General features: G+C 45.5%; 1 long non-coding RNA gene across 4 annotated transcripts; it reads right to left on the bottom strand.

Annotated features, from left to right (window-relative positions):
• Nucleotides 1–4,512: 4,512 nt before the first annotated feature.
• On the bottom strand, nucleotides 4,513–23,587 carry LOC103877215. 4 transcript variants are annotated; one of them, XR_002516837.2, is made up of 5 exons: nucleotides 20,330–20,450; nucleotides 17,167–17,335; nucleotides 13,189–13,279; nucleotides 8,720–8,864; nucleotides 4,513–4,843 (listed from the first exon to the last, which is right to left on the bottom strand). It is a non-coding gene; the product is annotated as an uncharacterized LOC103877215 (long non-coding RNA). The 4 variants fall into 4 exon arrangements; XR_002516836.2 differs by lacking the exon at nucleotides 4,513–4,843 and adding an exon at nucleotides 6,638–6,856; XR_002516835.2 differs by lacking the exons at nucleotides 4,513–4,843; nucleotides 20,330–20,450 and adding an exon at nucleotides 22,112–23,587 and having other exon boundaries at nucleotides 8,070–8,864.
• Nucleotides 23,588–60,948: the final 37,361 nt, after the last annotated feature.

Raw genomic sequence — 60,948 nt, 5'->3', positions numbered from 1 at the left:
GTGATCTTATTTCTCTGTCTTACCTGATATGTCCTGCCAGGTGGCCATGAATTATGTGTCTCCATTCCCACTGCTTTCAACCACGGTTCTTTGGAACTGGGAGGATGTCAGAACACAGTTGACAGGTGACTGGCCTTGAAGGGCTGTGTCCCGATAGAAAACCTGGTCCAATCAAGTCTCTCACTCAAGAAATAAAATGGGCAAGGTCTGGAAGCTCCTTGGTTTTGGGAAAGTTTGGGGACCATGGATGAGCTGATGAAGAAACAGAGGTGACTCATGCACAGGAAGAGGATGGGAGGGGAGAAAACTTGGAAGGGCAGAAACTGGGGTGACTACAGAGACAATGAGACCTCCATCGAGGGTCAGCACCCACCCAGTGTGCATTCGGTTTTGCCCTGTTCCTTCACTTGGGTCCCTGAGAGTCCCCTGTATCTTTATTTTAAAGCAGAAACAGTAACAACAGAAAACCCTCCCTTCCACTTGAACTGTTTGTGTGGTCTCTCTTCCTTAAAGCCAAAAGATTCTGGCCTGGGAACAAAAAGATCATGTCTCCTACATCACTGTATTAAATAAGGACGCTTGTGGGAAAGCCCAAGTGTACTGAAACAAAATAAGCAACTCGTTTCCAGAGTTAGACAGGTTAGGGTTCAAATTTTTGGTCTACCACTTATTATCAACCTGGCCTTGGGCAGCTTCACCTCCCCTTGCCTCAGTTTCCTCAACTGTAAAATGAAAATAATTCGATTTGGAATGCCCTTCTAGACCTGTCAGCTTTGATTTGTAAACTGCTAACCATTCTTCTAAATCTAGTTCAAGTGACATCTCTACAAATCCTAAGTCCCTAAGGGGAGTCCCCTCTCTTCCCTGCCTCAGCAGGATGATCCTATTCTGCCCACAGAACACGAATTTACACATCTGCAGTATCTTTGCTACTGCACCATGACCCACAGCAGGGGCCATGCCAATCCCCCTTATCCCAATCAGGCACGGCAGAGAGCCTCTCAGAGATGAGGTGCTGGATAAACATTTCCTGAATGAGTAAAGTGTATACCATCCAATGGAACCACATTCTCTCTTTTTAATTTGCAACTCCTTTTCTTAAAATTCTGTGAGTTTTTTTTTGTTTGTTTTGTTTTGTTTTTTGAGCCAAGGTCTTGCTTTGTCACCCAGGCTGGAGTGAAGTGGCACTATCTTGGCTCACTGCAGCCTCCGCCTCCCAGGTTCAAGCAATTCTCCTGCTTCAGCCTCCAGAGTAGCTGGGATCACAGGCATGTGCCACCATGTCCAGCTAAGTTTTTAATTTTTTTTTTTTGTATTTTTAGTAGAGACGGTTTCACCACATTGGCCAGACTGGTCTTGAACTTCCGTCTTCAGGTGATCCACCCTCCACGGCCTCCCAGAGTGCTGGGATTATAGGCGTGATCCACCGCACCTGGCCTTTTTCTTAAAAATTCTAAAGGAAGCGCAGACTGATTTGCTCAGGTGCTTTATCATATATGATTATTTCTGAAATGTATCCCACATGATAGTTAGCAATTATAAAATTAATTTGCCCTTTGGCGTTAATGAATGTCATGTGAGTATTCTGAGTTCTCTTCAACTAAAACATCAGTGAGGCTCAAGCCTGTAATCCCAGCACTTTGGGAGGCCGAGACGGGCGGATCACGAGGTCAGGAGATCGAGACCATCCTGGCTAACCCGGTGAAACCCCGTCTCTACTAAAAAAACACAAAAAACTAGCCGGGAGAGGTGGCGGGCACCTGTAGTCCCAGCTGCTCGGGAGGCTGAGGCAGGAGAATGGCGGGAACCCGGGAGGCGGAGCTTGCAGTGAGCCGAGATCGCGCCACCGCACTCCAGCCTGGGCGACAGAGCAAGACTCCGCCTCAAAAAAAAAAAAAACAAAAAAAACAAAAACAAAAACAAAAAACATCAGTGAATGCAGAATAAGGCCTCGAGAATGGAAAGAGAGAAATGGAGAGTAGATGAAGCATGGTCTACTGTGATTCTGCTGAGATGATGAAAATAACTTAGAAAAAGTAGGGCTGCTCATAGAAGAAATCAACAGCCCCCAGCGGAGAAGGGAAAAATGCAGATGGTAAAAATTAACTATAGAATGGGGACAATATTCTGGCCCATTATTTCAACAATTGGGCCAAGAAAATCCATGATATGATTGGAAATATGAAGTCATTTCAGTCCATTAGAAACAATCTCTGGATTCCCTAATTTCACGAATGGCCCAGCCCTAGGTACCACCTGAGTGCCCAGCGGTTCGTGACTCTGCTCTGTGGGGGACAAGCCAACATCCTAGCATTTCAACATGCCAGACACACTTTGGGAGGCTAAGGCAGGCAGACTGCTTGAACTTAGGAGTTTGAGACCAGCCCAGACAACGTGGAGAAACCTGGTTTCTACAAAAAAAATGTAAAAAACTAGCCAGATGTTGTGGTGCGTACCTATAATCCCAGGTACCCAGGAGGCTGAGGTAGGAGGATCACCTGAGCCCAGGAGGTTGAGGCTGCAGTGAACCATGATTGTGCCACTAAACTCCAGCCTGGGCAATGGAGTGAGACCCTGTCTGAAAAAAACAAGCAAAAGCAAAAACATGGCAGATGGCTGTTTGTGAAGCAGAATTAGGATGCTCCCAACCATGTTTTCTATATTCTCATAGAGAGAAAATTATAAAAGTGTAATATTTATTTTAAGTTGGAGTGAAGTTTAAATTGGCTATAAATTCCTCAGTTGCATTTAACTAGGAATAAGATTGATATCTTTTAAGGGGGAGGAGGCAATACATTCCCAGAGGGAACTGAATTGATGGAAAGCTCCAAAGGCATGAATTAGCTGAGATTTTTTATTTTTTTTTTTAGACGAAGTCTCACTTTGTTGCCCAGGCTGGAGTGCGATGGCACAACCTCGGCTCACTGCAACCTCCTCCCGGGCTCAAGTGATTCTTGTGCCTCAGCATTCTCAGTCTGTTATTACAGGCACGCACCACCGCGCCTGGCTAACTTTTGTATTTTTAGTAGAGAAGGGGTTTAACGATATTGGCCAAGCTGGTGTTGAACTTCTGGCTTCAAGTGATCCGCCTGCCTCAGCATCCCAAAGTGCTGGTATTACAGGCATGAGCCACTGTGCCCAGCCTGAGTTTGTTATTATAATAGTTATTTGATGTGGAGGTCTCACCCCAAGTTCATAACTTTGAAATTAGCCTACATCAGAGTTCATGTAGAGAAACTGATTCTCACTTTTTTCCTCGATATAATGATTTCATTCTTAATAGGTATAAACCGGCCAGGCACGGTGGCTCACGCCTGTAATCCCAGCACTTTGGGAGGCCAAGGCAAGCAGATCACGAGATCAGGAGTTCGAGACCAGCCTGGCCAAGATAGTGAAACCCCGTCTCTACTAAAACTACAAAAAATTAGCCGGGCATGGTGGCAGGGGCATGGTGGCAGGTGCCTGTAATCCCAGCTACTTGAGAGGTTGAGGCAGAAAATTGCTTGAACTCGGGCGGCAGAGGTTGTAGTGAGCTGAGATCATACCACTGCACTCTAGCCTGGGCGACAGAGCAAGACTCCATCTCAAAAAAAAAAAAAAAAAAAAAAAAGATATAAATCAGAACCACAATATTCTCTTTTTATTTAAACAGATAAACAGACACCGCAATATCTAGCGATAAGATCCTTTCAGAATGAGGTTGACTCGTGGGAAAGGATCTTATTAAAACCATTCAGAGATTGGCAAATGACATTGGTGATATTCCAAGAAGGAAATTAGTTAAGAAAATCAAATAAACTCTGGCCAGGCACAGTAGCTCATGTCTGTAATCCCAGCATTTTGGGAGGCTGAGAGGGGCAGATCATGAGCCTCTGATTTGTCACCTCTTGCAACCAATCAGTTTCAGAACAGAACAGCCTGGCCAACATTGGGAAACCCCGTCTCTACTAAAGAAACAAAAAATTGGCCGGGTGTGGTGGCTCACACCTGTAATCCCAGAACTTTGGGAGACTGAGATGGGTGGATCACAAGGTCAGGAGTTAGAGACCAGCCTGGCCAACATGGTGAAACCCTGTCTCTGCTAAAAATACAAAAACTAGCTGGGCATGGTGGTGTGTACCTGTAAACCCAGCTGCTTGGGAGTCTGAGGCATGAGAATTGCTTGAACTTGGGAGGCAGAGATTGTAGTAAGCCAGGATTGAGCCATTGCACTCCAGCCTGGGTGACAGGGTGAGACTCCGTCCCCCCCCAAAAAAAATAAAAAAAAAAATCAAATAAACTCACAGCCAGGCGTGGTAGCTCACGCTTGTAATACCAGCACTTTGGGAGGCCAAGGTGGTTGAATTACATGAGGTCAGGAGTTCGAGACTGGCATGGCGAACATGGCGAAACCCCATCTCTACTAAAAGTACAAAAACTAGCTGGGCATGGTGGTGCGTGCCTGTAGTCCCAGTTACTCGGGAGGCTGAGGCAGGAGAATTGCTTGAACCTGGGAGGCAGAGGTTGCAGTGAGCCGAGATCATGCCATTGTACTCCAGCCTGGGCGACAGAGAGACTTCAACTCAAAAAAAAAAATTAACTCAAATAACAGCACCCCTGTGGTCCCAGGCTCCTTTCCATCTCAATTGGAGCCCTGTCTTCCTGGAGGTGGGTTGTACTGTGATTTATCCAGGGCTGCAGTGCAGGTGGTCAGCGGTTCGCAAGGACGGTGAGAGCAGCTGTGGGTGGGACAGATGGTGGGCTAGGCTGGGGGCTGGACAGCCCCTGCAGCAGCTGCTGAGCAGAAGGAAGGTTTTGTCTGGCAGACAAATCTGAAAGCCCAGGGCCAGAGCAAAAACAATTCCTACGTTAGAAAATAAAACAAATAAACATAAATCAGTAGGGGGCTCTGGATGAGGTATGGACTCTAACTGAGGGGGCCGTGGGGCCAGGAGCCCTGAATGAGTGTGCTGCCTCTAGGCCCCCAGTCTACAATTCCTAGAAGGGGAACAGCAGTAAAGCAAATCTCCAATCTGGGAGGGCTGATGGTCCAGGCAGCCAGGCCCCGGCCAGGTATGAGAGTTGGGCACCAACTATGGCTCAGTCTCAGGCACAAGCAGATGCCCAGATAGCATAGTTGGAGCACAAGATAGGGGCCCACACTGAGCAGCAGGTGCTAAGCTGTTGTCTCAGGCTGGGATTGGTCCTGGTGAGGCAGGAGAAGAGGGCCTGGAGGCGGAGAACTAAGGCCAATTTGTGCTGATTTCCTAGAACTGAATCAAAAGGAAAACCCCACTTCTCCACACCAAGTAAGGAAAGGATCAGAAGCTACTCCCTTTGTACTGTGTCACAGATGAAAAATGGAACGTACCTCTGATTGTTCCCTTCCTGCAACCAATCAGACTAGTTGGGCCAAGTCTTCATGTGTAACTTTGTAACTTCACTTCGGCCTCTGATTGGTCACCTCCTGCAACCAATCAGGCTGATTGCAAGCCAAGTCTTCATTTACATAGGATATAACCAAGTAACCAATGGGACACGTCTAGAGGGTGTTTAAACCCCAGAAAACTCTGCAACCAGCTCTCTTGAGCCACTTGCTGCATCCTGATCCCACTCTGTGGAGTGTACTTTCTTTTCAATAGTTCAATGAACTTTCCTTTCATTGCTTTGTGTGTTTTGTCCAATTTGCTGAAAACACCAAGAACCTGGATGACTCATGGTCAAGACCCTCTACCAGTAACACCAGAAAACCAAAGGGAGGAAAAGCTGAGCCTACAGGGAGGGGTCAAGTAGTCCCCATGCCCCAGGCAGATGGGGGACTGCTGGATGAGTAGTAAGTAGCCAGTTGGCCTGGTGTGGCCCAGGGAGGGCCTGACGGCTGCCAGGAGCCTGAGCCGCAGAGTGCTGGTTATGCCATCGCAAGACCTTAGCCAAATCTCCTGGAACCTCATTTTCCTTTTCTGAAAAACAGTGATAATAACTTCAACTCCTCCTAACAGTCTGGGTTAAGGTGTCGGTTTCCTTCCCCAGCTCCTGGTGATCCATCTGGCCCTTGGGTGTAGAGAAGGTGCTAGCTGAGTGTCTGTCTTAAGCACTCTTCTCTCATTTTGTGCTTTCTCCTGAATTATCTCTACTCCTATAGTTACATTACAGCTCTAGCCTTGGCCTCTGTTTCAGACCTCAATGTACTAATTAGGCATCCTTAGGTTAGTTAGGGTTGGCTGATCTGCTAAAACAGATAAATGATAAAATAGATATGGCCTGAACACAAAGGCAATGTATTTCCTGCTCAGTTGAAAAGCCCAAGGCTATAGGCAGAGGGACTCTCTTCCATGAAGTCACTCAGGGACCCAGGTTTATGGAAGCTCTGCCACCTTCAACATGAAGCTTCCTGTTTGCCCTGTCAATGCAGACTAATGGAAGGTGAAGGGGCATGAGGGAACATTAGTAGAAGGGCTTTTTTTTTTTCCTGAGACAGAGTTTCATCCTGTTGCCCAGGCTGGAGTGCAATGGCACGGTCTCGGCTCACTGCAACCTCTGCCTCCTGGGTTCAAGTGATTCTCCTGCCTCAGCCTCCCGAATAGCTGGGATTACAGGCACATGCCACCACGCCCGACTAATTTTTTGTATCTTTAGTAGAGGCAGGGCTTCACTATGTTGGCCAGGCTGGTCTCAAACTCCTGACCTCGTGGTCTGCTTGCCTTGGCCTCCCAAAGTGCTGGGATTACAGGCATGAGCCACTATGCCTGGCCAAGTAGAAGGTTTTATGGGCCGGAATGGGAGTGTCACACGCTTTTGCTTATATTCCACTGTGGAGATCTGTCATATGGCCACACCTACCTGCAAGGAATACTGGAAAAGGTAGACAGGGGTGAGCCTAGAAAGTGCAAGATATGGGACACAGTGAGTAGCTGGAAGTCTGCTGCATTTATCCTTGACTTTCAGCTATCTTCAGGATATATGCCTTGGATGCCCTACAGGTACCTCAAACTAAACCTGTTCAAAGTCTAACTCATTAATGTCCTCAGTAAAGCCTGCTCCTCCTACTCAATTTCTTCCTCTGGTAATAGTATTATCACCCACCCAGATGCCCAGCTACAAACCTTCGAGTAAGCTTGACTTCTCCCACTTCCCTAGATCCACCTTCCAGTAAGCTCTTGGTGGTGGCCATAAAGACTCACAGTTCATGTCTCCTGCTGCAGGGATCATAATTGGTTGAAGGCCCCAGCTACTGCCCTTCAGGGTCCGTCTCTGTATCTGCTTGCAGACCACCCTTTCCAGACCATGACTGAGCACAAACACCCATTTCTGCCACAGGCAGGACTCTTTCCGAGGGAGACTTTGGCTCAAGAACTCCCCATCGCCTGGCAGAACTTTCTTAGGTCTGTATTGAGTCTGAGCTTTTGCTTTGTCCTCCTTCCTTTTCTCTCCTTCACCAAGGTCAGACCTGCATTGCAGTCTGAAAGATCTTCCCACCTTCTCTGGTTCACCCTATATGTTTCTTTTTTTTTTTTTTTTTTTTTTTGAGACGGAGTCTCGCGCTGTGTCACCCAGGCTGGAGTGCAGTGGCGCGATCTCGGCTCACTGCAAGCTCCGCCTCCCAGGTTCAGGCCATTCTCCTGCCTCAGCCTCCGAGTAGCTGGGACTACAGGCGCCCGCCACCACGCCCGGCTAGTTTTTTGTATTTTTAGTAGAGACGGGGTTTCACCATGTTAGCCAGGATGGTCTCGATCTCCTGACCTCGTGATCCGCCCGCCTCGGCCTCCCAAAGTGCTGGGATTACAGGCTTGAGCCACCGCGCCCGGCCCACCCTATATGTTTCTTTCTTTCTTTCCTTCTTTCTTTCTTTTTTTTTTTAATGGAGTTTCATTCTTGTCACTGAGGCTGGAGTACAATGGGGTGATCTTGGCTCGCTGCAATCCCTGCCTCCCGGGTTCAAGGGATTCTCCTGCCTCAGCCTCCCAAGTAGCTGGGACTATAGGCACCTGTAAGCATGCCTGGCTAATTTTTGTATTTTTAGTAGAGACAGGGTTTCATCATGTTGACTATGCTGGTCTTGAACTCCCGACCTCAGGTGATCCGCCGACCTCAGGTGATCCGCCTACCTCAGCCGCCCAAAGTGCTGGGATTATAGGCGTGAGCCACCATGCCCGGCCTCACCCTCTGTATTTCGTAGGTGTTTCCCTCAATAAATCTCTTGCAAATAAACCTAACTCCTCATTGGTATCTGCTTCTCAGAGGATGTGAACTAAAGCAGTTTTCAAAGTTGTCCTCTTTTCTATTCCCACCGCCTTCTCCCTTGTGTGATTGCCATGGCTCCCTAATGATCCCCTGGCCTCCAATCTGGTTCTTCTCAAGCAGAGCATCTGTACTGCCACAGTGCTCCACTTCCAAAGTAGATATTAACACTCAGCTGATCAAAAGACTTCCATTGCTCCCACCTGCCATCTATGGACCCCACCTAAGTTGCTTGAAACATCATTCAATTTAACCTTCACAATCTCTCCTTGGCCTTGCCTCCACCCAGCATCCTTCCCTCTCCCACACTTGGACAACCAGCTTTTGCCTGAAGGTACTTTGGGCTACTCCCTCTACCTGAAATGCTCCCGATGATTTCTCATTCTATCAAAATCCTATTCATATTCATTCATTAGAGCTCAGCTCAAAACCCTCCTTAATCCTCAAAGACCTTTTCCCTCCCTCTTGTGGGCTCTTACAGCACTTTGCACATACTCTGTACCTTGTATATCTCTATTTAAGAGCATGTCTATCTCCTCCATTAGCTGGGGATATTTGAAGGCAAGGAAGGTGTTTCATTCATTTGTGCATTCATTTCAGCAATCCATTGTCGAGCACCTACTGTGCCCTGCTTCTTGTCCTGGGTGCTGGAAGTAGATCAATAAAACAGATAAACATTCCTACTCCTATTGGCGTCCTTCTAATGTATACCCAATGTTGAGTTGTGCTCTTGCATAGAGCAAGTGTCTCACAGTTTGCTAAATAACTGAAAAGGAGATCATCATTTTAAATGCCCCTATTGATCATATACAGAGTTCATGGCAATGCTGAAACTCACAACTATATTAGGAAGATAAAATGGAATTATAGCTGGAATGTTGGCAGAAGCTGCAGAAGAACCATATAAAGAGAAGTGAATTTAGCCTAAATTAAGGCCAGGAACACTTGAGGCAAAAGGTGGGAAGGTTGATAGAACAACCAAATTAAAGGGAACAGCCTCTGTGTTTGAAGCTAACAAGAATCCACACGTCAGCAAAGAGAACAGACGTGTCTAGGAATCATTGCCTGAAATAACCCCTCCTTCAGTTGGCTTTGAGTGAAAAGCTGTAATGAGACCAGTGCCTCCCAAATGTCGCTGGACAGTAGCCAACTGCAGCACAGTCATAGCTTCAGACGCATGAACTCAGGGCTGGAGGCACGGGGTGAAATCTTTGCAGACAGCCCTTCATCCTCTTCTGCCGGGGTACTTCCAAAGCTAGTGGATCACTCCTCTGTGAAGCAGGCTGCTCTGTTCTGTTGCTGGGCAGGCCCCAGTTACTTTTACTCCTCTTCTAATATCTCTAATGGTTTTCACCCATCCTTCCCATTGAAAAAGGTCTTTTTACTTTGCAGCAAAATTTCTACTGACTTCCGTAGAAAAGATGCATACATTATAGAAAATCAAACAACAATATGAATTTAAACTCACCTTAAATGTTACCATCCAGAAAGAACCTTTATGAATATTTAGCAAAGATTCTTATAAAAATCTCTTGGCCAGGAATGGTGACTCATACCTGTAAACCCAGCATTTTGGGAGGCTGAGGCAGGCGGATCATGAGGTCAGGAGTTCGAGACCAGCCTGACCAACATAGTGAAACCCCATCTCTACTAAAAATAAAAAAATTAGCCTGGCATGGTGGCGGGCGCCTGTAATCCCAGCTACTCAGGAGGCTGAGGTGGGAGAATCACTTGAACCAGGGAGGAGGAGTTTGCAGTCAACACAGACTGCACCATTGCACTCCACCCTGGGTGACAGAATTTTAATTATTATTAAAATAAATAAATAAATAAATAAATAAATAAATAAATAAATAAATCTCTCAATGTAGGCCGGGCGCAGTGGCTCACACCTTTAATTCCGGCACTTTGGAAGGCCAAGGCAGGCAGATCACCTTAGGTCAAGAGTTCAAGACCAACCTGGCTAACATGGCGAAACCCCACCTCTACTAAAAACACAAAAATTAGCTGGGTGTGGTAGCAGACACTTGTAACCTCAGCTACTTGGGAGGCTGAGGCAGGAGAACTGCTTGAACCTGGGAGGTAGAGGTTTCAGTGAGCCAAGATCACGCTATTCCACTCCAGACTGGGCAACAAGAGCAAAATTCCATCTTAAAAAAAAAAAAAAAAAACCAAAACCAAAACAACAACAACAAAAAAAACTCAATGCATACCTGCACATAGAAAAAAATAATTATACCAAAATGAGATATCACAATTCTACTTTTAAATTTTAATTTTAACCTTATCAAAAAACCTTTACGTAAGTACAGCATACATACATACTACCAGCTTGGGAACAAATTGAAATTGCAAATGCAATAATTATCAGAAAATGGCTTTCTCTGCTCGTGTGCGATGTGGTGGCAGCAGGTGTGGCTTTGAGATGCAGAATGACAGTGGTGAGTTCATGTGCCTGTATGTGCCATGGAAATGGTCCGATAGCAGCTGCATCATTGATGCCAAGGACCACAAATCCATCCAGAAGAACCAGACCAAGGTTGATAACGTCACAAGCAAGTTTTTTTTTTTTTTCTTTGAAACAGAGTTTCGCTCTTGTTGTCGAGGCTGGAGAGCAATGGTGGAATCTTGGCTCACTGCAACCTCTGCTTTCGGGTTCAAATGATTCTCCTGCCTCAGCCTCCCAAGTAGCTGGGATTACAGGCACACACCACTATGACCAGCTAATTTTGTATTTTTAGTAGAGACAGGGTTTCTCCATGTTGGTCAGGCTTGTCTTGAACTCCTGACCTCAGGTGATCCTCCCGCCTCAGCCTCCCAAAGTGCTGGGATAGCAGGCGTGAGCCACCGCTCCTGGCCCGATCGCAGGCAGGTTTAACGCCAGTTTAAAATGTATGCTACCTGTGGGGCCATTCGCAGGATGGGTGAGTCACACGACTCTATTTTCCAATTGGCCAAGCCCAAAAGACTGTATTAAAGAACTTTTGACTGGAAAGAATCACGGATGTCAAATATTTGTCATAAATAAATAGTAAAAACCTAAGAAAGGCCAGGCGCAGTGGCTCATGCCTGTAATCCCAGTACTTTGGAAGGCCGAGGTGGGTGGATCACCTGAAGTCAGGAGTTCGAGACCAGCCTGGCCAACATGGTGAAACCCTGTCTCTACTAAAAATAAAAAAACTGGCCTGGCATGGTGGTGGGTGCCTGTAATCCCAGCTACTCAGGAAGCTGAGGCAGGAGAATTGCTTGAACCTAGGAAACGGAGGTTGCAGTGAGCCAAGATCATGCCATTGTACTCCAGCCTGGTGAAAGAGACAGACTCTGTCACAAAAAACAAAACAAAAGAAACTAAAAAAAAATTACTGCAAAATAAATACATCTGTTTCTGCTAGAAACAGAAGCCTCACAGACATTACTCTTTCCATAAAATAGTTAATGAAATTTTGGAACACCTTACATGAATTTTTATTAAAACACACTTAGGATGTGGTGCCCATTGTCCAGCTTGTGGTGCCACTTTTTTTTTGTGAGAAGGAAATTTATCTGAATTCTTTAATTCTAAAGCAATATATGTTCCTAAACAGTTAATATGGAATATTATTGTGGATGATGTCCTTAATGATAAATTTAAGGGCGTAGGAGAAATATTATCTATATAGTTGACCTTGGTGAAATGACTAGGGCACAACTTTCAACTTATTAATAATGTTTCTGAGGCAGTTAAGAATTTTGATCATCTTAATTAATGAAACATAAAACTTAAATTAATCTGAAAATTCAATGTACAGTGTTTGCCTTTGTCTGTTGTTCAAATCTCACTTTTTAAAGCCAGGCTCCCATCAGAAACAGAATAAAGTTAAAGCTCTTAATTAGAACCAGGGATGAAGACATGTTGGCTGCTAATTGGAGGAAAAACTATGTCCTTAAATCCAGAGAGGTTGACAGTCAAGATGAAAAGCCAGATTATTATACTCATTAGGCTGAAAAAAAATAATCACCTCACTGGCCCAAAGACAAGGTCTGAATTTTCCATTAGAGGAAACTGGATCTATGCACCTGCTGTGTAGAGATCTCATAGTTTTATACTATAGAAATGGGCACAGTTGGTTTTCTGGAAGAGTTGTAAGTATAAGCTATTTGTATTTGTTCCTCTGTCTGCCTAGAATTGTGGGTGTCCACTGAGGCAGTCCATATTTGATGGATGATTCAGTCCTGATTTCTGAGAGTCAGCTGACTCAAGTGTTAATGATCTTACGGAAAAGTCAGTTCAGTGAGAAGGTTTTGTGGGTTTCAAATACACATAGATCATAATCTAAATAGGTCCCAGTTTTTGTTTTGTTTTACTTTTCAGCCAATCCCGAGGCATAAGAAACATTTTAATTCACTGCACATTCCAAAAGCCTTGCAGAAAGCCTTACCATTTAAGAACAAGCCCGAGACCCAAGCAAAGGCAGGCAAGGTGCCGAAGGACAGGCAGAGACCAGCCATTCACACACAAGCCTTGTGAAAGGAAGGTCCTGTGGCCATTTAGATAGGAAAATAACACTCTTGGCAGTACACTTTGTGTTTCTACTGTAACTCAGTTTTGATCAGGAGGGGATAAGGCCAGAGTTATTCATGGCACTAGAACTATAGGTTAGAGGCAGAGCTGGAGTCTACTTCCAGTCCTTTGCTTGGCCCTGTTCTGCCCTGTGCATTTTAATGTGGAGTCATAGGCACAGCTGGGGAACCCTTGTGTCCTGGTTAGTGGCACACAGAGCCCATAGAGTGATGATGAACAGAGGTGGTTTTGTGGTAAAAGTAAATGCGCTCACACCTGTATTTCCACGCCAACAATGATTTCCTAGCTCAGGATGCATTTTCAAGTCGTTAACATTCATTTGGATCCCGGGTTGCCTCTATCTTGGATTCCGTCAGCTGAGGTGCCTGGATGGGAGTGTGCGGTGTCTGTGAGAGTATTCTGATGCTTACCAGGTTTTGTCCCTGTCAGGTCCTTGCACTGCTGGACGCTCTGAGTATAGTTCACAGTCAGAGGGTGAAGAAGGCCAAGAAACAGTGGCACCTGAAAAACAAAGAGCACTTCAAAGCACTCCTCAAGCAGGAGGAGGAGAAGCTGAAGGAGCAAGAGGACCTCAGAAGAAACTCTTCTGAATTCAGGGTCAGAGGGAAAGAAGAAGCCAGAAATCCAGTCTGAAGAGGGCTGAGGAACAATTGCAGTGAGCCTTTGGAATGGGAGGGCTGGCCGTAGATCTACAGAAATGGGCGATTTCAAACATCACGGTGTTTGTGACTAACAAGTCAAGGGGCGAGAGCCCAAGAGATGTTCTTGTTGGACACATCATACAGACTGTGTCTTTGGGAGGAGAAATGAAGCCTGCAGTTGCAGGACCCGGGTTCATTTTCAGCATCTGGAGCTGCCAACATTTAAAGTGATGTAAACTATGGTTATGTGGATTCTCTTACTTTTTTCTACCTGCCTCAGTTTAATTATTTTGTACTATGAAAATATAATTAAAACATTTTCCTGTTAGTTTTAGCTTAGTGGGTTTCATCAGGGGTGAATGCCTGACAGTGGATTGTGGATAATTGTTTATCCTAGAAAAATGCAGTAAAATCATCACCTCAAAGCATATATGCTTCGAAAATTGAAAACTACAAAGTATTCTCAAGTCAATACATCACAGAAGGCATGACACCTATGTAAAGAAACAGCAATGAAAATCCCGCAGGCAACACTTGTACAGCGCTGCTGAGGGGCTACCAGAGAAAGTGGGATGCTAGGCTGTGCATTCAGTGTGCACATATGAGAAATGAAGATGGAATGGCTGTGTCACGTTCTAATGCAATCTAAGGAAAGAGAAGAAAGCAACAATTTACATACAGAAAGCAAAATGAAGGCAATGATCCAATTTAAAGATAATTTGATGACTATAGGCCAGTTTTGCTTATCAACATTACAAACAACATAGAAAATAAATGTCAAAGCAAATGAAACCAAATAGGTATTTGATACTGGGAGATACAAAATGAGAGCAGGCACATGGAACCACTGGAACCCTCCCAGTCCATTGCTAGGACTAGAAATCAGAAAGGGCCATTATAAACACTTCTTAGCCAATGTTCTTGCATTCATGAATGGGAAGGATAAAGCTGGAGTTATCACACTACCTGACTTCAAAATGTACTGGGAAGCTGTAGTAACCAAATCTGCATGGCCATGTCCTGAAAACAGACAAATAGATCAGTGGAAGGGAATAGAGGACCCAGATATACATGCACAGACTTACAGCTAACTCATCTTTGACAAAGACACCAACAAAATACATACAATGGGGAAACGTCACGCACAAGAATGAGACTAGACCCCTATCTCTCATCATACATGAAAATAAAATCAAATGGATTAAACAGTTATGCTGAAGACCGGAAACCATGGAACTACTAGAATAAAAACATTGTGGAAACACTCCAGGATGCTGGTCGAGGCAAAAGTTTTTGGTTTTCAAAAGCACAGGAGACCAAAGCAAAAATAAACAAATGGAATTCTGTCATCCTAAAAATCTTCTAGCACAGCAAAAGAAACAACAAAGAAAGGAGACGACACACAGAAGGGGAAACAATATTTGCAAACTCCCTACCCCTGAAGGGATTCAAAACCCGAATATATAATAAACTCAAACAACTCAATACCAAAAAACCTCCAGAAAACCAAAAATAATCTGATTTAAATATGAACAGAAAATCTGAATAAACATTTTTTGAAAGAAGACACATGGAACTACTAGAACTCTCTTATCCCCTGCTACAACTAGAATTCCGAACGGCCACTATGAACGCCTGTTAGGCAATGTTCCTACATTCATGAATGAGAAAATACATCTAAACCAGAGAAGGCCTCAAGATAACCTCCAAGGTTCTGACATCCCTCACCGCCTCTGGCTCTCTGACTGGCTCCCTGGCCAGTGGCCTAGGCCTGGACCCCTCCCTCAGGGCCATGGGAGGTGAGACCCAGGATAGCGTACCTAACCTGCTCCCTGCCATGGGCAGTACATCCACAGATAGCACCCCCAACGAGCCGCCCCACCCCCCATGCCCTGGATAGCGCCCCCAACCAGCTCCACACTGCAGGCATCAGGCGACCCCAAGTTGCCCCCTACCACAGGCAGTGCAGCCTCCGATAGTGCACCTACCCCACCCCCTTTCTACCACTCGTCACACTCCAGTCTCTGTTGCAGACAGCAACTGCAGTGAGGCGAGCCGCGATGCCACAGGCTCCAGCCTCCAGGGTGCGGCAGATGGTTCCTTCTCTTCCTCCTCTAAGCCAGGCACAGAGTAGCTGGTCTACAGCCGCAGAAGAGCCTGGAATGGGGTGACGCCCCCTTAGCATCCTTCACATTCTGAAAATGTGCAAATGAGCGTCCTGGACTACATGTTATGATTGGATGAGACAAAAACCTCTAGGCCTATGCTCCATGGTGGGGGACAGGTTAGGGGCACTATTGGAGGCTATACTGCCTGTGGTGGGGTAGGGGTGGGGATTGGTTGCGGGTGCTATTGGGGACTGGACTGCCCCTGGCAGGGGGCTGGTTGGGAGTACTATCTAGGGTTGCAGTACCCACAGCAGCTCATGGGGGAGTGGGTTGAGTGTGTTAACTGGGGCATAACTGCCCGAGGCAGAGGTTGGGTTGGGGGCGCTATCAGAGGCTATGAGGATTAAGGGCGCTATTGGGGACTGCACTGCTGGCGGCGGGTGGCAGAGGCAGCAGTGACAACAGTGGCCTCCAAGGCAGTAGCTGTTGTCCTCTCCCCGGTCTCCAAACTCTAGAGGCTGACCTCCTCCTGCTGCTGCTGCTGGAAGCCAGTTGGGTGCAGAGTGTTTCCACAGGAATCCTGAGCATGGCAGGGTCCCCACACCTGCGGTGGGCCCAGGGCTTGTGCCCTCTTCCTCTGTTTTGCAGAGACCACCTGGGAGCTCTGGGCCTAGAGTCAGGGGGATTACAGGGGGACAGGGCCCTGTGGGTGGAGGCATCAGGAATGGCAACCGCACTTCGGTTTGGGGGTGGCTGGGTCCGAGTTTCTTCTGCTCCTGCTCCCCAAGCAGTGCAGCCCCAGTGGGCCCAGTGGTTCCTGTGGAGTGGGGAGCTGGGCACTATAGTGTCTCTAGTCCCCACCCCAGGCCCCAGTGCCTGGCCAGCTTGGGCCAAAAGGAGAGGTCAGACTTTGGAGGGTGGGTGTGAGTGCCTTCACCAAAACTGGCCCCTGCCACCCAGTGGACAGCATGACAAGGTGATGCTCTAATGCTAGCACTTCCTGCATCCTGTTCCAGGTTTTTCTGGCTTTGCCTGCCCTGCTGCTTCCTGCCAGGAGAAGGAGGATCCACCTGCCGGATATTGGAGGCTGGAGGCTGGAGCCTATGGCCCCGTGACTTGCCTCACTATGGGCTGGTGGTGGTGACAGAGACTGCAGCGTGCTGGAGCAGTAGGAGGTGGCCAAATGTGGCCAGGGCAGGGCAGGGCTGTGGCAGCGGCCTTGTAGGGAGGGCCAGTGCATTGAGGGTGACAGCAGAGGTGGTTGTATTGGCATCGCTGCCAGTGGTGGCAGCAGCAGCAAGTCTGGGGGCCGGGAAAGGGGAGTGGGAACTTCAGGGTCCGGCTGGCCTGGGGTAGGTAGGAAGCTGTGGGTGTTGTACCATGGGCCTTGGTGGAGGTGCAGCCAGGACAAGGAGGAGTCCTCCCCCTTCTCTTAGAGAATCTGGAGGGTGCCCTCCTCCTGCTGGCACCCGAACCAGGCATGAGTGGAGCATTATCTCATTCTTAACAAAATTTAAGGGGTGACTCTTTAGGGGGTGTATCTTTTTGCTTGTTTTTTGTTGGTGGTCTTGGACTTTTTCAAATTTCATGAATTGGGAAGGGGAAAAATGGAATCTTATAGGCCATCTGATTTCCTCACCTGTTTTTTCTCCTTTCTTCCAATCTGTTTTTTCTTTTTCTCATCACCATCATCTAGTTCCTCTTCATTTGCTTATGCTGGTGCTTCTGTTTCTTGTTTCTATACTTTCTCCTTCTCCTCCTCCTCCTCCTCCTCCTCCTCTTTTGTTTTCTTTTCCCCAAGCAATGGCCTTAACAAACAACAAACCAAAACTGAGTTAAAAATAAACTACTTGTCAGTGTGTTGTACTTTAAAAATAATCGGTCCATTACCATGTTTTAGAGATGAGGGAAAAAATTAGTTGCATAATTATTTAGTTCCTTGAATAGCTATGCTTTCCTGATTCTGTTAATGCATTGTAAGTTGTTATTCAAGGAATCAAAAAATGAAGCATCAAATAAAATATTGGTAGCAAACAGCCATTTCATCTCTCTCACATATTAGTCTGGAGATACACAAGAGGCGGAGTTGGTAATAAGTTCCACTTTATGAGATCATTAAGTGAACCATACCCCTTTCATTTTATTTCTCTGCCACCATTTTCAAGAGTATTGTCATCTGCATGAGCAAACCTGGTTCATCACCATATCTTTGCAACAAGAACAGGAAGGGGAGGATTATGTACATAATTGTTTTAAGGTCAAAGTTAACAACCAAAAACAAGGCTTTAGTAACTTTTGTCTTTAAGAACCTGCAGCGTTGGGCCCTCTTTTATTCCTAGTGTTATGTATGACTACCTTCGGTATGAACTCTTTTTTTAAGTGATTAGAATTTTATGCATTTTATTGACTACTTTAAAGAAACAAGTATATTGTATCATTTCTTTCAAGACCACAAAAATGTATACGGCCTGTAATTTTGACACTTTTAAATTATTTTAAGATTATGATATGTAAAATACTGTGGATATATATACAAATATGCATAAGTATCAATAGCTAGCTTATTTTGAAGACATAGTGTCCAAATTTTTGTCCAGGGTAGATTGGTTGCAGTTTCTTAGGTGTGTTTCTCAATACATTGCCTCAATGTTTTAAAGCATATAGAAATTTGAATACTGTTAAACCTCATTTAGTCCTTTGTTTATAGGTTGTTTGATATTACTAAAGACATCACAGCCCCTCTTGAGATTCAGAAATAATAAAATTTGAGATATATAGAGTTAGAATCCAACAAATTCAGAGGAAAATTGTTTTTTTTTTTTTTTTGAGACGGAGTCTCGCTGTGTCACCCAGGCTGGAGTGCAGTGAGTGCGATCTCGGCCACTGCAAGCTCCAGCCTCCCAGGTTCGCCATTCTCCTGCCTCAGCCTCGAGTAGCTGGGACTACAGAGCCACGCCTGCGCCTGGCTAGTTTTTGTATTTTAGTAGAGACCCGGGACTTTCACCATATTGGCCAGGATGGTCTCGATCTCTGACTCGTGATCCACCCGCCTCGGCCTCCCAAAAGTGCTGGGATTACAGGCTTGAGCCACACAGCCCGGCCGAAATTATTCAAATTACATAGCTGTAGAGCAGAATGAAACCCAGGTTCTAAGCTCTAAGGGGCCATTAGCTACCATACAGGTGCCTCGGTGACCGGGCATAGAGTCAGCAGAATTACAGGATGGTGAAGAGTGAGCTGTGGAGCCTAACTCTATGTGAACATGAATTTTTAAACTGCATGGTGTCTCAGTTTATCCATCTTTACAATGGGCACAGTACTAAGTGTTTCCTTTTCTTCCCAGTAGACTGAATTATTTCCGTAGTGTGTCTTGTTGCCACTCTTACTGCCTACATGAGAGGACCTAAGGTAATTTCTGACAACCTGGGGTGCTTTGGGAAAAACAGAAGGTGCCACAGACCCCATTTTGGGAGAAACCTCTGTTTTCCTCATGGAACCCCAAGAGCTGTAAGCAGACAGGTCCCTCTCAAAATCTAAGGCTCTGTTTTGTTTTGCCTTGCTTTACCTGACCTTTTTGATTTGGGCAGCATCAGAAATTAGTAGGAGAGAGACAGCTGAAGAAAGTTGTGGATGGGGGCTGCATGTGGTGGCTCATGCCTGTAGTCCCAGCACTTTGGGAGGCTGAAGCAGGTGGATCACCTGAGGTCAGGAGTTCGATACCAGCCTGGCCAACATGGTGAAACTCCGTCTCTACTAAAAATACAAAAATTAGCTGGGCATGGTGGTGGGTGGAATAAGGAGAAAGAGAGAGGGAGGAGAGGTGGGGAGGGGAACGAACAGTGTTCCCAGCTAGCTATACCCATTTACCCTGTTATCAACAATGCATGAGAGCTCCAGGGATCTCCATTGTCTACACTTGATATTGTCAGGTTTCCCTCCCCCGCTTCATTTTAGCTATTCTGAGTGCGCTACCATAGTTTCTTGTGGTTTTCATTTGCATTTTTCTGAAGACTAATGAGGTTGAGCACCTTTCCGTGTATTTATTGGCCAATTAAGATACTATCTGTTTTGTGAAGTGCCTGTTCAAGTCTTTCACCCAATTTGTTTCTACTGGGTAGGTTTACCTTTTTCTCATTGCTTTGTTAGTATTATGTTGCAAATACCTTTCACATCCTATTGGCCTCCCCCTGAACTCCTTTAATGTTGTTTCTTGATTACAACTGTTTCTTGATGACAGCTTCTTATTTTATGATTAGTGTCTATGTCCTACTTTAAACAAAAAAAGTAGGCATGCCTGGGCAACATGGCAAGACCTTTTCTCTACAAAAAGAAGAAAAAAAAAATTAACCGAGCATGATGGCATGTACTTGTAGTCTCAGCTACTTGGGAGGCTGAGGCAGGATTGCTTGAGCCCAGAAGGTTGTGAGGCTGCAGTAAGCTGTGATTGCACTGCTGCACTCCAGCCTTGGCGACAGAATGAGACCCCGTGTCAAAACAACAAAAATAAGAAAAAAGAAAAAAATACTAGTTTCTAAAATAACTTGCTAAAATTAAGGAAAAGGTTTATGAAAAATATTAATAAGTAGCAATTATTCTAAAATGTGTTTTAATTACAGACGGTATCTACTAACTCCTTGTTATGAATAAGGAAATTGACATTCTTACATTTCCTCTTCCCTCCTCTCCTCAGCCCCCTGAGTTTGCTAGCTTTCTACTGTCAAGATTTACATTTTATTCTGAAACCACAATTTCTTCCATAGTCTAGATTTAACTATTTGCTTACATGGAGTCATCTCTCTTACCAGTCTTTTCCCCATGGCCTTTCCCTCACTTCATTTCTTATTTTGCTTCATCTCTTAGTTGGCCAGACTTCATTTTCAGCTACTTTTTTTCTTTTAGAGACGGGGTCTCTCTCTGTCACCGAGGCTGGAGTGCAATGGTGCAATCATAGCTCACCGTAGCTTTGAACTCCTGGATTTACAGGATTCTCCCACCTCAGCCTCGCGGTAAGCTGGGACCACAGGCATGCACGACCATGCCCAGCTAAGTTTGTATTTTTACTTTTTGTAGAGACAGGATCTCACTATGTTCAGCTACATTTTGAAAGGGCCCTGGGTGCTGTCTCCCTCTGATCTTGGAGAATGTTTGTCTGTCACCGTTATACTCGAAGGACAGCTTGGCAAAGTGCAAAGTTCTCGGACCGGGCTCACGGGCGAGGTCATCTTTATGCCTCCCACCGTCAACAAGGAAACCAGCCTTCTGGCTTACAAGTCCTGTGAGTGCGAATTAATTTCCCACAGACACCTTCCATCCTGGTATACTAACAGCACCACTTTCTGAAGCAAATCCACAAAGGCAGAGGCCAAACCCTTAGCAGAGATGGAAACTGTGGCAACTGGCCGGGCGCGGTGGCTCATGCTTGTAATCCCAGCACTTTGGGAGGCTGAGGCAAGTGGATTGTCTGAGGTCAGGAGTTGGAGACCAGCCTGGCCAACAGAGTGAAACCCCGTCTCTACTAAAAGTACAAAAATTAGCTGGGTGTGGTGGCAGGCGCCTGTAATCCCAACTACTTGGGAGGCTGAGGCAGGATAATCGCTTGAACCCAGGAGGCGGAGGTTGCAGTGAGCTGAGATCGCACCACTGCACTCCAGCCTGGGCAATAAGAGCGAAACTCTGTCTCAAAAAAGAAAAAGAAAAAAAGAAACTGTGACAACCTCAGTGGTAGCCCAGGCCTCCTTCCTTCCTTTGCCTTCCTCGCCCTGCCTCTCTGCCGAGGGTGGGTCTGTTTGACAACTGTGGAACAGAACAACCCCAGGCGGTCCCGGCCCCAGAGCACACTCCCGTCCCCACCCCGGGGTGTGTCTGGGAGGGCCCAGAGAGCTGTTGTGAGGTTCCACCTCAAAATGGACTGTTTGGTTCCTGTAAGAACAGAGGGAGCATGTGGATCAGCAAGAACACCATAGCCAGTGAGGAAGACTGGATCTATGCACCTGCGCTGTCCATTCCTTCAACAGACACCAGCATGCAAGGTGGCTCCTGGTAACATCCATCAGTCTTGCTTTGTGTGTGAAGTGCTCATGAGAAGCCTTTCCCAACCAGCCGGTGGGACCAGAGCCAGATGGCCCCCATGCCCTTCCCTCTTCCAGCGCCATACCTATGCGCTGGGAGAAGTTCTTGCTTTTTGCTGACTTCCACATCCACCCACATGCCCTGGAGGGTGTGGGTGAGCCTGGGAGCCAGGCTCTCCGTTAGTACCTCCATCACTCTTTAAAGGCGCTTTCCCAGCGCCCTCCTCCACTGTCACAATGGAAGTGCTCTCAGGCACTCCAACTCAGTAAGTAATTTTGCAGAGTGCCCCATAATTGTCCTGAAGCAGAAGCCGGATGTACCTGGCAAGTGCAGACACATTGAACGCACCCATCCGCGGGGCGGGCTGTTCAGTGTTGTTGAGCAAACTTTGTCCTAGTTCAGCACTGCCAGGTAGAAGGGTCGGCTTTGCCTGCACCCTGAGATGACTGAGGCAGAGCAGACACAGGGAAGCTGGCAGACCACCACAGGGCAACCACACAGGCCGGGAAACTTACTGAAGGAGGGGTTGTGCACTGCCAGGGACAAGAAGTAGGTTTTTGTCACCCTGAAATAGGAGGCAAGCCAGATAGATACTAACAACACAAGTGCTTTGCAAACTGACGCAGCAGGCCAGATAGCACAGTGTGAATTTTGAAAAGTTGAGTCCTTTGTGAGCTCTGCCACGCCCAGCATCAGAGGCTGCTCTGGAACACGCTCTTAGACAATCTTCTTGAGGGTAATAGGTTTCTCTCTGGTGTCTGTCTATCCATCCAGCCATCATCTATTTCTGGATACGGCACCACTTTTGGAGGTAGACAGGGCCATCCTGGTGTGAGATTTGAATTTGAGAAAAAAATGTAGTCTTTTTCCGAAGCTGGGGTGTCATGTCTGAGGTTTTCCACCTTTGCCCCACACCTCCCTAAATGACAACTTCTCCATGTTCGGAGGTTTGACACCCGATGGGCAGATGGGCCTTTGCTCCCTTTGCTTGGCTGGAGCCCTCTCGTCAGCACCTCCTCCTGTCTCCTCCTGCGGGAGTTCGCTTGGCATCGCTTCTTCTGAGCACCTTTCCCTGCCTCCCAGGCAGAACTGGAAGCTCCTCCCCTCACTTTTGTCACCAGACAGCCAGGAGTCAGCGGGTGCTCCCCACGCTTCAGACCTAGATAGGACCAATTCAGATCCCACCACCCAGCTTCTCAGACTGGAGTCAGTGTCCTGCCCGACGTTTCTCTGAATTTGGGGGGTAGGAGGCATGTGTTCTCAAGGTCGCCTTTGTGCCAATTTTCAGCCTGGGTCAAGCTGTTCTTTGTCTCTATCCATGGCTTTTCCTTGACCTCTGCCGCAGCATGCACCCAACAGAGCCCCTTCTCTTTGATCACTGCTTCCGTGGTAACAGTGAACAGAATTCTGCTGGGAGCCACAGAATGTTTACTGAAGCTTTATGGGTCACCGGAGGTACTTTTAAAAGCAAAGCACTTAAAAATCCATATCACTCTTCAAAGCGGCCCTCCAGCCAGGCTTTCTCGCAGCTGGGCCACCTGTGCACGTCCTGCCTTCTCTTCCCCTCTCTTTCAGGAACTCCAACCACCAATCCCTGTCTCTGACAACATCCATGCCCTCGTGAACCAAATTGCCGTGCTGCAGAAGTTTATCAAGATCTTTCCTAAATAAAGCCAGTGCCTTCCTGATGAAGAATTCTGAGGTCAACTGCTGAGATGATACCGTTTTTTGTTTGTTTCCCGGCTGGACTCCCGCTGAAGGCAGAGACCTCAACTTGGAATTTCTGTATCCCTGGTTCCTGGTAAGGGGATTTGTAGGCGCTCAAGAAGTCCAGCTGTCGCAAGAGTGAATGCCCGTGATCAGAGGGGAGTGAAACGGGCCTCAGGCAGCGCACCCGCCGTGGCTCACACAGCAGGGGGGTCGCACCCTGCTGCCTGTTGCTAGGAGATGATGGGCTTCGGAAGGATGTGGAGTGTTGCTTAGCAACATCTCCCCACTGTTCCATCACTCAGAATGGACAGCGCCAAACAATTCTTACAGCAAGAGTCTTTTGACCTATTTCAGCTAAAAGCAGGAAATATCTTTCTGTCTCAGCTCAGATTACATAATTTTTTAAAGGATCACAAGAGCAAAAAACATGGAGGATCCCCAATATTCACACCCAAGACCTACTTTGTTGTTAGCAGGTTAACTGTGTATCAGAGGGACACTGGGAGAATTGCCAAGAGTTCACAGCCTGCCTTCTGCTCCCTGCAGGGACCCTTCACTTAGCTGTAGCCGGCTATCCACTGGGCCTGGGGTGCTCCCTGCATCCCTCCTGCATGCTGGCTTGGCCCTACCGGGGATCGCAAAGCCCAGCTGGTCACCAAGGACAGAGGTGCTCTCTCGATGTGGCTGATGTTTCTCTAACCAGCTTAGCCCAGAAAGAACATTTGGATTCATTGCCCATCTATAACGCAGAAAACCTTCGTATGAACATAAGTTCCTTGAAATATTTGCACTGAAAAAGGCACACATGAATTTAAGCTCCGTGACTGTTTTTCCTTCCCTTCTGGTTCCTACTAGCTTTTACACGGGAGAGGGTTCGCAGGAGGTGGGGAGTCCAGGCTGCACGAGTGGCTGAAGAAGAGCTCCCTGCTAGTCTCTGTGGGTACAGGGAAGGCCCCATGTGGCTGTAGAGCCTTTGGAAGCTCAGCCCGCCGAGGGCGGTGCTCCCCAGGTTCCACTGAAGCTGAACAGCACTGGAGCTACGAATGCAGGAAGGAGGCGCTGCCCACACGCTGAGCTCTCAGTCTGGCTGGGAAGCTGGCAGTAGCTGTGTCCTATAAATGCACCTTGAACACTGGACAACACTGTAGCTTATGCTTGAATGAGGGTTCTCTAACAAGTGTGTTTCCTCCAGAAGGCACATCACAGCCTTCCTGCACTTAGGAACAATTAGACAACGCTTCAGCACTATGCCTGGGGACCACATTAAACAGTACAATCACCACCCGAAAGCACAAAATGCAAAAGATGTGGCACCAAATGGACCAAGAAAAGAACAAGAGGCAGAGCCTTGCCTTGTTTGACTTCGGCAGGGAACCGCGTGTCAGGCAACTCACGTTTTTCACAGCTTTGCACATGTCTGCAAATGACCACAGAAGCACTCAGTTTTGAGGTTACAAGTACTCAGTTTTGAGGTTACAAATGCGTTTTAGAGAGTAGGTGACTTTGCAAATGTGGAATCCATGACTAATGTGGATAGACTATATGTATGTATATGTGTATGTGTGTACATATACAGCATTGTCTTTGAAAGTTGAACATGTACACACATACATTTCTGTGCATATGTATGTATTTAAAAAGTAAAACTTAAATGCATTTACACCCACCTGCTCCAGGATGGATGAGGAGGCACGACCCTAAGCCTCCCCTCAGTGCTGCCTTTTCCAGCTGCCTGCAGCAATCTCTGGTCACTTGGCTTCAAGGCTCCTTGGAGTAGACATTTCCAAACCCCACCTGCCTCAATCAGACCATCCTTGCTTATATAGCAATTCCCAGGGGACCTTGTTACAAATGGGTCCTAACTCCATTCCTGACCTACTCAAGCAGAATCCAAGGGAGGAAAGGCTGGAGCCTTGGAATGTAAATGTGTACTTAACACGGTTTACAAAGCTCACAGTTCAAGTTTGAGAATCACTGTGAATAAGTTCCCAGCCAGCTGGAGAAATCAGCGGCTGACACTGTTTGAATCTGGGACAAGAGGCAAATCACCAGTGTGGACCACCCTGCCCCTCTTGTGGGCAGATGAAATCAGTCAAAAGTGTTGTATGCTTCGTAAAAGACCGTGGGCAGTTTCGTTTAAAGCTGGGTAACCTAGAGAGGAAAATAAAATAAAATAAAATAAAATAAAATAAAATAGGGCTGGGCATGGTGGCTCATGCCTGTAATCCCAGCACTTTGGGAGGCTGAGGTGGGTGGATTCACGAGGTCAGGAGATTGAGACCATCCTGGCTAACACGGTGAAAACCGGTCTCTACTAAAAATACGAAAAAAACCCCAAAAAACCCCCCCCAAAAAAAATTTAGCCGGGCATGGTGGCGGGCGCCTGTAGTTCCAGGTACTCGGGAGGCTGAGGCAGGCGAATGGCGTGAACCCGGGAGGTGGAGCTTGCAGTGAGCCGAGATCACGCCACTGCACTCCAGCCTGGGCGACAGAGCGAAACTCTGTCTAAAAAAATAAATAAAGAAAAGAAAAAAGAAAAGAGAAGAAAAGAATTGTGTGTGCTTAATGAGAGGAAAAAAATAATTAAGCTGGGAACCCAGGGAAAGTTATGTAACATCCCTGTGTCTCATGTGTAAAGTGAAAGTAATAGTAGTTATCTCTTAAGGTTGTCAAAAATGTTAAAAATGTGTGTTGAGCAGCACTTCCCACGTAGGAACAGTTAACAACCACTTATTATTATCACCATCACATGTTGTCCCCTGGACCTGAGCTGACCCCAGAGGCATGCTCTTTCCTCATGCTCACTTTCTCAGCCACTGGAATCTCAACTTTTTTCAGACCTTTCCTGTTTTAGTCTGGATGTTTCTTTTTCAAGTGATTACTTTGCAAAAAAAATTGTATTTAATAGAAAAGTAGGACTGTGCACCCACCTGGATGGCTACTATAAAAACGACAGCACCCGGTGTTGGCAAGGACGCAGAGCAAGTGGGATTTGGGGCCTTTGCTGCTGGAAATATAAATTTCACTTTGTCAAACTTTTTGACATTATCTGTGAAAGTTAAACATTCACACACACTGTGACCCAGCAATTCTCCTAAATACATAGATACCTTCACTGAAAGACATACAAAAATACGATTTGTAAGAATAAAAAACTAGAAGCAGACTAAATGTCCATCAAGAGCAGAACTTGTATCCCTGCAATGGGGGATGGTAAGCAGCTAGTGTGGACTCACTGCAGTCTTCTCGATGCAGAGGAATCCCATGAACACATGGTTAGGTGGGAGGAGACAGACACTAAAGAATGCATGCTGAGTGGTTCAATTTATGTGAAGTTCAAAAAGTGGTAAAACTACTAATGTATGAAGTTAGGACTCCAGAGGAGGGTCTCTCAGAAGGGGCGCTCGAGACTAGAAAGGGGGATACTGAGGGTTTCCAGGTTGTGCTCAGTAATGTGCTGCTGATAAACACGTCTGTACCTTTTGGAAATTCTTTTTATTTGTACACGTATTCAAGCACTTTGCTGAATTTACATTATATTTCAGTAAAAGTTCACATTTAAAAAGGCAGGATTACGAAGATGTCTTTGATTGGAGGTGGGGAGAGATGTTTAAGATGGAGAATAATGAAGTAGCATTGAAAAATAGAGGAGGAAACTTTCAGAGGAGTTTAAGAGAACATTTTACCTTTAATGATTTTAAAAGGCTAAGCACAGAAACCCAAGAATTCAAAGAAAAGTTTCAAGGAGTCCCACAGCACCAAGAACTGGAGAAGCGTAAGTGGGAGGCAGGGTCCTGGGTGGTCTCAGGAGACGGCAGTGAGACCCCTAGAGGTCATTTGTGGGGTCCTGGCATCCCCTGGGAGGGCAACCGGCCCCAACATGTCCCCACAGCCTGGGCTATATGTGTGCTCTTGCCTAGCATTCGGCCCACAGAGGTTCATGGAACACTTACCATGGGCCAAGAGACTCCTCCCACCCAGCAGAGACCAAACCTCCCGGTGGGACTGATCTACTGTGTTCTCTGGAGTAGAGAGGCGGCCTTTCTTCCAGCATTCCCCAGACTTACCTGTGTGATGGCGTCACTGAGGCACTTGCTGTAAACACAGGTTCCTGAGCCTGTTACCTGGAGGTTCTGATCTGGTTGGTCTGAGTTGGGGTCCAGGACCCCAGGCTCTTCTTCCAATCAGACTATTTCAGGAAACAGTGCTCCCATGCAAGGGGATATTCTTTTTAAAAAGAATAAACACATTACTGTAAATAGTGAGATAATGTTTTGAAAATAATCCAAGATATTGTCATAAATATAATTTCCTGTTGGGAAAAAGGAAAAGGGGGAGGGACCCTGACAGTAAGCCTGGCAGTAAAGTTGCTGGATAGAAACACAGGATGTCCAGTTAAATGTGAATCCCAGATGCACAATGAATAATGTTTTAGTATAAGTATTTCCTAATTATTGCACCAGATGTACTTACACTAAATTTCTTATTTATCTGAAATTCAGACGTAGCTGGGTACTCTGTATTTGTAGTTGCTAGATGGGGGCTGCATGTCCAGGAAAGGCTGAAAAGGCTTTGGAAACTTGCTCCAGCCGTCTGTGAATGGTGAAGGGCCACAGGGAACTTCACCCAAAATATGGCTCCCTGGTATGGTATTTTGTATTAAAGGCCGTTGGGGATCAGCAGATGGTAGAAGACAGTTTTTCCCTACCTCCATGAAGACTGGACAGACCTGCCAAGGAGAAAAATTGCTCCCCAAGTACCTCTGGCCCTGTCCCTTTGTTTTCATTAACTGAACTCATAGTAAGGCGTGATGGCTCATATCTATAATCCTGTTTGGGAGGTCAAGGCAGGAAGACTGCTTGAGGCCAGGATTTCCAGACCAACCTAGGCAACATGGCAGGTCCCATCTCTGTTATTTACGTACATGTATCAAAAAACCCAATTCATATCACAGGAAGGAAGACTGAAGACTGTCAACAAGCCTGGACATTTTGTCACAATGCACTGTCCACTTCCTGGGCCTGACTTTGTCACAGACCATTGTATGTTCTTCAATGCCACTGAATTCCCTTAAAAATAATTTACCATCCCCCCAAAATCATCCACACTTCCCCATCTCCCTTTTCCCTAAGAAGTAGGGTGTATACTTTTCTCTTTTCTTTTGGAGACGGAGTCTTGCTCTGTCGCCCAGGCTGGAGTGCAGCAGCGTGATGTTGGGTCACTGCAACCTCCGCCTCCTGAGTTCAAGCGATTCTCCTGCCTCACCCTCCTGACTAGCTAGGATTACAGGTGCCTGCCACCAGGCCCAGATAATTTTTGTATTTTTAGTAGAGACAGGGTTTCACCATATTGGCCAGGCTGGTCTCAAACTCCTGACCTCAGGTAGTCCGTCTGCCTCGGCCTCCCAAAGTGCTGGTATTATAAGCGTGAGCCACTGCGCCCAGCCTAGAAGTAGGGTGCATAAGCATCTGTACCCACTAGGATGTCAGGCTGTCACTGTGATTCTCTGGCGTGCACGGTGGTTGATACATTTGCATGCCTTTTCTCTTATTAACCTGCCTTTTTGTGAGTTGATTTTTCAGTGAACCTTCTGAGGGTGAAGGGGAAGCTTCCCAGCTGCAATGGCCATGGGCAGGGGGTTTGAGGTAGACTCTCAGGAGGCCAGACACAGAGTAAATACGACTTCCAGTACATGCACCAGTCACTTCCTGTGTTCCTGTTGGCTGTGGGCCTGGGCTCCTCTGGTCAGTGACCATGCGCCTGGCCGGCCGTGCTGCTCCACCGAGAGCTGAACTCGTGGTCTCCACTAAGCGCGCTCCCCATCTGGCTGACCTTCCAGGATCCTTTGCCCAAATCACTTCCAGGAACCTCCTGCCCAGGCCTGGCACTCTCCACCCAACCTTTTGTGACTCCTCAGGGCACTGTCACTTGGGGCTCCCTTTTTCACAATTCACTGTCTCTTTACTGATATTGTGTGCCAACTGTTATCCATCATTTTCACTCTGCGTGGAGACATTTCATATTTCTCTTTCATGTGGTTTAAAGTTTAATAATGCTTTTAGTTTCCCCCAAATGTTATTAGAAGCAAATATATATATATATATATATATATATATATATTTTTTTTTTTTTTTTAAATTTTTTGACAGAGTCTCACTCTCTCGCCAAGGCTGGAGTACACTGGCACGATCTGGGCTCACTGCAACCTCCACCTCCCAGGCTCAAGTGATTCTCCTGCCTCAGTCTCCACAGTAGCTGGGATTACAGCCACGCACCATCATGCCTGGCTAATTTTTATATTTTTAGTAGAGATGGGGTTTTACCATGTTGGCCAGGCTGGTTGCCAACTCCTGACCACAAATGATCCACCTGCCTTGGCCTCCCAAAGTGGTGAGATTACAGGCGTGAGCCACCACGCCCAGCCTTCCTTTTTTTTTTTTTTTTTTTTTTTTAGGTGGTGTCTCCCTCTGTCGCCCAGGCTGGAGTGCAGTGGCGAGATCTCGGCTCACTGCAACCTCCGCCTCCCAGGTTTAAGCCATTTTCTGCCTCAGCCTCCTGAGTAGCTGGGATTAGGGGCATGTGCCACCACACCTGGCTAATTTTTGTATTTTTAGTAGAGATGAGGTGTCACCATCTTGTCCAGGCTGGTCTTGAACTCCTGACCTAGTAATCCACCTGCCTCAGTCTCCCAAAGTGCTGGGATTATAAGCGTGAGCCACTGCACCTGGCCTTTTTTTCTTTTTTTTGAGATGGAATCTTGCTCTGTCATCCAGGTGGAGTGCAGTGGAACGATCTTGGCTCACGGCAGCCTCTGTCTCCCGGGTTCCAGCGGTTCTCCTGCCTCAGCCTCCTGAGTAGCTGGGATTACAGGTACGCACCACCACACCTGGCTAATTTTTGTGTTTTTTAGTAGAGACAGGGTTTCACTAGGTTGGCCAGGCTGGACTTGGACTTGAACGCCTGACCTCAGGTGATCTGCCCGCCTCGGCCTCCCTAAGTGCTGGGATTACAGGCAGAGCCACCGTGCCCAGCCCACCTTACATATTTTCAATATTTTATTTTATTTATTTTTTTAGATGGAGTCTCGCTCTGTCACCCAGGCTGGAGTGCAGTGGTGCAATCTCGGGTCACTGCAGTCTTCGCCTCCCGAGTTCCAGCGATTCTCCTACCTCAGCCTCCTGAGTAGCTGGGACTACAGGCACCCACCATCATGCCTGGATAATTTTCGTATTTTTGTAGAGACATGGTTTCACCGTGTTGGCCAGGCTGGTCTTGAACTCCTGACCTCAGATGATCCTCCTGCCTCAGCCTCCCTAAGTGCTGGGATTACAGGCAGAGCCACCGTGCCCAGCTGGCCTTACATATTTTTAATATTTTATTTTGTTTATTTTTTTAGATGGAGTCTCGCTCTGTCACCCAGGCTGGAGTGCAGTGGTGCAATCTCGGGTCACTGCAGTCTTCGCCTCCCGAGTTCCAGCGATTCTCCTACCTCAGCCTCCTGAGTAGCTGGGACTACAGGCACCCACCGTCATGCCTGGATAATGTTCGTATTTTTGTAGAGACATGGTTTCACCATGTTGGCCAGGCTGGTCTTGAACCCCTGACCTCAGATGATCCTCCTGCCTCGGCCTCCTAAAGTGCTGGGATTACAGGCATGAGCTACCGCACCCAGCCCTCTTTCTTTTTTAATAGCTGCATACTGTTCCATTGTGCAGATGTGCACATAATCATTTAGCCAGGCCACCACTGATGAACATGTGGGACAAACAGTGTCACAATGAATCTGTTCATGAGTACATAGGTTTACATTTACACCAGTATATCTAGGATAATTACTGAAGAATAGAATCCCTGGATCTAAGGGTACATACGTATATTTCAAATTTTGGCCAATATTGTCAAATTGCCTTTGTAGAGGTTGTACCAGTTTACATAGTGACAAGCAACATATGAAGTGTCATGCTTCTCACACCCTCAGAAACCTAGTGTGTGTTTTGATCTTGAGGCAAAAGCTGCTTACTGAACACTCATCCTGTGCATGGCATTCTGCTGGGTGCTGGGAGCATGTGGAAGGCTGTGACAGGGAGCAGCCCTTGCCCCCCGGGCGGCCTGGTGGCCCTCCCCTGCTGGGCAGAGCAGTCCCATGAGAACAGCAGCAATGTTCAAGTCAGTGAGGTTCACAGAGGGCGTGTGGATTGGGGGTGTTGGTTTGCTGTGGTTCTGGTTTATTTTAAATGGCTGTCAGTTTGTGGGAAGGGTTATATGAAGGTCACAAAACAAAGGAGGAAATGGTTCAGATTCAGAGGGCAAGGGAGGGACGGGGCAGAGTGAGGATGAATGGTTTCTGGAGTCATCAGTTGCTGGAGAGTGGGGAAGAGCATGGAACACAAGGAGGAGAGAGAGTTTTGGGTAAAAATCCCCCAAAATAAAATCTAAACCATGAGGGAAGATATATGAGTGTTTAAAAATGCCTGGAAAATTTCACAGAACAGTTATTTTAAAGGGGTTTGTAGTTAATTTCATAAATTTTAGAATTCCCTTGTCTCCCAGCATCTGGCTTTCACATCTCAATACCTTTTTATTTTTAGGTTTTAGGTGGTTTCGCCATTTTTGTTCAGTCATTTGGTGACTGAACATCGGCATCTTGGGGACCACTGGCAGTGTGTGGGGAGCTGGGAGGACGTCCGGGAGGGCCCTGGGTTTGTGTTGAAGCAAGTTTAGCCCTGAGCCAGTGGCCACTGGAAGTTCTACGGGAGGCTGGACACTTCTTAGGTGAAACTGGAGCATCAAGCTCATATCATGTTTAAGTCAACTGGTTTCAGTACTTTTTTCTTCTTCTCTTTTTTTTTTTTTGAGATGGAGTCTTGCTGTGTCGCCCAGGCTGAAGAGCAGTGGCGCAATCTCAGCTACTGCAACCTCCGCCTCCTGGGTTCAAGTGATTCTCCTGCCTCAGCCTCTCGAGTAGCTGGGATTACCAGCGCCTGCCACCACACACAGCTAATTTTTGTATTTTTAGTAGAGATGGGATTTCACCATGTTGGTCAGGCTGGTCTTGAACTCCTGACCTCGTGATTTGCCCGCCTCGGCCTCCCAATGTGCTGGGATTACAGGCGTAAGCCACTGCGATCCGCTTCTTGCTATTTTTTTTTTTTAAGACAGAGTCTCACTCTATTATCCAGGCCGGAGTGCAGTGACATGATCTCGGCTCACAGTAACGTCCACCTTCCGGGCTCAAGCAATCTTCCTGTCTCAGCCTCCTGAGTAGATGGGACCAGATGTGCGTGCCACCACACCCAGAAAACTTACTGTATTTTTTGTAGAGACGGGGTTTCACCATGTTGCCCAGGCTGGTCTTGAAATCCTGAGCTCAAGCGATCTGCCTCCCAAAGTGCTGGGATTACAGGCATGAGCCACTGTGCCTGGTCAGTTTCAGTACTTTAATTTAAACCCATTGTAGGTGTGATAATGTACATAAAGTTGTTTCATTTTTAATCCTAAAGTTGCTGGTTTGAACAGGAAACAGCTTACATCTTAAATATGCCTATGTAAATAAAATAATACTCATAGTCCCATAAATGTTTTATAAAAGATATTTGTCCTTTAAATGCATCCTCTTCTCCCGCATAGAGAACGTTTGATTTTTTTTCACTCAGGAGGATTTTTTTGTGTGTGTGTAGCTGCCATGAGCCGACACATCTGGGTCTGTGTGCCTTGCCGGGCACTTATAGGGCTCGATGCACTCAATTAAGTGGCTCATTCAGATATTTATTTATATCAACAAAGACTTTTATTTGGGGGGTTATAATTCAGCACGTCATGAGCTCCTGCAGGCTGAGCCCTGTATTCTTTTGAGAGTCTCCATTTGATTTTTGAGCACTTCTTATATTTTGGCTCCATAAGACATTCAGGCCCATCTTGTATTTTCCCTGCCCCGTCCCTAGAACCAGCTCCTCTCTGAGGAGCCCCTGGTTTCTCTCCTTGGAGAATGGGCTCTGGAAACAATATCTGCGAGCAGGGCGTGCTCGTGTTACTAACGTGTCACTGCCAGATTTTCTCAGTCCACAGACCTAGCAATGCCTGTATCTACAGTGGCTCATGCTCACACATCTGTATGCACATCTGTCATTGCTATCTATGTATGTCTGTTTTTTAAGATTAATACAGAGACGGGGTCTTGCTATATTGCCCAGACTGGTTTTAAACTCCTGGCCTCAATCAATCTTCCCACCTTGGCCTCCCAAAGTGCTGAGATTACAGGTGTGAGTCACTGAACCTGGCCCGTGTGTATCTATTTAAAACTCCATGAACTCATATCCACACCTGTGAGGCCGATCTCACACCACAAGTTCAACCTAGCTTCATTTGTAACTTATTTCTCCAGCTGTGGGAAACCTGGCTCTCCTCGACCACAGTACATTTACTGTCCTCAACCTGAGTGTACACCTGCCTCTGTGAGGAGAAAATCCACATCTGCTCTGTAGCATCTGTGTGCCATTCTTACGGTCCTGGCCTGATGGGATCCAGTCACAGAACTGCCTTCCAAAGTTCTTTAGTCAGGGGATTTTTTTTTTTTTTTTGAAACAGGGTCTGACTCTGTTGCTCAGGATGGAGTGCAGTGGTGTGATCATGGCTCACTGCAGCCTCAGACGTCCCGGGCTCAGGTGATCCTTCCACCTCAGCCTCCTGGGTAGCTGGGACTACAGACATGCGCCACTATGTTCAGTTACTTTTTCTGTATTTTTAACAGAGATGGGGTTTTCACCATGTTGCCCAGTCTGGGTCAGGAGATTTTAATGATGACATGAACAAACCAGAAAACAGAAAAATAGTAATAGGAAAGGAGAGCCTGGGTAGGGGAGGGTGGTAAGATAGAAGGAAAATGACGCCACAGGGTCTTGGGACCAGCAATGCCTGGCTGGGAACGCTCCTCATGTGTGACTGTGACCTGTCTTGTTGGAGTGTACGTTCTGTTTGGTTTTCAGTCCCAAGGAGTCACAGAATTTGCAAATTTCTCGGGGAAACAACAGGAAAGACCCTCCCGAGGCCCATGGTGCCCTGTGGATGAGATCTTGGGGTCCAGGCCTTGGCAACCCCTTCCTGGGACAAGCTGGTGTATAGACTGGGCCTTGTTCCTCAGAGGACACCCTCTGATGGCTTTGGCTCTGTGAAGGCTCTCCAGTGAACACTTGTCCTTCCTGGGCACAGTCTCAGGAGCGTGACCCCTGCAGTCCCCTGACAGGGGCAGCCTCCTGTGTGCTGAAAAGAGATCCCATTGGAGCCCTACTTTTCCTTTAGAATCAGTGTAAAATTGCCGGGCATGGTGGCTCACGCCTGTAATCCCAGCACTTTGGGAGGCCAAGGTGGGCGGATCACGAGGTCAAGAGATCAAGACCATCCTGGCCGACCAACATGGTGAAACCTCGTCTTTACTAAAAATACAAAAATTAGCTGGGCGTAGTGGCGCAGGCCTGTAGTCCTAACTGCTCGGGAGGCTGATGCAGGAGAGTTGCTTGAACACAGCAGACAGAGGTTGCAGTGAGCTGAGATTGTGCCACTGCACTGCAGCCTGGGTGACAAAGCAAGACTCCATCTCAAAATAAATAAATAAATAAAGCAATCAATGTAAAATTGTTTCCTCTTCCTCAACGCTGTCTATAGCTTCCTTTCCTGGCCTACATTTATTTATCTCCCTTCCTTCCTTCCTCCCTTCTTCCTTCCTTCCTTCTTCCTTCCTTTTTTGAGACAGAGTTTCACTCTTGTCACCCAGGCTGGAGTGCAATGGCGTGATCTTGGCTCACTGCAACCTCTGCCTTCTGGGTTTAAGTGACTCTCCTGCCTCAGCCTCCCGAGTAGGTGGGATTACAGGCGCCCAAGACCATGCCCAGCTAATTTTTGTATTTTTAGTAGAGGCGGGGTTTCACGATGTTGGCCAGGCTCATCTTGAACTCCTGACTTCAGGTGATCCACCCACTTCGGCCTCCCACAGTGATGAGATTACAGGCATGAGCCACCGCGCCTGGCCTGGATGACATTTTCTAGGAACGTTACCTCTGCCTGAAAATCTGGTAGGCAGTTAGGAACAGCCCTGGGAGCTGCAGACAGGCTTTTGGAAAGATCCAGAACAGCATGCCTGGGCAGCAGAGAGAGCTTGCTAAGTAGGTGCACATGGGTTGGGAGACATGTGACATTCCATAGGCCTCCTAGATGGACCTTTGCAGCCTGAATTCTAACATCTTTTTTTCAAATCCATTGAGGACAAATAACAGGGTTGAACTTACATTTAAACTGGGCATCTTTATCTTGTGCTAGCATCTGGGGTCAGCAGGCATAGAAGAGCAGAGAGGTCAGCAGGCAACAATTCCTGGCGAGATTTGCAAGGAGCTGTAGCGTATTTTCAATATCTGCTTCTCATTAGCAGTGACAGAATCCAGCCAGGCCTTCGACTGGGATTCTTTTGCCTGCTACATTCTGGTTCAGCAAACTCTAAAATTCCTTCTGCCAAATGCTCTCTTCCTCCCTTCCCCCGTCATCTCTGCTCAATTCCTGAAAGCATAGTCAAGCACTTAAAGGGAAATTTCATCCATATGGGTTGGATTATCTACACTTAACTCATTAACGCTGCTCTTTTTTAAGAGTTATTCCATTGCCAAGTGTCTCTGAACAACAAAATGTTTTTCCAAAAAAAAGTGATAACCAAAAAGTGGTATCTGTGTTCACTCTCTCTCCTTACCTAAATTGTATTTGATTTAACCAGCATTTATGAAATTTCCTGAGCTGGATTATGTACCCACTGGGGGTATGCACACAGGGTACAAAGACCAAGGCTCTTTGGTGCCTGTTCTCCAGGAGTTATTGGTCCAACGAGCGAAACAGGTAACCACCATGGTACTGTGAACCCGGAATGCATCTGAGACAGGTCTCAGCCAATTTAGGAAGTTTATTTTGCCAAAGTTAAGGACGCATGCCAGTGACACAGCCTCACAAGGTCCTGCTATGTGCCCAAGGTGGTCAGAGCACAGCTTGGTTTTACACATTTTAGGGAGACAGGAGACATCAATCAACATATGCAAGATGAACATTGGTTCGGTCTGGAAAGGCGGGACAACTCGAAGTAGGGGGAGCACTTCCAGGTCATAGGTAGATTGAGAGAAAAATGGTTGCATTCTTTTGAGTTTCTGATTAGCCTTTCCAAAGGAGGCAATCAGATATGCATTTATCACAGTGAGCAGAGGGATGACTTTGAATAGAATGGGAGGCAGGTTTGCCCTAAGCAGTTCCTAGCTTGACTTTCCCATTTAGCTTAGTGATTTGTGGACCTCGAGATTTATTTTCCTTTCATAATACAATTATTAATTAAGTTCTTACGATGCTCCTGGCACATGTGACAAAGAAGGCCACCCAGGGGCAGAGGAATCCCAGGGTCCCTTGAGAATGAGCAAGTTGCTTAAGGCGGCACAGCGAGTGAGGGACTGAGCCAGGCCTGCCTTCCAGGCATTCACCATCACTAAGCTCAGGAGAGCCACCTTGGATATCGAAGAAGAGTGCCGGGCTGGATTGGGGTTGGGGGGGTGGGGGTGGGCATAGAATTCTGCTAAGCCTAGGCCTACCCTTCCTGATTTTGTTTTTTCTCTTTGCCCCACCTTCTTCCTTCTTGTACACTCAGTAACCAGGGAGTTCTGGACATTGACCTTGTGATTATCTCTTCTCAGCCTAGTCCTGGCTTTGTTTTCTGTTTCTCGTGTCATTGACGGGGCACCTCCTGGTCAGGGACAGCCAGTTCTGCAGGTTTGACAATGTTCAACCGTAAACACCAGAGCAATCGGCTCTGTCCCGCTGCAAGGCAGGTTCTTTACAAATGAAAGAGCAAAGACCTTGGGTCTCTCCTGGCACTGCAGAACTTGGGGCTAAAAATACATAGGAATGATGGGAAGTGTTTACGATAGCCCTTGCCAGAAGCTAGCAAGTGTGTTTAAAGAAAAATGGAAAACTGCACTGATGTTCAAGCAACACAACCAGGCCTCTCATGAGCCGTGGATTATCGGGAGATAAATTTCCCTTAGATGACAGGTTTTTAGTGGATACCACATTAGTAATAGTGGTCTTGGTCTGAACGCGGCGACCTGCACACAGAGCCACCCAGAGCCACAGGTCGGCGATCAATCAGTGCTGCCAGGCATAAGGCTGGGTGGACCGGGGCCTGGTGGGGCTGGTCTCTGAGCTCACCCAGGCCTGTTTCCAGGGCTCTGCTCTGAGCTGGATCCAAGCAGGAATGCCCAGGACTACCCTGCACTTGGCTAGGGCAACTTAGCTTCAGAGGCCAGGCCAGGTCTAGAATGAATTTCCGAGAGTTCCGCCAGACCTCCAGAAACGGGACTTGGGGGTATCTCAGGTGGTCTCCTGGGCTGCAAGCTCTGGTTCCTTCTGCCCCCACCTGCCCCCAGAAGGGGTAAGGAGGGGATAGGGAGGGACAAGCAACTAGAACACAAATCTGTAAAGCAGAGCCTCCGTGGGGGCCCTGGACACATGCAGCCCTGTTTCCGCCTCCAACTGTAGGCCCCCTGGAAAGTTCATGATCAGGTTGTTTTTTTTTTCTTTTTTCTTTTTTTTTTTTTTTTTATTGAGGCAGAGTCTTGCTCTGTCACCCAGGCTAGAGTGCAGTGGCACGATCTCAGCTTACTGCAAACCCCGTCTCCTGGGTTCAAGCAATTCTCCTGCCTCAGCCTCCCTAGTAGCTGGGATTACAGGTGCCCGCCACCGCGCCCAGCTAATTTTTGTATTTTTTAGTAGAGACGGGGTTTCACCATCTTGGCCAGGCTGGTCTTGAACTCCTGATCTCATGATTCACTCGCCTCAGCCTCCCAAAGTGCTGGGATTACAGGTGTGAGCCACCGCGCCCGGCCCGTGATCAGTTTTCAATTTCTGCCTATCAAACCCAAATCCGTCCCTTACACATTTTAGGTTTTTGGGTTCTGAATCAGGAGTGGATAAAATGTGGCAGCAGAAAGAAGCCAGACACAAAAGGCCACATGGTGCCTGGTTCTATTTGGGGAAACTGTCCGTGACAGGCAAACACACAAAACAGAAGGCAGAGAGGGGGTTGCCTCAGGCTGGGGGCGGTGGGGAGGGCGCTGGGGTTACAGCAGAGGGGTGGCAGATGTCCTTGGGGTAAAGTGTTCTAAAGTGGTTACGGTGGTGGCAGATGCACAACTCTGAGAACAGACTCTAAACCACTGAGTTGTTTACCTTAGGGGATGGTTTTTACAGTGTGCAAATTATATCTCAATAAAAATCAAATGTGAGAGCAGACCTGAGAGGAACAAAATCCAAGCTGAGAGGCTGTCCACGTCTCTCCTTGTTAGGAAGGTCCTTAGGTTATTGTTCGGTTTTGGCTCAGCTGAGGCTGAGGCCATGTTGGAGAAAGCGAGGAAGACTGCGGGAGGGAGGCCCACTCTCCCCACTGCGGCCCGGTGCCATTTCTCCTTTCCCTAAGTCAATCATTTGGGTTTCCAAGAAGCAGCTAAGTGGCTGCCTGCATAAATTCACCTCTGAAATGGCAGAGTGAAGGGCCCACATGCGTCTCATTCCTCATCTTTTAACTGTCACTCATTCAACTCGTATTTCTTTTTTTTTTTTTTTGAGATGAAGTCTCACTCTTGTCCCGCAGGCTGGAGTGTAATGACACGATCTCGGCTCCCTGCAACCTCCACCTCCCGGGTTCAAGCGATTCTCCTGCCTCAGCCCCTCAAGTAGCTGGGATTACAGGTGCCCGCCAGGGGGTCAGACATGTCTCATTATACTGTCTGCCCTTTTTGGAATTCAGGCACAGCTTACCAGCATTAACATCAACACAGAGACCTTAAGACTGATATAGCAGACTCTTTAAGTCTGGTAAGAAACATTTGCAGTCTGTTCTCTCTGAAGCCTGCTACCTGAAGGCTTCATCGGCTTGACAAAACCTTGGTCTCCACAACCCCTTACTTTTATTTTTTATTTTTTGAGAGGGAGTCTCATTCTATCGCCCAGGCTGGAGTGCAGTGACACGATCTCAGTTCACTGCAACCTCCACCTCCTGGGTTCAAGTGATTCTTACGCCTCACACTCCCGAGTAAGCTGGGATTGCAAGTGTGTGCCACCATGCCCGGTTGGTTTTTTCTGTTTTTAGTATAGACAGGGTTTCACTGTGTTGGCCAGGCTGGCCTCAAGTGATCCACCTGCTTCGGCCTCCCAAAATTCTGGTATTACAGGTGTAAGCCACCATGCCCGGCCCACAAACCCTTATCTTAACCCAGACATTCCTTTCTATTGATTCCAGGTCTTTAGATAATAGCTTTTTCAACCAATTGCCAGTCAGAAAATCTTTGGATCCGCCTATGACCTGGAAGCCCCCTACTTCTAGTTGTTCCACCTTTCTGGACAGAATCAATGTACACCTTATATGTATTGATTGATGATGTCTCATGTCTCCATAAAGTGTATACAACCGGCTGGGTGCAGTGGCTCACACCTGTAATCCCAGCACTTTGGGAGCCTGAGATGGGCGGATCACTTGAGGCCAGGTGTTTGAAACCAGCCTGGGCGACATGGTGAAACCCTATCTTTATTAAAAATACAAAAATTAGGCCGGGTACAGTGCCTCACGCCTGTAATCCCAGCACTTTGGGAGGCCTGGCGAGCAGATCACGAGGTCAGGAGATTGAGACCATCCTGGCTAACATGGTGAAACCCCATCTCTACTAAAAAATATACCAAAAAAAATTAGCCAGGCGTGGTGGTGGGCACCTGTAGTACCAGCTACTCAGGAGGCTGAGGCAGGAGAATGGCGTGAACTGGGGAGGCGGAGCTTGCAGTGAGCTGAGATCATGCTATTGCACTCCAGCCTGGGTGACAGAATGAGACTCTGTCTCAGGAAAAAAAAAAAAAAAATTAGCTGGGCATGGTTGTATACGCCTGTAATCCCAGTTACTTGGGAGGCTAAGGCACGAGAATGGCTTAAACCCTGGGAGGCAGAGGTTGCGGTGAGCCAAGATGGCACTACTGCACTCCAGCCTGGGTGACAGAGCGAGGCTCCCTTTCAAAAAAAGAAAACGTGGGGACACATTCTCAGGATCTCCTGGGGCTATGTCATGGGCCATTGGTCACTCATATTTGGGTCAGAATACACCTCTTCAAATATTTTACAGAGTTAGATTCTTTTTGTCGACAATCCAAAGGCAGAGCCAGTGAGCCCTGATGCTAAGTGATTCATCCTTGCTTCCAAGGAGATCAGTGGAGGGCCGGATCTAAACTGCAGAATCTTCTGTCTGAAGCTGTTCCTATCCTTGCTGACATATGTAACAATGAAAGTGTTTTTTCTTCCCTAGTACAACTGATGTACAGAAGACTCAAGATTGTATACACTTTTTGGTAAAGAATGAAATGTTCAGCTACTAGGGAGGCTGAGGCAGGAGAATGGCATGAACCCGGGAGGCGGAGCTTGCAGTGAGCCGAGATTGTGCCACTGCACTCCAGCCTGGACACGTCTCAAAACAAACAAACAAACAAACAAAAAGCAGAATAAAATGTTGTCCTTTGTGAGAAAAAACCACAAACTACCTTAGTTTGAAATAACATAAAATAGGAGGAGCTTTTTATTTCTGCTCTCTTGGGAACTTACCTCCAAGATTCATTTACTAAAAGTCAATTATCGATGAATCTATTTTGTATTCATGAAACACTGAACCAGTACTAGCTAACTCATGTTGGGTTAATGTTGCGGAAATTGATTCCAATGATCTGGTTGGGTAGCCCATCGCTACCATTAATCAGATGAATCACGGTTGGAATATATCACAAAGCAAATGCACAGTAATAAGACGATGAGATTATTTTGCTCTGAAACTCCAGTAAAGTTGTTTCTCTAGTTTGAAAAGTTATAGAAGAAGTGTTCATGAGAAATCTTTTTTTTTTTTTTTTTGAGATGAAGTTTCATTTTTGCCCAGGCTGGAGAGCAATGGCATGATCTCGGCTCACCACAACCTCCACCTCCTGGGTTCAAGCGATTCTCCTGCCTCAGCCTCCTGAGTAGTTGGGATTACATGCGCCCGGCTAATTTTGTATTTTTAGTAAAGATGAGTTTTCTCCATGTTGGTCAGGCTGGAACTCCTGACCTCAGATGATCCACCCACCCTGGCCTCCCAAAGTGCTGGATTATAGGTGTGAGCGACCATGCCTGGTCCTTTTTTTTTTTGAGATGAAGTCTTGCTCTGTTGCCCAGGCTGGAGTGCAATGGCACATTCTAGGCTCACTGCAACCTCCACCTCCAGGGTTCAAGCGATTCTCCTGCCTCAGCCTCCCAAGTAGCTGGGACTACAGACGTGCACCACCACACCTGGTTAATTTTTGTATTTTTAGTAGAGATAGGGTTTCACCACATTGGCCAGGGTGGTCTCAAACCCCTGACCTCATGATCTGCCTGCCTTGGCCTCCCAAAGTGCTGGGATTACAGGCATGATCCACCGCGCCCAGTTGAGAAATCTTATTTACAAATTTGTTTTGTGGGTTCAGAAAACGCAAACTGACTGACAAGTACTTGTGACTATCCATGTCAGATACATGTTGTGATTATTCTTGGTGAGTATCCAGTTATGAGAAAGGAAAATTATAAAGGGAAAACCACTCTAAATAAGTTATATTATCTTGGACCAAATCCATGTTGCTAAATTCCTTACATTAAATATCAAGAAATATCTTCATATTTATTGACATAAAATTATCTTCTCCCTGTGTCCACAAACTAAATGTGGAATATGCATGTACAGAGCGTGATTTCGAAGGCATACTCTTGTGTCTCAGCCCCACTCCTCAGGGAAGACATGGCATTTGAATTGAGCCTTGAAGACTTCACAGAGGAGTGATGGAAAAGGAAGCCTCCAACGCAGGCATGGTACAAGGCAAGGCGGGGAGGCAGGGGTGAGTGCTGCTTGGCCTGCATAAGTGGCTGGAAAGATCAGTGAGGACAAAGTCTTTGAGGACAGGCTCAGAGGTGCCCAAGCAAGGGAAGGATTTTGAGCAGGAGGGTGGCATGATAGGAGCTAAGCATCTGATGGTCAATCTAGCATAAAGAGAGCTAAAGAATTGCAACTCCTCGCTCTGTTGTTCAGGCTACAGTGCAGTGGCGTGATCTCCGCTCACTGCAAGCTCTGCCTCCTGAGTTCACGCCATTCTCCTGCCTCAGCCTCCTGAGTAGCTGGGACTACAGGCACCTGCCACCACGCCCGGCTAATTTTTTGTATTTTTAGCAGAGACGGGGTTTCACCATGTTAGCCAGGATGGTCTCGATCTCCTCACCTTGTGATCCACCTGCCTAGGCCTCCCAAAGTGCTGGGATTACAGGCATGAGCCACCGCGCCCGGCCTGCAACTCCTGATTTCTAAAGCTGTCTTGGCGATGGGCTTTTTGTTCTAGACTGCAACCCTATGCTTCATATCTCTCCACCTCTTGGCTGAGGTTTTGTGTTAGTTACTGTGCACTGTCTTTGGAAAGCATGCTCTTTGCCAAGCCATTTGTTTTTATGAGACCCAGCACTGTCTTCAGACAGTGAACATTTGAGTTGAGAGACAACATGTGAAATAACAGCAGAAGCAAGATTCTGTTCAGACAAAGACTTGGTGAGCAGCACTGAGGAGAGGAACCTCCATGGGGTACTATTGGAAAGTCTCAGGAAGACCCCCCACAGGGGGCAACCACAGAAATTAAGAACGAAGGGGATTGACAGATAATGGTTACTGCTCTTCCGAAGGTACTGGAAGCTCTCAGTGTCTGCCAAGTATCCTTTGTGTTCTTCCTCTTTCCAGTTAGAATCTGGATTTTGCAGTGACTGAGAAGCGACCACAGGAGCTCCAAGCTCCAGGAGCTCGTTCTGATCCATCCAGAGGATCTGACCATTTTGCTAATCCCACCGCCCCTTGCCCGTGAGGGGTGCAGGGATCTGGGCTTCAGCCGGTCAGGGCGTGGCATTCCTCCAGCTGCTATTGTTGGTGTGAGAATTGGTGGGGAGCACGAGGGCTTGTAGGTTAGGGTGGGTGTGGCAGAAGCAAGGAGGCCCGAAGACAAAGCCAGAGTGGGAGAGGGACAGAGATACCAAGAGGAGGCTCCATCATGCCATGCCTGGAGCTGCCCTGCTGGGCCTCCTCAGTTGTGAGCCAGTCCATTTTCTTGTGGTCAGAGCCACTGTAAGAGCAGCTCTTTGTTGCTTGCAGCTGAGAACACCCCAAGTGGTGATCCATGCACCCCTTCCTGGAAGACAGGCTGAGGGCTGTTTCTAAGAAACCTAGTTTGAGGCGGACTTCAGTGGCTCACGCCTGTAATCCCAGCACTTTGGGAGGCCGAGGCGGGTGGATCATGAGGTCAAGAGTTCAAGACCCAACCTGGCCAAGATGGGGGAAACCCCGTCTTTACTAAAAACACAAAAAAATTAGCTGGGTGTGGTGGCGGGCACCTGAAATCTCAGGTACTCAGGAGGCTGAGGTGGGAGAATCTCTTGAAGGCAGAGCTTGCAGTGAGCCAAGATCGCGCCCCTGCACTCCAGCCTGGGTGATAGAGCAAGACTCCGTCTCAAAAAGAAAAAAAGAAAAAAAAAAAAAAAAAGAAAAAAGAAACCTAGTTTGCTGACTCTTTTTGATATGTCTATCTCCATAGACAGATTAGGAAGAAAACCAAATTAGATGAAAGGAATTCATACTTGGATGATAATTGGCATCTAGGATGAGGTTATGAGAAGACTGGAAACACCTCTAGGTCTAGGCTGCAGACTTTGGGAAAAATTCCTTTGTCATCTGCCTCCCAAGTGCCTAGTGGGTGATGCCAGCCAGGGCCATCCGTCATTGGATGATTCAACTCCCACAGGCGGGAACCCATGGGCTCAAAAATCTACCGTACTCTGGGTGTGCGGGTGCTGTGGTCTCACTGCAGTCACAGTGGGTCCATCCATAGTGTAGGGCGGCCCTCATTTTGCAGTGGGTTGGGAAAGCTTAATGGAGGAAGCCAAATTCGAGTTGGTTATGAAAGTCTTTTATTGGCCCAGTGCGGTGGCTCATGCCTGTAACCCCAGCACTCTGGGAGGCCAAGTTGGGTGGATCACCTGAGGTCAGGGATTCGAGACTAACCTGGTCAAACATGATGAAACCTTGTCTCTACTAAAAATACAAAAAATTAGCCGAGCATGGTGGTGGGCAGCTATAATCCCAGTTACTTGGCAGGCTGAGGCAGGAGAATTGCTTGAACCGGGAGGTAGATGTCTCAGTGAGCTGAGATCATGGCAATGCCCTGCAGCCTGGGCGACAGAGTGAGAGTCTGAGAGAGAGAGAAAGAGAGAGAGAGAGAGAGAGAGAGAGAGAGAGGAAGCGAGGAAGGAGAGAGAAGAAAGAGAAAAGAAGGAAAGAAAGATGGAAAGAAAGAAAGAAAAAGGAAAGAAAAGAAACGAAAGAACGAACAATCAGACCCTCCCTGACTTAAAAACTCCTGATGTCTCACCAACGCGGGCAGTCTGAGTCCCTGACATGGTATTTAAGCCCTCCTGACCCAGCCTTGCTTGCTCCCTTTCCTTTGCCAAGTGCCCACTGGCCTGCATTGGTTATAACCTCTCAATTAGTGCCCACACTTCTTAGCTCCCGCTGCGCCTGGAACACTCCGCCCCTCCCTCCCAGTTCAGCCCACGGCCTTCAGTCCTTCAGGACCCAGCCCAGGCTCGTCATTTCCTCGAAGACTCCCACATCCACGCCTGGTGGGGAGAAAGCGCTGCTCATCTGGGCTCCCATGGGTCTTACCCTCTGACCTCCTGGCCTTCAGCCCTCAGCATCACTAGTCTTTACACACATGGGGAATTTTCTCAAGTTCGAGCACGTCCTGTCCTATTCCTGTCACTTCATGCTAGGGAGGCCTTGCAGAGGCAGAGGGCTAGGGTGGAGGTGGAGCTGTGTCCCTCTGCTGAGGACAGCTGGGCTGGGCTTGGGACTGGGGCTTTCTCCGGGCAGACACTGCAAAGATTAGACAGAGCGTTAGCAAGAAGAGGATGCCTGAGATATTGGAAACCCGTGTCCTGCCCTGCCCAGGTCTTATAATCCAGGAACATGACCCATCCTGCTGGAGAAGCATCGTTCTGCCTTTGATACTTACTTTTTCCAGAGGAAAATGGGTGGATGTAGTTGGATCAAGTGGTAATAGACTGAGGCCAGAGAGTGAATATTCTGACAGTGTTTCATTTAGGAAATGCTTCCCTGGGTTGTGATTGTTGTAGTTAAAAACAGGATAATTAGTTACACCCAGAAAACCCCAAGAGGAAGGGCAATACCAAGATCCCAGAAACAGAAACAGATGAAGTGTTGGCTTGAGGCAGACAAAGACTCAGGGAAATTCAGGCCAGGTGTGATGGTTCAACGCTTGTAATCCCAACACTTTGGGAGGCTGAGGAGGCCGGATCACTTGAGGTCAGGAATTCGAGACCAGCCTGGCCAACATGGTGCAACCCTATCTCCATTCAAAATACAAAAGTCAGCCTGTAGTCCCAGCTACTGGGGAGGCTGAGGCAGGAGAATCACATGAACCTGGGAGATGGAGGTTGCGGTGAGCCGAGATCGCGTCACTGCCCTCCAGCCTGGGTGACAGAGCAAGACTCCATCTCAAAAAAGGAAATTCAGGGCAGCCTCTCTGTTCTTGGGCTATTTGGCCCATTGCTGGTGAAGCCCAGAAAAGGAGGGAGAGAAGCGTTCCCCAACCTGGTTACAGAAAGACTCTCTTAATTGTCTTTCAGCACATATATTGGGCCGACTCTTTAAAAATATTCTTTTTGAGGCCGGGCGCGGTGGCTCACGCCTGTAATCCCAGCACTTTGGGAGGCCGAGGCGGGTGGATTATCTGAGGTTGGGAGTTCAAGACCAGCCTGACCAACATGGAGAAATCCCGTGTCTATTAAAAATACAAAAAAATTAGCTGGGCGTGGTGGCAGGCACCTGTAATCCCAGCTACTCGGGAGGCTGATGTAGGAGAATCACTTGAACCTGGGAGGCGGAGGTTGCGATGAGCTGAGATCGCACCATTGCACTCCAGCCTGGGCAACAAGAGCAAAACTCCATCTTAAAAAAAAAAAAATTCTTTGTTATTTCATTTTAGATACCAAAATGGATACCAAAGCCCTGTACAGAATGCAGGGAGGATGCAGGCTGCAGAAGGTGTGCACAAAGCGTGGCAGGCTCTGGCAGAAGGATCCCGGCTTGGTGTGACACAGCCCTCCTTTCCCTGTCTTCTGTCCCCTCACCCTTCCTTCTCCCCTCCTCCCCCCATTGGCCTGCTCTTGGCTACTGTGTCTCCCCTCTCTCCTTAATCTACACTTCCAATATGCTCACTGCCAAGAAACACGTATTTTCACTGTGGATGTTCTGGTCATAATTCAAAACCAAAAATGGCTATTTCTCAGCAAGAAGTTCCAAGTGTGTTTCAGGTGGCCAGGCATGGTTGCTCATGCCTGTTATCCCTGCACCTTGGGAGGCGGAGGCAGGTGGATCACCTGAGGTTAAGAGTTCAAGACCAGCCTGGCCAACATGATGAAACCCCATCTCTACTAAAAATACAAAACATTATCCAGGCTTAGTAGTGGGTACCTGTAATCCCAGCTGCTTAGGAGGCTGAGTCAGGATAATCACTTGAACCTGGGAGGCGGAGGTTGCAGTGAGCCGAGATGGCGCCACTGCACTCCAGCCTGGGTGACAGAGCGAGACTCCGTTTCAAAAACAAACAAACAAACAAACAAAAAAGTGTGTTTCAGGCTCAAGTCTTTTAGCACCTCAGACAGAGATCAGGTAATTATCAGGGCTGTCTCCAAGAAGCAGGCAAGAATACGGAGATTCGAGTTGTTCACTGTGTATTTTGGAAGGCCCCTCATCCAGCGCTGAGGTTTCAGGTAGAATTATGATCGGATTCAGGGACAAAAATGGTGAAGTGATGTGAGGGAGAAGGCGCATTTTGTGAGTTCTACAGTTGGAGCCAATCGCCAATACTAACCTTGATGTACTTCTAATGATAAAGCTCAGCATTGAATATGTTGAAATGGCACCTTCATTCAAGCCACTAAGACCCCTTCAACACCTTTGTGAGGAAAGGAATGGGAAGGATTGTTTCCATTATTTTATGAAAAAGAACAAAAATCCAAGCTCAGGGGTCTTGCCCGCAGACCCTGGATGTGTCAATGATGGAGGAGACGGGTCAGGACACTCCCACCAGGTCTAGCCATCCTGCCTCTCAGACTGAACACCCCCCAAATCGTGACAGCATTTCTTTTTCTTCCCTCTGAAGGAATAATGTGGAGATTTATTTATTATGGCAGCGAAGGGCTTTCAGATTCATGGATGTGGGTGCTATTGAAAGAAAGATAGAGTTAGAAATATGATTTAATGTATTCCCAGTAAATTCACTCTAAACTCATCAGGCATTTCTGTGAATATCCCTGCCAGTGGATTACGTCCAAATTTCAGTCAGTAACACTAAATTTAGTCAAAGTAACTTCTATACTCCTCTTCGAGGTACTGATTAATATTGTATATATCACAAAAATAATTAGTTCTAGGAAACATATATCTCATATCTTTAAAAGGAAGTATCCTTAATCAAATACTTATTGTAATATCATTTATTTCTTTGTTTTATGGCTTTATTTTAATAAAGATAATCTATGTTCACAGCAAACATTTCAGAAAATACAGAAATAAAAAAATCACTTATTCCCCAGCCACTCAAAAATGCTACTGGTGTTTGGTTGTCCTGATTTCCAGGCTTTTTCTCTGCATATGTACACAGATTTTTTTTTTTTTAAATCCAGAGACAGGGTCATGTTCCACAATTTTTTTTTTTTTACAGTTTTATAAACAACTTTTGTAAAAAAAAAATTTTTGTTACAAAAACAATTTTTGTAAACAATACTGTTTTGTAAACAATTTTTGTAAAAAAAATTGTAAAATACAATTTTAAATTGTTAAAATTTAACAATTACAGGTGGCTCACACCTGTAATCCCAGTACTTTGGGAGGCCGAGGTGGGTGGATCATCTGAGGTCAGGAGTTCAAGACCAGCCTGGTCAACATGGTGAAACCCCATTTCTACTAAAAATAAAGAAATTAGCTGGGTGTGGTGGTATGCACCTGCTGTTCCAGCTACTCAGAAGGCTGAGACAGGAGAATTGCTTAAATCTGGGAGGTGGAGGTTGTAGTAAGCCGAGATCATACCACTGCAATCCAGCTTGAATGACAGAGTGAGACTCCCTCTCAAAAAAATAAAATAAAATAAAATAAAATAAAATTTAACAACATAACCTTCTTTCTATTCATGTCAGTATATACAGTTCAACACAGACAATTTTTATTTTATTTTATTTTATTTTTTGAGACAGAGTCTTGCTCTGTCGCCCAGGCTGGAGTGCAGTGGCGCAACTTGGCTCAGTGCAACCTCCACCTCCTGGGTTCAAGCGATTCTCCTGCCTCAGCCTCCGGAGTAGCTGGGATTACAGGCATGCGCCACCATGCTGACACAGACATTTTTAATGATTACATGATAATTCATTGAATGGATGAACTAATTCACCCCAACTGAGGGACATGTAGGCTGGGTCCCATTTACTACTGGATTAACGATGCTGCCATGAGCATCAGGCCTTGACACTTGTTTGGATATTTCCAGAGGAGAAATTCCTAACAGTGGCATTATTGGATCAAATGGATACACACATTAAATATTAACAGATGTAATTATATAACTCTATATAATTATATATACGTGCAACACATGCACAGTCTACCTTCAAAAAGCCTTCACCAAGAGGCTACTTTCCTTACACCTGTGCCAATGGTGAGTTCTGGCATTTGTAAATATTTTTGTCAATCTGATAGTTAAGTTGACTATGTATTAAAACAGGTGATGTGTTTATTAATGACTCACACTTTTATTTTCTAATCATATCTTTTACACATATTTTTAGATTTTTATGTTTAAATTAAGGGTATATAAGAACTGTAATTACTAAGGCTATTAACCTTTGATTACAAATATTTATTTCTCTCCACTTTTAACTATAGTTATGCTTAAAAAGTTCATTTTTATAGAGTCAAATACACTTCAATGATGAATTGTTTTCTTTTTAACTTTTTACCTTGAGATAATTTGTGGATTTACATGCAGTTGTAAGAAATACTATAGAGTTCATATGCCCCTCACCCAGTTTCCCCCAATGGTAATATCTTCACAACCATGACATTGACATTGATAAAATCTATTGACTTTATTACAGTTTTACCAGTTTTTTGCTTTTTGTTTTTGTTTTTGTTTTTTTTGAGATGGAGCCTTGCTCTGTTGCCCAGGCAGGAGTGCAGCGGCATGATCTCGGCTCACTGGAACCTCTGCCTCCTAGGTTCAAGCAATTCTCCTGCCTCAGCCTCCCAAGTAGCTGGGATTACAGGCGTGCACCACCACACCTAGCTAATTTTTGTATGTATAGTAGAAGGTTTTCACCGTGTTGGCCAGGCTGGTCTCAAACTCCTGACCTCAGGTGATCCAACCGACTTGGCCTCCCAAAGTGCTGGGATTACAGGCATGAGTCACTGCACCCAACCGAGTTTCACCAATTTTACATGCATTCATTTGTCTGTGTATGCTTAGTTCTCTGCAATTTTATCACACATGTAGATTCCTGTGACACCACACAGTCAGGACACGGAACATTTTCCTGGCCAAGATCTCTTGTGCTACTCCTTTATAGCCACACTCACTGCTGCCCCTCCCCCACTCATCCTCAGCCCTTGGCAACCATAAATCACTTCTCTGCCTGTATAATTTTGTCATTTCAGGAATGTTTAGTAAGCGGAATGATGCAGTGTGTGACCTTATGAGGCTGGCTGTCACTCCAGTGTGGTACCTGAGATCTGTCCAGGTTGTGTGTGTTCACTGTTTTCTCCTTCTTGCTGAGTAGTGTTCCCTGGGATGGGTGTACCATGGTTTATTTAACCACTCACCAACTGTAGGACATTGAGCTGTTTGCAGTCTTTGACTATTACACATAAAACTGCTGTGAACATTTGTGTACAAGTGTTTGTGTGAACATAAGTTTTCATTTCTCTGGGATAGTGCCCCAAGTGTGCGATTGCTGGGTCATATGGTAAACACATGCTTAGCTTTAAAGAAATTGCCATATTTTTTAAACCAGAGTGACTGTACCATTTATATTACCACCAGCAAGGAGTGACCCAGTGTCCTCCACATCCTCACCAGCATTTAGTATTATAATTTTTAAAATTTAATATATTAAATTAGTCATTCTGATAGGTGTGTAGCAGTATCTGATGGTGTTGTGAGTTTGGATTTCCCTCATGGTTAATGATGTTGAACATCTTTTCATGTCATGTGTCTGTAAATTCTCTATGGTGATGTGTCTTTCATGTCTTTTGGCATTTTTTAGTTGGATTTTTTTTAATTGTTGAGTTTTGAGAGTTATGTATATATTCTATAATTCTACATACAACTCCTTTGTTGGATATGTGGCTTGCAAATATTTTCTCCTCAGCTTGTCTTTTTATCCTCTTAACAGAGAGGCCGGGCACCGTGGCTCACGCCTGTAATCCCAGCACTTTGGGAGGCTGAGGCGGGCAGATCACGAGGTCAGCAGATCGAGACCATCCTGGCTAACACGGTGAAACCCCATCTCTACTAAAAATACAAAAAAATTAGCCTGGTGTGGTGGCGGGCGCCTGTAGTCCCAGCTATTTAGGAGGCTGAGGCAGGAGAATGGTGTGAACCCAGGAGGCGGAGCTTGTAGTGAACTGAGATCGTGCCACTGCACTCCAGCCTGAGTGACAGAGCGAGACTCCATCTCAAAAAAGGAAAAAAAACAAAACAAAACAAAACAAAAAAAACAAAAACAAAACACAGAGTATCACATGGAGTAAAACTTTTAATTTTTATGAGATCTAATTTATCAATTTTTCCATTTATGAATCATATTTTGGGTTCACGTTTAAGAACACTTCACCTAACCCTAGGTTCTGAAGATTTTCTCCCATGCTTTTTCTCAAAACTGTTTGAAGTTTTACACTTTTACATTTAAGTATGTGATCCATTATGAGTTAATTTTAGAATGAGATTTTTTGGGGGGCCAGCCTATGAATGCCCAGTTGCTCCAGCAGCGTTTGAAAAGGTTGTTTCCCTGTTTGAATCGCATTTCCACCTTTGTAAAAAATTATTTGGGCACATTTGGGTGCCCATCTATTTCTGGTTTCTCTATTCTGTTGTATTGATCTATATATTTATCACCACATTAATGTCAGATTGTCTTCATTATCATAGCTACAGATTACACCTTAATGTCAGACAGGTTCATTCCTTCTACTTTATTTTCTTTTTCAAAATTGTTTTAGCTATCCTACATCCTGCATGTTTCCTTCTAAATTTTGGAATAGGCTGGGCACAGTGGCTCACTCATGTCATCATGGCACTTTGGAAAGCAGAGGCAGGAGGACCGCTTGAGCTCAGGAGCTTGAGACCAGCCTGGGCAACACAGCAAGATCCTGTCTCTATAAAAAATTTAAAAAAATTAGCTGGACATGGTGGTGCATGCCTGTAGTCCCAGTTACTCCGCAGGCTGAGGTGGGAGGATCACTTGAACCTGGGACTTGAAGGCTACAGTGAGCTGTGATCATGCCACTGCACTCCAGCCTGGGTGACAGAGAGAGACCCCATCTCTAAAAAATAAATAAATACAATAAAAAATAAAATTTAGAATACATTTTTCTACATCTGTAAAAAATTTTGCTGGGATTTCTGTAGGAATTGCATTGCACTGCTACATGGATTAGAAAAGAATTGACATCTTTGCTATGTTTTGCCTTCTGATCCTTGAATACAGCATGTCTCTCCTTTTCCTTAGGTCATTTTTTGATTTTTTAAATCAGGATTTTGTAATTTTCAGGGTACAGAATTACATATCTAACAAAACAGTTATGTAGTGTATTTTTTTTTATATTTTTTGTGTATTCCTTGGGATTTTCTATGTAGTCAATCCTGTCATTTGCAGGTAGGACAGTTTTATTTCTTCCTTTCTAGGCTTCTGCCTTTTATTTCTTTTTCGTGCCTTACTGCTCTGACTAGAACTCTCAGAACTATAATAGATATAAGTGGGGAGAACAGACATGCTTGGCTTTTTCCCAATCTTAGGGGGAAAGCATTCTGTTTGTGGGAAATATTTCACCATTAACTGGGATGTAAGCGGTAGGATTTTTGTTGATGCTCTTTATCAAGTTGAATAAATTGCTCTCTATTCTTAATTGGCTGAGAGTTTATAATGAAAATATGTTGGATTTTGCCAAATGCTTTTTGTATGTCAATTAATGTAAATATGTAATTATTTGTCTTTAATATGTTGATGTGGTAGATTACAATAATGTTTGAACATTGAACCAGCCTTCCATATCTAGGATAAATACCACTTGCTTGTGGTATATAATGCATTTGATACATTGCTGTATTCTTTTTGTTAATATTTTATTGATGATTTTTGCATCTAATTCATGAGAGAGAGAGGTGTATTGTTTTCTGTTTTTGTCCTGTCTTTATTGTGCTGAGTATTGGGCTAACGCCCCTCTCAAAAAATTAGCTGGGCCAGGTGTAGTGGCTCACACTTGTAATCCCAGCACTTTGGGAGGCCAGGGAAGGAGAATCACTTGAGCCCCAAGTCTGAGACCAGCCTGGGCTACATACATAATGAGACCCCATCTCTACAAAAAATTTAAAAAATAGGTGGGTGTGGTGGTATGTGCTTGTGGTCCTGACTACTTGAGAGGCTGAGGAGGGAGGATCACTTGAGCGTAGGAGGTAGAGACTGCAGTGAGCCGAGATTGTGTGACTGCACTCTAGCTTAGGTGACAGAAAATTACTAGTTGAGAAGTATTCTCTCCTCTTTTATTTTCTGAAAGAGGTTGTATAAAATTAATGTTAATTCATTTTTACTTTGGTTTTGGTAGAATTCTCCAACAAAATTATCCAGGCGTGGAGATTTCTTTTTTGAGAGCTTTTAAATTATGAATTCAGTTTTTAAATGATTGTGGAACTATTCAAGTTTTCTATTTTATCTTTGTGGTTTTTCAGGAATAGGTTTTATTTCTAATTTGTTTGTTTTATTTTATTTTATTTTATTTTATTTTATTTTATTTTATTTATTTTTGTTGAGACAGAGTCTTGCTCTGTTGCCCAGGCTGTAGTGCAGTAGCATGATCTTGGCTCACTGAAACCTCCACCTCCCAGGTTCAAGCAATTCTCCTGTCTCAGCCTCCAGAGTAGCTGGGATTAAAGGCACCTGCCACCGCGTCTGGCTAATTTTTGTATTTTCAGTAGAGACGGGATTTCACCATCTTGTCCAGGTTGGTCTCAAACTCCTGACCTCGTGATCCACCCACCTTGGCCTCCCAAAGTGCTGGGATTACAGGTGTGAGCCACTGTGCCTGGCCTAATTTGTTGAGTTTATGAACATGAAGTTGTAGCAGTTGCTATTATCCTATTAACATCTGCAGGATCTGAAGTGTTTCATTCCTGATATTCTTTCATTTCTGACATCAGTGATTTGTATCTTACTTTTAATCTTTGACAGTCTTGCTAAAGGCATATCAATGTTATTAATCTTTTCAAAAAGCCAACTTTTTGTTTCGTTGATTTTATCTATAGCTTTCTTAATTTCTATTTTATTGATCTCTGCTCTTATCATTATTATTATTTTTTGAGATGGGGTCTCACTCTGTCACCTAGGCTAGAGTGCAGTAAGCGATCAGAGCTTACCGCAGCCTTGACCTCCCTGGGCTCAGGTGATCCCCTACCTCAGCTTCCCAAGTAGCTAAGACTACAGGCATGCACCACTGTGCTCAGCTAATTTTTGTATTTTTTGTAGAGATGGGGTTTCACCATGTTGCCCAGGCTGGTCTCGAACTCCTGGACTCAAGTAGTCCACCCATCTCGGTCTCCCAAATTGTTGGGATTACAGGCATGAGCCACTGCACCTGGCCTGTTATTATTTTTGAGACAGGGTTTTGCTCTGTCACCCAGGCTGGAGTGTAGTGGTGCAATCTTGGCTTACAGAAGCCTCAACCTCCCAGGCTCAAGTAATCCTCCCACCTCAGCCTCCTGAGTAGCTGGGACTACATGGGACTACAGGCGCATGCCACCATGCCTGTCTAATTTTGTTGTTGTTGTTCGTAGAGATGAGATCTCACTATGTTGCCCAGGCTGGTTTTGAAATCCTGAGCTCAAGCAATCCTCCTGCCTTGACCTCCTAAAGTGCTGGGATTTATAGGTGTAAGGCACCATGCCTGGCCAAACTCTTATTTGTATTTCCTTCCTTCTGCTTGCTTTGAGGGTTTTTTTTTTTTTTCCACTCTTATTTTTCTGGTTTCTTAAGGTAGAAACTTAGTCTATTTATTTGAGAACTTTCTTCAAGTATTTAATAGTATACATTTCCTTCTCAGCATTGGTTTAACTGTATCCCACATATTTAGATATGTTTTATTTTCATTTTTACTCAATTCTATGTGTTATAAAATTATTTTTGATACTCTTTTAATCCTTGGATAATTTAAAAGTGCATTGTTTAATTTCCAAATGCTTGGAGATTTTTCTCTTGTTTTGCTCATTTCTTGTTTGATTCCATTATGGTCAGAAAACATACTCTATGTTTTAATTTCTATTGAATTTATGGACTTTTATGGCCCAAGTGCTATGGTTTGAATGTGTCCCCCAGGTTTCGTATGTTGGAAACTTAACTCCCAAATTCATGTGTTGATGGTATTTGGAGGTGGGGCCTTTGAGAGGTAATTAGGATTGGATAAGGTCATTAGGGTGGGGCCCTTTCAAGAAGAGCGACCTGAACTGGCATACTCTTGCCCACTCTTGCAGTGTGATGTCCTCCGCTTGTTATGATGCAGTAACAAGATCCTCACAGATGTCTGTCCCTTGATCTTGGACTTTCCAGTCTCCAGAACTGTGAGAAACACATTTCTTTCCTTTATAAATTACCCAGTCTCCAGTATTCTGTTATAGCAACAGAAAATAAATGAAGACACCAAGATATGCTTCCTCTTGGTGAATGTTCCATGGGTGCTTTAAAAAAGTATATTCTGGGGCCGGGTGCAGTGACTCACGCCTGTAATCCCAGCACTTTGGGAATGTGAGACAGGTGGATCATAAGGGCAGGAGATTGAGACCAGCCTGGTCAACATGGTAAAACCCCGTCTCTACTAAAAACACACAAAAAAATTAGCCGGGCATAGTGGCACACGCCTGTAATCCCAGCTACTCTGGAGGCTGAGCCAGGAGAATTGCTTAAACCCAGGAGGTGGAGGTTGTAGTGAGCCAAGATCACACCACTGCACTCCAGCCTGGGCAACAGAGCAAGACTCCTTCTCAGGAAAAAAAAAAAAATAAAAAAATATATATATATATATATATACAGATAGATAGATAGATAGATAGATAGATAGATAGATAGATAGATAGATACTGCTGTTGTTGGATAGAATGTTCTATGTAGGTCAATTTGATTCTGTTAGTTGATTGTGTAATAATTCTATCAGTTGCTGAGAGTGAGATGTTGAAGTCTCCAACTGTAATTGTGGCTTTGTCTATTTCTCTTTCAGCTTTCAGGTTTTACTTCTGTCAGTATTTTGAGGCTCTGTTGTTTGGTGCATGCACATTTAGGATTATTAAGTCTTCCTTCTGGAATCTTTTATCATTATGCAATGTCTATTTTTTTCTCTGGTAATTTTCTTTGCTCTGAAGTCTACTTTATCTGATATTAATATAGGCACTCCTGATTTTGAAAAAATTAATTTCTGTATGGTACGCCTATTTCTACCTATCTATGTTGTATTTGATTGAGTTTCTTGTAGACAACATATTATATGATTTTTCAAATTCGCTTGCCAATCTTTTTCTTTTCATTGGTGTATATAGACCATTTGTATTTAAGGCAATTATGGATATATTAGGATGCAAGCTGTCATTTAAATATTTTCCTCTCCAGTTATGAAAGTCTTAGATGTCATCTTCTTCCAATAGAAGGGTGGTTTGTTTTCACTGGAGATCTGCTGTTTAGTGTAGCCATCTTCATCGACGATCTTAGCTACATCTTCTGGATAACTTGCTGCAGCTTCTACATCAGCACTTGCTGCTTCCTTTTGCACTTTTGTGTTATGGAGATGGATTCTTTTCCTAAACCTCATGAACAATCTCTGCTAGCTTCAAAGATTTTCCTGTGGTTTCCTCACCTCTCTCAGCCTTCATAGAATTGAAGAGAGTTAGGATCTTGTTTTGGTAGTTTCCTCAGGACAATGAGTTCTCACTATGTTTGTTTAAAAGTGTGCGGCACCTCCCCCTTCACTCTCTTTGCTCCTGCTCTGGCAACGTGACAGGTAAACTTCTTCTTTGCCTTGTGCCATGATTGGAAGCTTCCTGAGGCCTCCCCAAAATCAGAAGCCTGCTATGGTTCCTCTACAGCCGGCAGAGCTGTGAGTCAACTAAACCTTTTTTTTTTTTTTTTTTTTGAGATGGAGTCTCACTCTGTCATCAGGCTGGAGTGCAGTGGCACAATTTCAGCTCACTGCAACCTCTGCCTCCTGGGTTCAAGCGATTCTCCTGCCTCAGCCTCCTGAGTAGGTGGGACTATAGGCACACACCACTGACGCCCAGCTAATTTTTGTATTTTTAGTAGAGACAGGGTTTCTCCATGTTGGCCAGGATGGTCTCAATCTCCTTACCTTGTGATCTGCCTGGCTCAGCCTCCCCAAATGCTGGGATTACAAGTGTGAGCCACTGTGCCCATCCTGAAACCTCTTTTCTTTATAATTTACTCAGTCTCAGGTACTTTAGAGCAATGTGAGAACAGCCTATTACACCTTATTTGAAAAGCTTGGGACCACAAGTGTTAGTTTTGGATTTTGGAATATTTGCATTATGCATATCAGTTCAGCATCCCTAATCTGAAAACCCGAAATGTGAAGAGCTCCAGTGAGCATTTCCTTTCAGCATCATGTTGGCATTCAAAAAGTTTTGGATTTTAGAGCATTTTGGATTTGGGATTTTCTAATTAGGGATACTCAATCTGTATGTATATAGCCATAGGGATGTGTGTGTGTGTGTGTGTGTGTGTGTGTGTATCTACAGATTTGGGAAGTTTTTGGCCATTATTTCTTCAAAGACTTTTCAGTCCCACCCTCTGTTTCCTTCTGTGACTCCACCAATAGAAATATTAGTTCTTTCGTTATTGTCATATGGGTCCCTGTTCCCCTTCTTTTCCAGTCTGTTTTCTCTATTGCTCAGAATGAGTAAATTCTACTGATTTGTCCTCAGATTATATCTCCCCTCATTTCCATTATAGTGTTGAACCCACTCAGTGAGTTTTAAAAATTTCATTTCTTGTATTTTCTTGTTCCATAATTTCTATTTGAATCCTTTTTATAATTTATCCTTCTTTGCAAGGATTTTTTTTTTTTCTCAAGGGAATTCTTAATTGCTTGTTGAAACATTTCTATATTGGCTGCTTTAAAACCCTTGTCAGATAATTCCAACATGAGCTTCATCTTGGTGTTAATGTCTGTTGACTTTTCTCATTCAAGTTGTGATTTTCCTGCTTCTTGGTTTGATTAATAATTTCAACTCTACCCTGGATATTTTGGATACTCATTTTGAGACTCTGGATCCTCTGTAACCTCTTTGTATTGACCCAGTAGTCCCCGGCTGAGATGCAGCATGAAAGCTTATGATTGTGAATTCCACTTCCCATGGGTCCTGCCAACACCATCTCAGCAAACATGGAACCAGCAGGTGCTACCAGTGGGGGTGGTGGTTCAACTTGATTGATGCTGGACCCCACTGATACTACCTTGGTGGGAAAATCGGGGTATCACCTGCTTCTATAAGATAGGAGATAGATAGAAATTAATGATTTTTGCTTCAGCTATCAAATCTTTGCTCAGCTCTGCTGACACCACTAGACAGGGAAATTGGAGCACTGACACCTTCTTCCACGGGACAGAGGTATGAGGGAAAGACCAGCTTCTTACTCAGTTTTGCTAAAACTGCTGGGGGCAGTTTTTCCATTAACTTTTAGCTGGAGTGTGGTAGAACTTGCCGAAAAGGTTTTTTTGTTGTTAGGCCACATTTTTCTCAGCACTTTACTTAGGGAGGACAAGATTTGGGGGGATCTTCTCTTCCTTCTCCTTTTCCTTCGGCTCCTTTTCTTTTCTCTTCCCTTCTTTTCCCTCCTCCTCTCTCACTTTTTCTTTCTTTTTTTTTCTTTTTTTTTTTTGAGATGGAGTTTCATTCTGTTGCCCAGGCTGCAGTGCAGTGGCCCAGTCTCGGCTCACTGCAACCTCCACCTCCCAGGTTCAAGTGATTCTCCTGCCTCAGCCTCCTGAGTAGCTGCAATTACAGGTGCCTGCCACCACACCTGGCTAATTTTTTGTATTGTTAGTAGAGACGGGGTTTCACCATGTTGACCAGGCTGGTCTCACACTCCTGACCTCGTGATCTGCCCGCCTCAGCCTCCCACAGTCCTGGGATTACAGGCACGAGCCACCAAGCTCAACCAACATCATAAAGACTTCCTCCCAGATTTTCTTCAGAAGTTATATAGTTTTATATCTTATATTTAGGTCTATGATATATTTCAAATTACTTTTTCTATATATGTGAAATAAGGGTTGAGTTTCATTTTGGTTCCTTATGGATATCTGATTATTTCATCATCATTTGTTGAAAAGACTATCTTTTGCCTATTGTGTCACCTTGGCATAACTGTCAGAGATGAAATATGTGGATTCATTTCTGGAATCTGTTCTGTTCCGTTGATTTACATGCCTACTCTTACGCCATTCCTAAAGTCTTGACTACCTTAGCTTCTTGATCTTAAAATTGGTTAGCATAATTCCTCCAACCATTGTTCTTTTTCAAACTTGTTTTGGCTATTTTAAGTATTTTACATTTTCACACAAGCTTAAGTTTAAAAAAACCTGTTGAGATTTTATTGGAATTGTATTAAATCTATATACCAACTGGAGAGAATTGACCTATTAACAATAGTGAGTATTGTAATTCATGAACATGGTACACCTCTCCATTTATATAAATCTTTTATTTGAGACAGGCTCTCACTCTGTCACTCAGGCTGGAGTACAGTGGCATGATCACAGCTCACTGTAGCCTCAAACTCCTGGGCTCAAGTGATCCTCCTACCTCAGTCTCCTGAGTGGCTGAGGCCACAGGTGTGCAGCACCATGCCCAGCTAATTTTTAAATTTTTTGTAGAGACGGGATCTTACTATGTTGTCCAGGCTGGTCCAGAAGTCCTGGACTCAAGCAATCCTCCTGCCTTGGCCTTCCAAAGTACTGGGGTTATAGGTGTCAGCCACTACACTTCCCCATTTATGTAAATTAAAAAAAAGGTCCTCTCAGTGTCTTGAAGTTTTCAATGCACAGGTTTGCACTTCTTTTGTTTGATTTAGCCCTAGGCATTTCATATTTGTGTATGCTAATATAAATGGCATTTTTTTGGCTGGGCGCGGTGGCTCGTTCCTGTAATCCCAGCACTTTGGGAGGCCGAGGTGGGCAGATCACCTGAGGTTGGGAGTTTGAGACCAGCCCGACCAACATGGAGAAACCTGTCTCTACTAAAAATACAAAAATCAGCATGGTGGTGCATGCCTGTAATCCCAGCTACTTGGGAGGCTGAGGCAGGAGAATTATTGAACCTGGGAGGCGGAGGTTGCAGTGAGCCAAGATTGTGCCATTGCACTCCAGCCTGGGCAATAAGAGCAAAACTCTGTCTTTAAAAAAAAAAAAAAAAAAAAAAAAAAAAAAAAGGCTTTTTTCCCTTGAATTTAAAATTCTCAATGTTAGTTGCTAGTATATATAACTACAATAGATTTTTTGTGTAAATATTTTGCATCTTGTGATTTTGCCAAATTCAAAAGTTTAAGTATCTTTTTTGTAACTTCTTTGGAATGGTTTATATAGACAATCATGCCATTTGCAAATTAGGGTATTCGCTTTTTCTTTCTGATCTGTTTACCTTTTCTTTCTTTGCTTTGCTTTGCTTTGTTGTACTAGGTAGGACCTCCAGTAAAATGTTAATTAGAAGTGGTGAGAGAAAACATCCTTCCCTTATTCATTATCTTAGGAGGAAAGCATTTATTCTTTCTTTATTAAGTGTGATGTTAGTTTAAAGCTGTGGGTTTTTTTTTGAGATGGACTCTCGCTCTGTCACCCAGGCTGGAGTGCAGTGGCGCCATCTTGGCTCAATGCAACCTCCGCCTCCCAGGTTCAAGTCATTCTCCTGCCTCAGCCTCCCAAGTAGCTGGGATTACAGGCATGTGCCACCATGCCCAGCTAATTTTTGTATTTTTAGTAGAGACAGGGTTTCGCTATGCTGGCCAGGCTGGTCTCAAACTCCTGACCTCAGGTGATCCACTTGCCTCAGCCTTCTTGTGCTGGGATTATAGTCGTGAGCCACTGCACCCAGCCTGTGCTTCACTTTGGATCTATTACTGTGTCTATAAATTAACCCAGTTTTTTTTTCTTTTTTTTTTTTTGCAGTG

Source organism: Papio anubis, chromosome 14 (assembly GCF_008728515.1).
Source record: "Papio anubis isolate 15944 chromosome 14, Panubis1.0, whole genome shotgun sequence".
In the NCBI taxonomy this organism is placed as follows: domain Eukaryota; kingdom Metazoa; phylum Chordata; class Mammalia; order Primates; family Cercopithecidae; genus Papio; species Papio anubis.
Note: the sequence above shows the minus strand (reverse complement) of the source record. Positions and strands in the feature narration are given on the sequence as shown.